The sequence below is a fragment of the Impatiens glandulifera genome, chromosome 6 (genome assembly GCF_907164915.1).
Source record: "Impatiens glandulifera chromosome 6, dImpGla2.1, whole genome shotgun sequence".
NCBI classification, from domain to species: Eukaryota; Viridiplantae; Streptophyta; class Magnoliopsida; order Ericales; family Balsaminaceae; genus Impatiens; species Impatiens glandulifera.
The window spans coordinates 38,269,841-38,341,929 of NC_061867.1; the positions used below are offsets into that span (position 1 = coordinate 38,269,841).

General features: G+C 34.8%; 1 protein-coding gene across 1 annotated transcript; it reads left to right on the top strand.

Annotated features, from left to right (window-relative positions):
* Nucleotides 1–23,360: 23,360 nt before the first annotated feature.
* On the top strand, nt 23,361–33,313 carry LOC124942902 (myosin-binding protein 7-like). The gene is made up of 4 exons (XM_047483472.1): nt 23,361–23,506; nt 23,591–25,154; nt 25,687–25,733; nt 32,706–33,313. Exons 2-4 carry the CDS (start codon nt 23,760–23,762, stop codon nt 32,803–32,805), a joined length of 1,542 nt encoding a protein of 513 aa, XP_047339428.1. The 5' UTR covers nt 23,361–23,506; nt 23,591–23,759; the 3' UTR covers nt 32,806–33,313.
* Nucleotides 33,314–72,089: the final 38,776 nt, after the last annotated feature.

Genomic DNA, 72,089 nt, shown 5'->3' on the forward strand with positions numbered 1-72,089 from the left:
CTCATTCTTTTGAATAGATTGCATCTCATCTTCCACAACACCTCTCCTTTTTCCATTTTTAGTACTTCGACTGACATCTGAAAAAATAGATGGAATATCATCTACGACTATAAGTGCATAGGCCGCCATGTCAACAAACCGACCTGGTTTTTGAATAACTCGTCTTGGCCTATTCACAACAATTGATTCACTTTGTTCTGAAGGTTCTTAGGTCAGACCCTCTTCCACATTTAACTCTTCGTCTGTCGTCGAAGAGTCACTTTTAGTTGGGCTTATCTTTATCTGCTCAAACTCCACCTGTTGCGGAGTACAATCAATCTTGTCTGGTGTTACCTTATTCAACATTGAATAATCATCAAAAGTAACATCTCTTCTGATAATGGTTTTCTTTGCATCAAACACCAGAGGCGATACTCTTTAACTCTCGTAGTAAATCTCATAAAAAGAGCCTTCTTTTCTCGTGGATCCAAATTTGATTCAACTCCATGATAATATACAGTAGAACCAAAAATATGCAAAGAATCATAATCAGTTGCAGGTTTTCCAGACCATACCTCTAATGGAGTCTTGCCACCAAGTGCAGATGATGGTAGGCGATTTACCAAATGTTGAGCGTATGACACAGCTTCTGCCCAAAATTTCCTGTCTAACCCAGTATTAGACAACATACATCGAACTTTCTCCACCAATGTCCTGTTCATACGTTCCGATGCTCTATTCTGCTGTGGTGTTTTTCTGACTGTGAAGTGTCGAACTATGCCACACTCTTGGCATAACTTCTGGAATGGATCATTCTTGTATTCTCCACCGTTATCAGTCCGGAGAATTTTGATTTTTCTTCCTGTCTCGTCTTCAACTTGAGTTTTCCATTTAAGAAAAATCTCAAACACTTCATCTTTGTTCTTCATAGTAAACACCCAAACTCTTCTAGAAAAATCATCAATAAAAGTAACAAAATAATGTCTACCTCCAAGAGAAGGAGTCTTGGCAGGTCCCCAGACATCTGAGTGCACATAATCCAAAATACCCTTGGTGTTATGGATAGCAGTGCCAAATTTTACTCGTCTTTGTTTTCCCAGAATACAATGTTCACAAAAATCTAACTTACAAACTTTTGTACCTTTCAACAATCCTTGCTTGACAAGAGTTTGCATAGATTTCTCACCAGCATGCCCCAATCGCATATGCCATAGCTTTGTTGCCTCTAACTCCTTACTGCTCCCGGAAGTTGATACACATGATGTCCCATTAACTGTATTATCTTGATAGTAATACAAATTATTACTCTTAATGATAGCTTTCAACATCACTAGCGCTCCAGATATTACTCTAAGAACTCCATTTTCCAATTTCACATGTAGGCCTTTCGACTCCAAGGCCCCCAAAGAAATGAGATTCTTTTTTATATTCGGTATGTACCGAACATCTCTAATAATTCTGGTGGATCCGTCATCATTCCTCAGCTTGATTGAACCTATCCCCTTTATTTTACATGTATTAGCATCTCCCATGTAAACAACTCCACCATCTAGCTCCTTAAAGTCAAAGAACCATTTTCGAACTGGTGTCATATGATAAGTGCATGCTGAGTCCAATATCCACGCATTAGGATGTGATGTTGTGTGTGACATTGATAAAGAGTATTCTGAATCTGCATCACCTTTGTTTTCTGTAACATTCGCATCTTCAGAATCTTTCTCTTTCTTCTTCAAATTTGGGCAGTTAATCTTCCAATGTCCTTTCTCACGACAGAAAACACATTCATCTTTGGCAACTCTACTTTCAGATCTTCTTCCTTTTCCCTTTGATTTGCTCTGTTGACGGCCCCTGACCATCAATGATTCATCTGCTGTACCTACTTTGTTTTCCTTTTATCCTTCTTTCTCAATTCATGGCTATATAAAGCAGAACTTACAGTATCAACAGAAACATTTCCCTTCCCATGAAGTAACGTTGTTTCTAAGTGTTCAAATTCATCAGGAATGGACGATAGCAACATCAAAGCCAAATCTTCATCCTCAAACCCAACGTCAAGGTTTAACAAATCCGCTACTAACTGATTAAACTTAGTTATATGCTCATTCATCGTAGTACCTGATTGGTATTCAAACCGGAACAGTCGCTTCTTCATAAGGAGCTTATTCTGACCACTCTTCTTCAGAAACTTGTCCTCCAATGCTTGCCACAGTTTCTGTGCAGAAGTTTCATTCTTCACAGCATACTTCTGCTCTCTGGACATGCACGACCGAATTGTTTCGCACGACAACCGATTCATGATACTCCACTCTTTTTCTTCTATACCATCTGGCTTTCCGACCTCAATAGCAACATCTAGACCCTACTGAAAAAGACAATCTAGAACCTCACCTTGCCACATGCCGAAATGCCCAGTTCCATCAAAGATCTCCACCGCAAACTTTAAATTCGACATCGGTGTCCTCGTCTAGGATGACGAAGGAGTTGACGCCCCTTTTGAAGACTCCACCATGCCAAGGATGAACATTCGGCTCTGATACCACTTGTTGGGAAAAACCCTGACAGAACCACAAAAGAAGAAAAAACAAACTGAAAGAACACTAACAGAATTTGATAACGGAGTTCGGCCAAAATGTTGCCTATGTCTCCGAGCACTAAGGCTATCAATTAATAAGGAAGAAGAGATACAAATTTGGGTGCCATAAACTAAAGAGGGAAGAGTTTTCTTTTATACACTAAGAAACTTCCCCAACTCCCATCATCTTCCGATGTGAGATTTATGCTAATTGTGAATATAGTTTCTTTTATATACTAAGAAACTTATTTCACTCCCATTATCTTCCGATGTGGGATTTTAATTGTGCCAAAAAAACACATATTTGATGCCGGTGATATAAGAATCGTCATTTATGTCATTTAATGTCAGATGATCTAGGAGTATACTTCTTGGGTGGAATTCAATGCTAATTATTGCTTTTGTGATTTCTTCATATCTTTTGGTATCTTGATCCATATATAGTGGATTTCCTAGAAGGCTAGCAAAATGACTAAGAGCATCAACGATGTACATATGAGGTGGAATATTTATAGAGTTGATCAAAATTTGGGCTATCTCATTTGGATGATTGTTAAATTACATACCTTCTATCCATTTTTTTATCTTCATATAGTACGGTTCAATGTATATATGTCCATCCTTCAAAATGAGATCCAAGTTGGATCCCTCCATAAACGTTAAGAAGTACAGTCCATGCGCATTAGAGCAAACCTTTTTTAGTCCATCTTTTTCTCATTGTTTAAATAGAGCATTCCTTATGTTTTGGTAGGATACACAGTCTTTACCAATGAGATTTCCCACAATCACGTATTCCCATGATCTTACACATTTATCCTCAACTTTTTCAGGAGGTTTAAACTCAAAGGGTGTCAGCCAATAATTTCATCATATTCCTTTTTTTTCAGTAGATTCTAGTCTTGCAAATAATAGAGGTTTAGTTGTACAGTTGAACTAACAACTATTTTACCCTTCTTTTCCTAGTATAACAACTTGGTAATCTGATTCATCAGGCAATGCAAATTTGCTCGCTCATTATACCCCACATCCCATAATTCTTCTTCTTTATGTTCTGTATTCGATCTTGTTTCTCAGCATCATTCATCACAACATTCGAACCCTTATTACCCATCAACAACTTCTTGTGGGTTATTAGATTTCATATCAGTTATAATTTCTAGAAAATATTTAGTAGATTTCTAACAAAAACCCAGTTTAAAATAGGTCACACCTTTCCATAACCTGCCGTTTTTAGATTTCTACAATATTATGCATATTTCGCACAGGTCGCACCAATCGCATCAATCGCAAGGAGCGCACAACACAGGTCGCACGGAACGCACAGGTCGCACAGAGCACACATATTGCATAGGTCGCACAAAGCACACAAATCGCACAGGTCGCATAGAGCACACAGATCGCATGTATCGCACATATCGCACAAATCACATGGGTCGCACTATGATTTTCCTTCCGATTGATGTTGAACTTCTAGAAACTCCGACCGATTGCATTTTTTTACTAGTGGAGGTTGGCTGGAATTTTTCGGTCGGGATCTCGGTCAGTCCTCCAAAAATGGGTCAGAAAATTTGCCAAAGGCTACCTTTCTCGGTCGACCGACCCTAAATCAAAACACACTCTACACACACGGTCAACCGACCCAAAAATCAAAACACACTCTACACACAGTAACAAAGAACAAACCGTAATCAAAATATTTTTGAGCTAAACTTCTATTTTTAATTTTACAACAATATATAGTCACAACATCAATCAATCATGATCATTGAAAAAAAATCATTAAAATCTTTTTAATTTTTTAATCAAATCAAAATATGCTTTTTAAGATTACAATTATATTATTCATAGAACATACCACATTAGACATCTCTTTATAGTTTTTCTTTCAAATTATCAAATAAAGAATACAAATTATTAAATTCAATCCTTTCATGCAAATTTGGAGGGTTTTGATCTACATTGAATTTATACAATTAGAAAAGATATAAAGCTTCTAAATATACTTTAATTTCAACAATATTAAAGCAATTCAATAATTAAGTAAACATACAATCCAAAAAATTCAAACGGATGAATTACAATATGAGGATCCTTAAAAGTATACTTTAGAGGCTAACTATAGAGTTTCAAAACAAAGTGACCTAAGGCACCAAAAAAGACAATCTGGGTTTTTTTTGCTTAGAAAATTCAAAAATAAAGGAGGAAGTATGAGAGGTCGTCTCCTTACTGTAGCTAGGGTATGGTATTTATAGAGTGCTGTAAAAAGATTAGGTTAAATCTCAAAGCCTTCCCATGGAATTTCGATTTTACTCCTTTTTGACCTAGACACGTCTGATCCTTGTTGACAAATTCTAAAGTGTTGATAAATTCAAATTCTACACTCATAAATTTCCACAACCCTTGACCACGTTGAATTTGGAGTTATAGAGGAGAAAAACCAATTTTATTAAATCAAAAATTTTCAAAACTACTTGTACCGAGTCTTCTGGAAATCTATTGAAAACAGCTCAAGAACGCTATCACTCATTTTCTCGGTTGGGCGCTTAGTTGGACTCTGGGTCTGGTAATTTTTTTTATTTAAATTTCCCCTTCTTCAAAAGCACCTACAAAACAAAAATAAATATATTAATAATAGATAAATTCATTCAATATATTATCATATCCTTTATTTTATATTTGGGTCCATTCTTAAACAATTTCTTTTTTTTCATAGTCCGACCAACACAGAAGTTTCTCCCATACTAATTATTTGTTTAATAGACTCAAATTATATTAATAATAGATCAAATTTTCTAAAACTTAATCTATTATTACTTTAAAATCCGAAATTAATTTTTTTTTAATAAAATTCACATGACAATAGTTTCAAAAATTAATTATTTGTTTCATAATTCGAGAAATGAGCCCGTTTAGTATAACAATATGCTCGTGATTTATTAAAATATATAAATGATAAACGATGTAGCTTTAATGTCTCAAAATAATTTTAAAAAAGTTAAAGAACAAAATAAATAATGAAGAGTGAATATTATATACGATTCACCTAAAAGAATTATTTATTTAAATCCTAAAAATATAAAATATATATATATATATATATATAAAATGATAAAATATTTACCATATTTATTTAAATATTTTGTGTATTTGAAAAGATCAAAATTAAAGCCAAAAGGGTGAAAGAAAAATAATTTTCAAACAAATCCTTAAGATAATAAAATAAATTCATAACCGGGTGTAACCGAAAATTAGGGGTGAGCAAACGGGTAAACCCAACCCATATTCAACCCAAATTAAATTTACCCAACTCATAATTCAACCTATATTATTTACTAATATGGGTTGGGTATGGGTTGGGTTGAGTATGGGTTGGGTAACTCAAATTATTTTATTTTTATTTTTTATTTAACATGTATTTGACTCATTTAACACATTTTTATTCGTTTAACACGTTTTTGACATTTTTAATACATTTTTCACACGTTTAACACGTTTTTTACACGTTTAACACATTTTGGCACGTTTAACACATTTTTGACACATTAAACACGTTTTTCATGTTTTTGACATGTATAACACGTTTTTAACACGTTTTTGACACGGTTGACACGTTTTTGACACGTTTTTTCATGTTTTCGACATGTTTAACACATTTTGACACATTTTGGCATGTTTAACACGGTTTGACACGTTTAACATATTTTTCACATTTTTGACACGTTTTTCACGTTTTTGGCACGTTTTGACACGTTTAACATGTTTTTCACGTTTTTGACACGTTTAACACATTTTCGACACGTTTAATACGTTTTTCACATTATTAACACGTTTCACACGTTTTTCACATTTTTGGCACGTTTTGACACGTTTTCCACGTTTTGAGACGTTTAACATGTTTTTGACACGTTTTTGACACGTTTAATACCTTTTGGACACGTTTAATACGTTTTTCACACATTCAACACGCTTAACACATTTGACACGCTGGACACTATTTTCATGTTTTGAAATGTTTAACACGTTTTTAACATATTTGACACATTTTTCACGATTATGACACATTTAACACATTTTGACACATTTTTCACATTTTTGGCACGTTTAACACGTTTTGACATGTTTAACATGTTTTTCACGTTTTTCACATTATTAACACGTTTAACACGTTTGTAATATGTTTAACACGTTTGTAACATGTTTAACATGTTTTCACACGTTTTCACGTATTTGGCACGTTTAACACATTTTGACACATATTCCACGTTTTTTGCACGTTCAATACGTTTTCCTCGTTTTTGGCATATTTTTTTGATACGTTTAACACATTTTTGACACGTTTAACATGTTTTTCACATTTTTGACACGTTTAATACGTTTTCACACGTTTAATGTCAAACTTGTGAAAAATATATTAAACGTGTCAAAAATGCCAAAAACGTGTTAAACGTGACAAAAACGTGTCAAAACTTATCAAAAACATGTTAACGTGCAAAAACAATATGTTAAACATGTCAAAAATATGTTAAATATGTTAAATGTGTTAAAATGTCAAAAACGTGTTAAATGTGCCAAAAACGTGAAAAACGTGTTAAACATGTTACAAACGTATTAAACATGTTACAAACATGTTAAACGTGTTAAGAATGTGAAAAACGTGAAAAACATGTCAAAAACGTATTAAACGTACCAAAATGTGAAAAACGTGTTAATGTGTGAAAAACATGTCAAATATGTCAAAAACGTGTTTAACATGCCAAAAACGTGAAAACATATTAAATGTGTGAAACACGTGTTAAACGTGTGAAAAACGTGTGAAAACGTGTTAAACATATCAAAAACGTGTTAAAATATTAAAAACGTGTTAAACGTGCCAAAAACGTGAAAACCGTGTTAAACTTATCAAAAACGTGTTAACATGTTAGTTATGTTAAAAACGTGTTAATTGTGCCAAAAACGTAAAAAAAACGTGTTTGATTTGTCAAAAATGCGTTAAACGTATTAAACATATCAAAAACGTGTTAAACGTGACAAAAATATGTTATTAGTATGAAAATGTGTTAAACATGTCAAAAACTTGTTAAACGTGCTAAAAACGTAAAAATATGTTAAACGTGTGAAAAACATGTTTTAAGTGTGAAAACATGATAAAATTATTAAAAACGTGTGAAAACGTGTTAAACATATCAAAAACGTGTTAAACGTGCCAAAACGTGAAAATCGTGTTAAACTTATCAATAATGTGTTAAATATGTTTAAAACGTGTTAAACGTGCCAAAAACGTGAAAATCGTGTTAAACTTATCAAAAACGTGTTAACGTGTTAAATATGTTAAAAACGTGTTAAACGTGCCCAATACGTAAAAAACGTGTTAAACTTGTCAAAAACGCATTAAACATATTAAACATGTTAAAAACATGTTCAACGTGACAAAAACGTGAAAACGTGTTATTAGTGTGAAAATGTGTTAAACATGTCAAAAACGTGTTTTTTTTTTTGGAAAACAGCTTCGTGCCATTTCATTAAAAAAACCCAAAAGAGAAAAAAATTACAAAAGTTTAAGATCAGATCTAGACAATTTCTAGATTTGACAATGAAACAATAATTGAATTACAGACAATAACAATAATCAATTAGAGCCTACAACGTTTTTACTTTTATTCTACTTGTGACCTTCTCAAACGAAATATCTCATATCTGGCAGAGCTTTCTATTCTCTTCATTCATTTCGATTCCTCTCCAGGATTGAATGAGTGCATTTCCATCTGAAGTTATATCTCTCCAAATATCTTCAGTGGTTCTACTTATTCCACTGTGAGTTCTTGAATTTCTTTCTTTCTAGATATTGTAGATTACTGCTCCAAAATAGCATTTCAACATACTTACATAAAAGGATCTTCCTTTTGCTTTATTCTTCATTCACTCTTGGATTTCTTCCCATATTCCTGGAAAGTTGATGATGTTCATGTTTGCAGCATACATATTTCAGATTTGTATTACAAAAGAGCATTCCCCAAATAAATGGTTTATGCTTTCCTCAACTCCCGAACATAGAACACAGTTGATATCAGGAATGTTTATGTATTTTCGAATTATGTCTTTTGTTGTCAACATTTTCCTGTATACCAGCCATAGAATAAATTGGTGACGAGGAATAATCTTTGGAGACCATACCACATTATGCCAATCTACCTCATGTCCTCTTGTTCTAACCATTTCCCATGCCTTTCCTGTAATAAACTTCTCATTGCTTTCTATTTTCCAGCATATTTCATCATTACTTTCATTGAGTTGTTTGTGCCTCATTAGGTTTAGGATTCTATCACCTTCTGGAATACGCCTCAAAAGTGAATCACATTTATCTTCATTGACGTCTCTAAATGAGTACTTCATGTATTCTCTTCTAACTCTATTTCTTTGCATTTCTTCTTTGAATATAATGGGAATATTATATAGCCAAGGATCATGCCAGAATAGTACCCCTCTTCCATTTCCAATTGTGGTTTTCACCATTTGAAATGCATCTTTTCTTGTTTTTAGGATTTTCTTCAATGACCATGCCATTTTTTCATTGATGATTCGTGTCCAGATACTCTGCTCTTCTTTCATAAATCTTGTATGCACCCATTTGACCCATAGGGAGTCCGCTTTTTGCTCCAACTCCCATAAGCTCTTGATGGTGAGGGCTTTGTTCCATTCAACACAACTTTTTATTCCTAGTCTACCTTCTTCTACGGGAGTGCAAACATCCTCCCATTTGACTTTTTTTCCTCCTTTGCCTTGTGTTCCCCAGATGTAGTCTCTCATGATTCTATCGAGTTCAACCATTATTTTCTTTGGGATGACTATCTGTTGTGCCCAGTAGCCAATAATTCCAAAGATGACTCTTTTAACGAGCTCGATTCTACCTGCATAAGACAGTTTTTTCGTAGCCCAACCTAAGACAAAATTTCTAACCTTTTCTACCAGTTGTCTGAAGTGATTGTATCGGAGTTGTTTTGATGACAGGGGTACTCCAAGGTATTTCACTGGTAGTTCACCTTCCTTGATTCCCATAATATTGAATATGTTTTCTTTCCTTTCTTCATTAACCCCTCCATAAAAAGCCTGACTTTTGTCCTCATTGATGTATAAACATGTAATACTCGAAAAGATTGTTAGAGCTTCTTTGATTATACTAACAGATTCAACATCCGCATAAGCCACAAAAAATAGATCATCTGCAAAACATATATGGGTTATTGCTTCTTCTTTGCAGTACGGGTGAAATTTGAAATGATGACTTCTCAAAAGCATTTTTAAAATGCAGTCAAAAATTTTCATTATTAAGACGAATGGGTAATGAGATATAGGGTCTCCTTGCCTTACTCTCCTTTCACCCTTGAAAAAGCCTCCATGAATACCATTCACGCTCACAACAAAGTGAGGAGTGGAAACATATTGCATAATCCAATCAATGAAAATAATTAGAAAACCTACAGCAATGAGGAATTCGTGGATTGATCCCCATCTGATCGAGTCAAAAGCTTTTTTAATGTCAATTTTGAAAGCCACACGTGGCGATATGTTTTTCTTGCCATATTCATTCAATAAGCTCTGCATGAGTAGGATGTTATGGGAAATAGAGCGTTTAAGAATAAATGTTGATTGCTCTAATCCTACAAGCTTATCAATAACTGTTTTCGAACGTTGCGAAATAATTTTTGAAATAATTTTGTAAATAACATTGCAGCACGAAATGGGACGAAAGTCCTGAATTTTTTTCTGGAATTGAATTCTTAGGAATCAAATTCAACACTGTGACGTTCCATTGCTTCAACATTTTCATGTTTTGGAAGAATTCTAAAACCCCTTCGCTTACATCTTTACCTACTATTTCCCAGTTTTCTTTGAAGAAGTTCGCGTTGAAACCATCTGGCCCTGGGCTTTTATCCCCTTTCATCGAAAATACAACTTTTTTAACTTCTTCCATACTAACTCTTGTAATCAATTGGTTACCACTTTCTTCACTGATTTTTCTTTGCACAATCTGTTGAAGCAATCTTAGGTTATCCTCTATTATTGTGCTCGTTTCTGTTCCAATCAGCTCTTTGTAGAAACTTATTGCTTCCTCATGAACTGCCTTTTGTCCCTGTAAAACATCTCCATTTGAGTTTGTGAGCCTTAGGACCTGATTTCTGAAATTCCTTGATGAACATTTTTTATAGAAGAAAGAAGTATTCTTGTCTCCTAATGAAAGCCAATTTTCTCTAGATTTTTGCTTAGCAAAATTTTCCTCTTTAGAACAGAGGTCTCTAAATCGCGTAAGAGCCTCTTTTTCCTCTTCACTGTTATAAGGTAGATTTGGGGCTCTTAGTGCCTTACTTTGTATTTCCTCCAGTTTTGTTCTGGCTTCCTCTACTCTTTTAGAAATCCCACTATATTTTTTTCGGTCTAACTTATTTAGCTTTCCTTTCAGTAATCTTAGTTTCTCACAAACTCTGAACATCTTTGTTCCATTAATTCTGATGTTCCAAGTTTCATTAAGAATTTCATTAAATTCTTCATCTTTCATCCAGAAGTTGAAGAACTTAAAGGGTCTTTTCTGTTTTTTCTCCTTCTCCCAAAAGAATTCAAAGGGCAGTGATCAGAGATACCTGGTTGCAAAACTTGGATTTGGCTTCTTGGGTAAAACTCCACCCATTTTTCATTCACTGGGCCTCTATCAATTCTGCTCTTTCTCATGTTGTCCGCCCCTCTTGTAGTTGACCATGAAAATAGATTACCTGAGGAAGACAGTTCAATGCAGCTTATGTCTCGAATGCATTCATTGAAATCCTGCATGTCTTGTGTTATGACTGTCTCAGGCTCTCTTTCATTTCTGAATCTTGTAACGTTAAAATCTCCCATAATAACCCACGGTTCGTCGTCCGTAATGTTTCTTCTCAAAACATTCCAAAGTGTCTTCCTCTCTGTCCTAGAGTTGCTTGCATAGACTACCGCAAAGAATATTTTTACCCTTGTCACCAGATTGATAACCTCTATTAAAATAACTTGCTTGCCTTCAAAAATTTTCTTGATTTCAACCCTTCTTTTATCCCATCCTACCCAAATTCTACTTTTAACCCCATCAGAGTTATGAATAAATTCTCATTCTTCTTTGAAACAACCTTGGGCAACATTCTCTATTTGACTTTGTCTGACTTTTGTTTCAATAATTTCAAATATTGTGATTTCATTCCTTTCTACTATTCGTCTAACATCTTTTCTTTCTATAGGGTCATTTAACCCTCTAATATTCCATGTCATTAAATTCATTAATGAAAAGAAGATGTTTCAGCTTTACTTCCCCTTCCTTTACTTTTTCTTCCTTTCTGTTTTTCCCATATTTTCCTTAATTTGCTTACCTTGCTGTTTTTGGATTTTTGTGTTTCTCTGGTCAACTTTCTTTTGAATTGGAGATTGTACAGTTTCAACCGATTCAGTTGTCTCTTCTTTATCTTTCTTATTTCCTTTACCCACTTCCCTTTTCTTGCTTTCTCCCACGCTTTCTCTTTCCACAACCTCTTCGGTATCGATTCTTGCTTCCAGTTCAAGTTTCTTTGTTACTTCTTCATTCTCAGCCTTTGATTATGAATCTCTTACCACTCTATCTTCCTTCCCCTGTTCTTCAAAACCTTGTTCTAAATTTCCTTCCTTATCTTGATCCTTCTGTTTACTCAATATTGATTCTTTAGTAATCTCTTTCTGCCTTTCATTCTTAACCTTTTCCTTTTACAACCTTTTTTGTTCTTCTTTCTATTTCTTTTCTATCTCTGTCTCTGTCTTTGTCTCTTTCTCGATCTGCTTTTTCCTTTCTTCTTCAATTATTTTCGGGCACTTGTGACAAACATGTTCGAATGTATTACAGTCAAAGCATCTATTCGGCCTCCACTCATACGAGATTCTCATAATTGTGGGTTCACCTTTTCTGTCTGTTATCGTCATCTGGTATGGAAGATTTGATCTCTGGTGTATCTCAATGCACATCCTAGCATAAGTCATATGCTCACATTTTTCTGTAGTTGGGTCCATGTAGAGAGGACTCCTCAATAGGCTCGCAAAGTGACTTAATGCTTCAGGGTTATACATGTGGGGAGGGATGTTGCGCAATTGGAACCAGATTTGCGCAGTTTCTTTGGGCTTGCTGAAGAGGTCCATACCTTCTGTCCATTTTTCGAGTTTCATGTAGTTTTTCCCAACAAATGTGTGCCCGTTGATCAGAATACTTTCGAGATCTAATCCTTCTTTGAATTTGAAAAAGTACAAGTAATGAATGTTTGATGTTACCTTTTCTAGACCATTTTCCCCCAATTGTTCCATTAGGGTTTTTTTGGTTACTTGAAATGGCACCTTGTTTCTTCCGATGAAGTTGTCCACTATGACATTCTTCCATGACTTTACGCAGTTTTCCTCAACTTCTTGGGGTAGTTTGAATTCAAACGGGGAACCGATAATTTCAACTTTTGGCTTAAATGTTCCAAGGAAAATTTTTCCCCTCTCTTGAACTGGATTGTCAGCTTTTGTTTCCCCTTTGTTCTTCTTCCCTACATTCTGTTTCTGTTATTCATTCTGCTCGTTACTCTGGTTTTGCCATGTTTTCTGATGAAGTACACTCTGGTTTTGGGGCATTTAGAGAGCTCTCTCAAAGTTTCAACAGACCAGCTCACAATAGTATCGTACTCCTCTTTTTTTAGGAGATTCCAGTATTGTAGGTAATGTAGGTTGAGTTGCTCTGTGTACTATTGGCTTTTCTCTTTGCTTAAAACGATATGGCCTTTCTTTCCTAATATCAATAGTTTTGTTATATGATTTCTAAGACCTTTCAGATTGGCCCTTTCATTAAAACCAACCCTCCATTTCCTCGGGTCTGTTTCTTTACCCAATGTTTTCGCTGCCATTCTTTGCGTTTTTCTTGTTTCACCCAGATTTTCTACATTAATTCTTTCTCTTTCCAATTCTTTCTGGATTACTTTCTCTATTTCTTCGTCTGAGTCAGGTATCTCAATAGTCTCAAGTTGAATTTGATTCCCATTGCAATCCGAGTTAATGACCTATGCATTTTTATTTCCTAGACTATTTTCCAGAACTACTCTATCTTTTCCTAGAGCATTTCCTAGACTATCACAATCTAGGCAATCAATATGTATTCCACTAACAGTTCTATTATCATTTGCATTCATCTCATGAGTGTTATTGGGATTGGTAGAAAACATATCTGCCGTGTTGACTGCAAAATCCTTATTATTGCTTTGCTCACGTTAGTCAGATTTCCACCATTTCCTCCTAGCTTTGGAGACCCATGATTTTCAAAGAGGATATTCGTGTGATTCTCTCCTGAGCCTATGTGGAGGTTAGTTGCATTCGAATTTTCTGTCTTAGGATCAGGGGAGCATGTGTTGGATTCACCCATTGCTCGATTAAGAGAGTTGGTCGGGCTTGTACCAACTATTGACAAAGTGGGAATTGCCCGTACTGCTGAAGCTACGATGTTTGCAAAAGTCATATTTAAAGTGGCCGACACGGACGGATTCGTGTTAGCGAATCTTTTAACAACTTTACAGTACACATAGGTTTGAAATTGATTTCCTTATGTACTCTAGTCTTGACCGAGAGATCGATGAGTAGATTTAGTAGATTTCTACGAAAAGACGACTCTTTCGACCGAGAGATGAAATCACGACGCACATGGAACACGGATCGCACAAATCGCACAGATGGCACAGTTCGCACGACAACGAACGGTGTGTGATTTCTTTGCGACTACGACCGAGGGTTTCTCCAACGACGATTACGACCGCGAATATGCTATCGGCATATCGCGACACACACAGCACGCTGATCGCACAATTCGCACTTTACCTAGGATATAAGCTTTAAAATTGATATATAATTTAATGAAACATTTATGTCAAAAACGTGTTAAACGTGTCAAAAACGTGAAAAGGTGTTAAACGTGTCAAAAACGTGAAAAGGTGTTAAATGTGTCAAAAACGTGAAAACGTGTCAAAAATGTGAAAACGTGTGAAAAACGTGTTAAACGTGTGAAAAACATGTTATAAGTGAAACGTGTTAAAAATATTAAAAAAGTGTTAGATGTGTGCAAAACGTGTTAAACGTATGAAAAACATGTTAAACATGTCAAAAATGTGTTCGACTTAAAGTTGGAAGATGATTAGTTTATATTGGATTAATAATAGAGAATTAAACTAAATTTATATAATTTGGGTAATTTGGGTAACCCTAACCCAACCCAAATTAAACTCAACCCATACTCAACCCAACCCATATTAACCAACCCCAATTAATATTTTGGGTTTGGGTTAGGGTTGGGTTTGGGTAAACCCATATTATGCTCACCCCTACCGAAAATACATGAATTTATTATAGTAGGAGCCGCGTCCATTGGATGGACGTTGAAGGCTCATCCAGCGCGCCCGGGTCGCAGTGGATCAAGAAATGGACTGTTATCTAGAACGCTAATGGAACGTTAGACGCCACTACGTCAAGATGGAACACCAAAACATGTCTAAAATGAGGTCGTTTTGGCCTCCGATCATCTTCCTTATCTCTATGCCGCGAAGATAAGGATGAAAATCCGTGTTGATTTTGGATTTTTGGAACTCTCTTGTTGGTCCAACAAATCAACTCATTCAAAGCTTGAAATGACCACCTTGAAATTGTGATCATTTCCCCTACAACCGTAGGCTTCGTCACTACCTACTCCGACGAGTTGACTGAAGAACAACCAAAATACCATAAATGTATTTTGGCTGATTCAAGCCACTAGACTTTTCCAACCGACCTAGGAGGAGTATAAATACCATCCTCAAGGCATTATAAAGAGAACCAACCAACACAGCCCCCTTAAATCAAAGAAATTCGAAATCCGTCATTAAAGCTTCAAAGCTATGAATTTTTCAAAATTTTTGCTTAAGTCCGTGAAGCTCGGAACTGTGCATCTAGAAAGCTTCCATAAGGATCAGAGAGTGTTCTCCACTTGGTAAGGTTCAATAATCCTCAAATTCATATTCAAAGTTTGAATTTTAAATTTTTATATTCCAAATTACAAAATCTTGTATGCTTGCTTTTTATGTGATTTTATGAATAAATATTGATCCTATAATTGTTTAGAAATTATCTGAATATGATAGAATCGATCTAACAAACAAAAACCCAAATTTGAATTTTCAAAATAAAAACGGGTTTACTGTTTTTGGGTTAATTTGATCGAATCACAGCCCAAAAACTTCCCAACATGATTGTAATGATGTTGGACAACTATTTGGATCATGTTTGATCCATCCCGATCATGTTCGGTCAAAATCAAAAATTTTATAAACAAAATGAAAATTTTGATTTCTTGATTTGGTCAAAACGAACCGCCGATGTTCTTGTTTTAGTACTAATATATTATATGTGTTGTAAGGAATCTATTGAATAACTCTTTTTCACTTCAAAACAACCTTAAAATTAAAAACCCCAATTTTTGATCAAAAACTGTTTTGAACAAATTGATCATCATATAGGTCGTACATACCTTGAGATGATGATCAACATGTTCCTGGGAGCTTTCTAAAGTTACCTAAACTCTTGGATCAATAAGTGAGAGCTAAAAACACTAATTTTATAAAATAAATTCTTGTGTTCTTGAGGACCGAGACCTGTGAGTCTAAGACCAAGGATTCTCGGTTTAGACCGAGACTAATGATTGAGAACATGACCTAAGACCGAGACCAATGACCGATATTTTTAGGTTAAGACCGAGACCTAGGACCGGTATTCCTAAGCTAGGACTGAGGATTCTCACCAGGTCCCACCTAGGACTGATGAAATTTAGACCTAGGATAGAGAGGTTTGGCCTAGAACCGAGAGCTTAAAGGTCCATGACTGAGAAACCTAACACAGGCTAGTCCATGACCGATATATTTTTACACCTAGACTGGTATGATTAACCAAGGACCGAGAGTCCTTAGCACCTCGATCGAGAGACTCCGCCCCTTAGACTAAGAGCTCTCGAGTCCACACCGAGGGTCCTTGAACCCCGACCGATAAAATTAGACCTCAACCTTAGGACTCTAGTTCTAAGGCTTGTTTGGTTCCACTTTTCAAAATCCAAAATTATTTTTGTAATTTTGGTACTCTGAATCATTTTCTAAACATCTCGAAAATTTAGAAAATGTATTTTAAATATTTTTGAGATATTTCCAAAAAAAATATTTCAATAAGGGATTGTTTGGTGTTTATTTCTAAACCCTAATGACTTTAAAAATGACTAATATTCTTTAGGTATTTCCATCCTAGTTATCATCCGCAACAAGTACCATCATTTAAATATTGAGGTTTTAATACTTTGAATAACGTTAAACCTAGAAGAATGACTAGGTCCGGAAGAATAATTGGTTAAAACTCAACGTTATACAACCAATTTTCAAAAGCCAACTTTATAAGTAGAGGCTGTTTTTGGACGAGTACAGAGGATGAAGCGCGATAGCCTTTCTCGAGTATCACAAACTTCGAACCAAAACGAAACTCTAGTGTAAAATATGTTGGTACACATACACCTTTTTTTATTGATTTTTCTAAAATTAATTGGCGACTTTATCTTTAAATAAATAATATTTTAAACCGAATTTCAAATCAAATCGTCATTTAGTTATAACAAATCCTCAAATTATTAAAATTTAAATAAAATTAATTATTTTTACATTATTAAATTTAAAGGCTATCAGGTACTATCAAAATATTTCTTAAAAAAATATTTTATTTTTAAAGATGCCTGGCACGTAACTATTGAATCTCGAGCAACCCTGGGTCACCCCATATTGCCACGTGTCCACCAAACATGTGCTAAGTTACATAAGGGTATTTCTTGAGGGTTACAAATGTCGTCGCTGATATATGTCGTTAATAACCCTTATTCCACTAGTGCACACCTCGGTTGAGGGATCTCGATCCAAAACCAAGGGTTTTTGCCCAAGACCGATGGAAATCGCACCTAGGACTAAGAACATCGGTTCTAGGCCTGTTTGGTTCAACATTTAAAATTTCAAAATTATTTTTGTAATTTTGTAACTCCAAACCATTTTCTAAATATCTAAAGAAATATAAAATATTTTCAAAATATTTTTACAATGAAATACATTTATAAGGGCCTATTTGAGAATTTATTATTAAATCATAATTATTCTTCATGTATTTTTTTTAAAAATCAATATTTTATAAAATAGAGGTCGTTTTTAACAGGTACAGAGGATATAATGAAAAAACTCTTTTCCGAGTATCACCAAACTACGAACTAAAAAGAGACTCTAGTCAAAATTATGTTTATAAACGTATAATTTTATTGAATTTAAACTTAAAATTCAATTGGCTACTCATTATCAAATAAATATTTTTTTTAATTAATTATTTTTAATTAATTAAAATACAGATTTCTTTAATCAAATTTAAATTGGATTATAAAAATCTAAGAGATTATTTGAAATTTGATCAAAAATTAATTAAAGTCAGGACATATTTCTATAAAAAATTTAAATTAATGTTTTATTAAAAAGAGATTTCTGACACACAAATCGAGAATGAAATTTCTCGAACCTCGAATTTTTTTCTAGGAATGGATTTTCTGGAGATACACCTACACAACAAGATGAAACTATATAAACGATTAAAAAACATTCTCTATATATAAATGAGGTCAACAAATACTAAAAATATTTGAGTCTCTATTAACCCTTTCAATAAGGACCGAGTTTTAACTAGTCACTACTAATCCCTCAACATAGACTAGTTTTAAATCATTTAGTCACTATTAATCCCTGAATATAGTCTAGTTTTAAATCGGTCAATATAACACTCGAAAAGTTTCTTCCTCCGAAAAGTTATATTGAATAGGCCTCAATTTGTATATTGAAAATCTTTTGTTTAAAGGATTTATACATAAATGTGTTTTGATGTTTAAAAATTAATTATAACAATAATTATTTTTTGAATGAATTTTAGATTTAATCAAACCAAATTTGGTTAATGAAAATATTTAAATTTATTAAAAATAATTAACTTTAGAAAATTTGATTACAGAGTCGCTAATTGATTTTAGCATCAACGTAATTGTTTAAATAATTGAGTTCGATGTTTGGTGACACTCGGTAAAAGAATTTCGCAATATATCCTTCGTGCTCGTTAAAAAACGGTCTCTATTTCATAAATTTTTTACTATTTTTTTGAAAATATAATTTTATTATATTTATTTAAACTAATTATTTTTAAAATTATAGACACATATATGTTTTTCTTGCATTTAAAATTGTAAAATAAAATTTAAATACTAGTACATGCGATTGATGTCAAGAATTATACAAGAAAGTAGCTAAAAAATATGAATGAAATAACAAATTGGGGCTCCTTATTGGGGACCAATTGCAATTGGGACATTTTCTTTTAAACCTGATCACAATTTAGGGCTCTTTATTGGAGGCCAATTGTAATTTGGGACCTCTTTTTTCGAACCTCACAATTTAGGACTCTTTATTAGGGCCAATTGCGATTTGGGACCTCATCTTTTGAACCTCATAATTTGGGCTATGTATTGTCAAGTTTATACAAAATGAGGTTTTCCGTAACGGATATGGACGTCTATCAAAAAAATATATATTATGTGGCATTTATAGTAAAAAAACAATATTGACACATAACTCTGAATGCCCTAATCCTGACTCAACTTCATTTCATCGCGAGGTGAAAAGGAGGGGAGTCAGGCTAAGACAAGGATAGTGGAGTCAAAATAGGGAGAAAGGGATGTAGTCGTGGATGAAGTTTAATTTGGTTTGGAATGGATGTAGTGTAGTGTTCTCTTTTTCATTTTTTTAATGAACTAATATTTATTAAAAAATTAGGTAAAATTTAAAAGTACGTGTCACTATTAATTTTTTTAATTATAAAAGTTATGTAATACTTTTTTTTGAACGGGCGTTCATGTCTGTTAGGGCAAATCCCCATTTTGTACATACTTGATAACAGATCCCTAATTGTAATTGGCCACAATAAGAAACCCAAATTGCGAGGTTAAAAAGAAAATGTCCCAAATTGTAATTGTCACAATAAGGAGCCTCAAATTGTGAAGTTCAAAAGAAGTAATCCCAAATTGCAATTGGCCCCAATAATTAGCCCTAATTTATTATTTCGGCCTGAAAAATATTCGTTTAAGATGATAGAATTTAAACATAAATTCAAATAGGCATTTGTTAAAACAATAATTTTAAACAAGATATGTCCCACAATACTCCAAAAGTCTACTTATAATTAATTTTGACCATTTTTAGAAATTCTTATGTTTTTTTACGTTTTAAATTATTTCATTTTCTTAACATTAAATCCAAAGCTAAGGATGAAATTATAAATAATGCATGAAAGAAAAGAATTGAAATACAAAAATTAAAACAACCTAGAAGCCTAAAAAAATAAATTCACAAATAATATATTCCTAAAGGATCGAGACTAAACATATTATTTATTAAGGTTAAGTTAGCTTAAGTCTATTGAGTTTTAGGTTGTGAGTTATTTAATTTTGTGGAGATTTATATTTTTGAAGTTTATAAAAATTTATATTTTTAAGTTCAAGAAGAACTAATGAAAAATCTATGTTTAAATTTGATTTTAATCTTTTGTTTTGATGTTAGTTTAATTTTAGTCGTGTTTGATTTTATATTTATGACCTAGGATAAAATAAATCACAAACAAAATCTTGCAAAAGAAAGCAAAAAGAAAATAAAAAAACGGAATTAAAAGACAAAGGCGGATGAGCTGAAGGAAGCGTCGGCTGGAAAGCATCGGAAGCTTGGTCCAACAACAGGAGGAGGCGAGCTAGGTCCTCCTCCTTGGTCGTTATCATTGAAAAAGGTAGCCATGGTCATGGGTGTGGCTAGATTTTACAGTTGGATGCGCGTAGCTGCTGGAGCGAAAGAAGCGCCGCTACATGCGCCAGGAGCTGAAGAACATCCGCCGCTACTAAAGAACATCATGCTGCTTCATTTATCCGGTTTGGGGTGTTTGAAGCCCTAAATCTATCAATTTGGTATCCCTAAATGGTTCATTTTTCAAATATTTTTGCACTAAAATTTTGTTAACACATAAAATGAACAAACTATACAAAGAATACGATAGATCATTCGGATCAAAATCAAGAAAATTGGAAATTAATACGGAAAGTTTTATTTGTTTTTAGCAATTTTAATTTATCTTCTAATTTCTAATCTAATTCAGTTAGATGTGTTTTTATCAAATATTTTTTGCACTCATTTATATATAACATATAATAAAACTATAATATGCAAAGAAAACACATTATTGACCGAATTATTATCAAGATCTAATTGAAACGAGCCATAAACTTTCAGTTTATTTAGTTTTTTAGCCAAATTTTAAAATTTAACAATTTTCGGTCAAATGACCTTTGTTTTTATTAAAATTGAAATACACTCAAGCTAAATTGATTTATTTACCAAATAAGGGAGATAAGTGCAAAAGTATTTTGATTTTAATTAATTTTACATAAATGACTGTTATGGGATTTTTGAATTTCAAAATTCCTTAGACTCCTTTTTGATGTAATGAAGGTGGATACCTTCTCCTCTTGACAAGTCCATGTCAATTTTTGGCCAATAGAATTAAAACATCCCATGTTTTTAATGTCAAAGCTTAATGTACTTAGTTTACACCTCATGAACATAGCATTTGAATTTTAATATTCAAGTCTTTACTTGTCTTCTTCATGACTAACGGCTAGAAGGTTCTAAGAGGTTTCACATGATTCTTCTTGGTTGGATCTTGGGCTGGTTGTTGGGTCAAGTCACCTGTTTGGCCCCTTCAGTTGGGCACATTCCTTGACTTGATCTTGACATTGACATGGACTTGAACTTTCATGATTTTGAAATTAGGCATTCTCCTTGATGGATCTTGGTCTTCTTTTGAGTTCTTGAATATTCTTTGTGAATCTTGGCCGGTTGGCTAGTTCTTGGAGAATCTTCATGGATCTTAGCTTGTTTTTGATAAATCTTGACTAATGAAAGCATAATCTTCACATTTTTAGTTATTTCCTTTATTCACCTACAAAATAAAATAAAATAAAATAATAAAGATAACTAACTTAACTTTCAAGTAATCTAACTAATTTTCTAAGAGAAAGACTAACTAACTTTTCAAAATAAGAGAACTAACTAACTTTCTAATTTAGAAATTATACAAATAATTTAATAAAAAAGAAAGACTAAATCTTATACACTTTAACATGTTAATTTTATTTTCCTAATTAACTTATATCTAATTAAACAAAACCAAATTAAAAACTTAAATAAAAGTAACAAATTCGTTAATATATATATATATATATATATATATATATATATATATATATATATATATATAAAGTGAAATAAGTTAAGTCTAATAAAAGTCTTATTTCTTCAACTTAGGTTAATTATCTCCTTAACTTATTCGAAATTTGAAATCAATTATATTATTAAAAATTTAATTATTTCAAAAATAGTATTCCATAAACCATAAAAAATAGGGGTAAAAAAACGAATGTCTACACAATTAAACATTGAACATGGCTCTGATGGCTCTGTTAAGCGTTGTTAAACGCTGATTATTGAACATGGCTCTGTTAGGTGTTGTTAAACGCTGATTATGACCTTAAGAATTGCAATTATTTATTATTTGGTATAATGGATTAATAATTCTTTTTATTTATAATATATTATTTTGAATTAATTTATGTATAATAATATGTAATAAGTTAAGGCTAAATATGCAATTTCCTAAACAAAAATTTGAGAAATAAGGCTAAACATGACAGTTAACTTTCACATGCATATTAAAAATATAAAATCTAACCAAATTAGTAACAAAAACATGTTAGAACAAACTATCAAAATAAATTAGTATCAAAACACTAGAATAAATCAACTAAATTACAGAAGATATAAAACGGTACCTTTCAGGTCAACGAACGATTTGTTCAATGCTTAATCTTCTTCGACGTTATCTTTATTGTAATCCTGAAAACTTAAAAAAAATCCGTTATGTATAACTAAAATTAAAATACTTATCATTTCAACGAAAAAAATATGTGTTTTGAGTTCACGCAATAAATTGAAGTTAGACATACTTTTTTTTTCTTTCCTTTACAAGTGACAGAGCACGTTGGAATCAGTTACCTTAGTTCGGTTCTAACTCGTTGCCATGTCATATCTAAAATAAAAAAACATTTAATCATAATCAAAGTTAATATTTTAGTTTAGTTATCAGTTTTTTATTATTATATATTTGAAGTAAATAATATATTAGGTACAAACATAAAGAAATATATTTATGTATTTTTTAAAATTTTAAAATATATATAATTTAAAATAAATTATATATAAATTTTAAAATTTTAAATATTTTTATTAATTTATAATTAGGCATTATTTAATATTAATTTTTATTAAACTATAAATTAATAAATAATTTTAAATATTATACTAAAATTTATGAATATAATAAACATGTAAACAATTTATACACTATTATTTTTAAATTACATATGAAAACTTAAATAGATTTACTTATGAATTTTAAAAAGTGCACGTGATAATTGAATTAATCTTCAATAACACCAAACTTCTGATTTATAATTTGATAATTGACAAGTTTATTATATATATTACCCGGTAAGTCTTCTCCCCCAGCTAAAAACATTTGCTGATTTGCTTCAACCAAAGATAGACAACAAAAATTTGCTGGGAAGATCTACAGCTTGTCATTCTAGTCGCTTTCGCTTCTTTGCTCTTTGATCTTCGCTTTCTTTTCAATCGTTATTTCCTACTGGAAAAGAGGTTGTTGGGTTCTGTTTTGCTTCAACTATTTTTGTTTCATCTCCTGTCAGAAACTCTATTCAAGGTAACCCATGTAACTATTATAAATATATGTTTTTTATTATTCTTTTTGAGTGTATCTGATTGTTTGCTCGTTTTGGTCTTTCAGAGGATTGATTACCTTGTGTTTTGTTTGAGTATTTAACAAGATCGATGGTTTGATGGGTACTGACTGAATTCTTGGGAATCTTCATTTTTAGAGAGTATTAGGGAGCTTGATTGTGTTGAGTTGCTTTTACTTTATATTTACTTTTGTGGGTTTGGATGCACGTACGATTATGGAGCTAGAGGGAGCAATACCTTCTACATGTTTAGTCAAATGTTGTGATTGTGTCTGTGACTGTTCATTGATGAATAGGTCTTATTCTAGGCCATGGATTCGTACAGTGAAGAGAAAGCTTAGTGAATTTGAGGAAGAGAACAGGTTTTCCATTCCAGATTTCCCTTTTTCACAAATTGCTCGAGTGGAAGTCGAGAATGAGTGTGAAGCCTTGCGTGATATTATTAGAGCACAACAAGAAACAATACAAGAACTTTCTATTGAATTGGAGGAGGAGAGAAATGCTTCATCATCTGCTGTGAATGAAACAATGTCAATGATTTTGAGGTTGCAGAAAGAGAAGTCTGAGATTCAGATGGAGGCTCGACAATTCAAGCGGTTTGCAGAGGAAAAGATGCAACATGGCCAGGATGAGCTATCGGCAATGGATGAACTGTTGTACAAGAGGGAGCAAAGTATACAATCTCTCTACTGTGAGATACAGGCATATAAACACAGATTGATGAGTTATGGGCTTGCAGAGTCTGAGCCGGATGGTGAGAGAGGGGTCATAATCCGCAATGACAGCTTTATTGAATTTGGTTCACAATGTGATCTTCCCATTCATGATTATCCACCTCTAAAGTGCAGTCTGAATGAGAACTTTGTTGGCTTAGCCGCAGACAATGATATGGATGATGTTGAGAAATATGCATTTGGTGAGTCTCAAAGTTCTTATGATCATTTGAAGGATATAGAGTCGAGGATCAATCAGTTAGAAAATAATCCTCAAAACAATAATTCAGGTGGAGACTTTTCAATTAACAACAATGTCTCTGATAAGGTTATTCTTCCCCAATCTCCTAGACTACCTGGACACTTGAGGAGAATTTCTACAGAGAAATCAATTTCAATTGATGAAACAGTTAAAGAAATAGGTTCGGACTATGCCTCAGAACCTCCAATGCATAGTGATATGCAAAAGATGGAAAATGGAAAGGAAGAAGAGCATATTTTTGCAAAGGTGGAATATACAACAGAATATGTAGATGATATAAATGATAGGGTATACACAAAGTATCTTGTTAATCAAGGGAGTACCAATGATGGTTCTCTTAAACTTAAGCCCCCTTTAGGAGATTACCATGCTGATCTGATTACACCAAAGGACCCTTCGAATCAAACAGAAGCTGGGGATCCTGAGATGAAGAAGCTTTGCTTGAGACTTCAAGCACTTGAGGCTGATAGGGAATCAATGAGACAGGCAATAGTTTCTATGCGAACTGACAAAGCACAGTTAGTTCTGTTGAAGGAGATTGCTCAACATTTGTGTAAAGATATGTCCACAGTGAAAAGAGTTCCTGTAAAAAAGGCATTCCTTTTCAGCACCTTTTCCATTGTGTCTGTCCTCAAGGTAATTAACAATTTTTTTTTTGCATTTTACCAAGTTAGTATAACCACACAGGAGTGACCCCTGCCTTAAGTATAAAGAACTTCAACATTGATTCAGATAATGTATTTTAGGCTGTGATTGTCAGAACATTGTGGTGAAAATGAGGGATTTTCTTACAAGGACTGTAATAAAAACAATTGAAGATGAAATTATAACCAATCTGATTGTCCAGTTTCGGCTGTCTATAAAAGTGATATTACTTTACATGTATTATTGTGATGTGTCTAGGTTAAAGTGTTCTTAATAATGATTCATTCCTGTTAAAAGCAGTGTAGATTATCTTGACTATATTCGTTAAAAACGAGACATAAAAGAAAATCCAATCTCTTGATGAACGCAAGTAAATCTGCTATTATTTTGTTCGTGATGTTAATCCTATTTTTCTTGTCTAATGCCACATTTTACAAAGCATTTCTATGTTATTGGTTTTGTACATATTACTATTCTCAATAGATCTAACTTGTATATATATATATGCCTATTATTTTTTCAGTGGCTTGCATCTTTCATTTTTTGGAGGAGGAAAGCTCAGCGCAGCAAGTGAGTTGTTAATTGTTATTTGAAGCTTGTATTTATTTTCTTTTGTTATTATTCTTTTTCTAATTGTAGAAAGTCTAAGTGAAACCTCTGTGGTTATTAACCAACTAGTTATTTCCAAATAACCTTGTTTGGTGTAAGAAGTTGGTTATTTTGGATAAAATTAGCATAATGTCCTCCTTATTACCTAATATTTGAAGCTTGCATTTATTTTCTTTTGTTATTATTCTTTTTCTAATTGTAGAAAGTCTAAGTGAAACCTCTGTGGTTATTAACCAACTAGTTATTTCCAAATAACCTTGTTTGGTGTAAGAAGTTAGTTATTTTGGATAAAATTAGCATAATGTTCTCATTGCCTAATATTTTTTCCCCATAAAATATAAGGATAATTTGATAGTTTAGATGACGATATGTTGATGTGATGATACATTTGATGTTAGATTGGATAGTGGGTTATTTAGAAATAATGTTAAATAACCCACACTAATCAATGCCCTAAAATGGTTAAATATAGGAAAATAACTAAAATATTGCCGCTGAACTTTATTTAAAGTTCAAATGATCCTTTGAACACTATAAAAGGGTATAGATTCTTATAGAATAACACAGCAAATATTCCCATTATCACACAACCTTCTACGTCCAATTGTTAATTTTTTTTAGAAACATAATTATTCGTCTAAAACAATCTGTTTGCGTCTTAATTAATTTGTCGCAGAACAACAAAAGAATATACAAACATGGAACACATCTCCCTAACAATCAATCCTCCCTCCTTGAATAAGAAACCCAACTGCCCCACAAACCTAATCGGTCTGTTAGAAAACCAACATCTATATAAACCTAATTCAAACGAATCAAGCAAAACCAAAATCCACTATATTTATAATTTGGTACAAGGATAGTTGAAATGAAAGCTTGAAATTAAAGACACTGTCACCTTTAGGATGAGATCTCAATGCTCTTATTTGCTTGTTCCCTTATTTGTTCTTTTTATAAACATTATTATCTACATCTTCTCTTCTTTTTTGCATCTCTTATATCTATTCCCTTAAATATTGAAACAATTCCTTGCTCTTTCATCACTCTCTTTTCATTTTTCTCCGTTCTTCCTTTCTAACAATCTTCAATCCTTAATACGACCAGACTGTTCATCCCCTTACATCGCTCCGTCCATACCTCTCATCTTGATACTTGTAGCATCAGAACAAAACAACATCACACCAAACTACACAGAACACTCACAATGGCGTAATGATCCTGATGCAGCGTGCGTGGCTAGGATGAATCTTTATCAAGATTCGTTGATTCTTACGAATACCGAAAGTCGATAGATATTGAGGAAACCTCGTTTTCTGATTAATAATCTTCTTCCCCTTTACAATGGAATACCTTCAGGGTATTTATAGGACTTACACGTATTAAATTAGGAATTACGTCTAATTACAATTTAATTACACTAATTTAGGATATTCCTTCCATAACAAGAATATCCCTACCTAATTTAGAATATCCCTTGTAATCTCTTCCTTAATTAGAATATATATTATAATCCTTTCCTTGATTAGAATATATCTTCCAATCCCTTCCTTAATTAGATTATCTTCCAATCTCTTTGACTCGCACCGCATCATTCCCCCCAGGGTGGAAAAGATTCGTCCTCGAATCTGGAACCGCATCATCCTCATCAGAAGAAGACTCACCCACAAAAGGAACAAGATGCTTCACATTGAACACATCAGAGGTACGCACATGGCTGGGAAGGCGTAAACGATACGTATTGGGGTTGATCTTCTCCACAATCTCAACAGGACCAATCTTCTTAGCAGCAAGCTTGCTATATTCATGAGCTGGAAAACGATCCTTAGTCAGAATAGCCCACACAAAGTCACCAACTTCAAAATCAACAGCACGCCTTCTCGAATCAGCCTTCTCCTTGTACTTGGCAGTAGCAGCAACCAAGCGGTCATGAGTGGTCTGATGAACCTGAGCCAACTGACCAACAAAATCCGCAGCAGTGGAATGAGGACGCACCTTGCTGGGCAGCGCTAACAAAACAAGAGGAGCACGCGGAGACAGCCCGTAAATCACATGGAAAGGACTGAAACCAGTGGAGTGATTAACATCATGATTGTGAGCAAACTCGGCCTGAGGCAGCTTCAGATCCCAAGCCTTAGGATGATCCCCAATTAAACTGCGCAGAAGGTTCCCCAAAGACCTATTAACAACTTCAGTTTGGCCATCAGTTTGCGGGTGATAGGCACTGCTAAAATTCAGCTGAGTATTAACCAAACGCCAAAGACTCCTCCAAAAGTGACTCACAAAGCGAGTGTCCCGATCAGAAACTATGGAGGCAGGAAGTCCATGAAGGCGATACACATCCCTGAAATAAAACTGTGCAACAGCCACAGCATCAGAGGTTTTCTTGCAGGGAATGAAATGAACCATCTTCGAGAATCGGTCAACCACCACAAAAATCGAATCAGAACCACGCTGGGTACGTGGCAGCCCAAGGACAAAATCCAGTTTGCTAAACACAGAAGCACCACCCAACTGATCCAACAAGTCATCCAACCGGGGAATAGGAAACCGATAACGCACTGTAATCTTGTTGATAGCACGACTATCAATGCACATACGCCAAGACCCATCCTTTTTTGGGGTAAGAAGGGCCGGGACAGCACAGGGACTAAGGCTCTCTCGAATGTGTCCCTTAGCCAGCAAGTCCTCCACCTGTCTACGTAACTCGTCATGTTCTTTGGGACTCATGCGGTAATGAAGACGGTTGGGTAGGGCAGCACCTGGAACCAAGTCAATGTGATGCTGGATATCACGCAAAGGAGGCAAGGCACAAGGCAGATTCTCAAGAAAAACATCTGCAAACTCCTGTAACAGCGGCTGCACTGGAATAGGCACCTCAGAACTAGCACCACAGGTAATCAGCGAACAAAATAGAGCAAACACCATGCCTGATTCGACCATGGCGGTTTGAAAAGGACCCCGAGACAACAAGGTGGCAGGGGGGGACACATGATGAGTGGGGGCAGCACCCTTCTTGGGCTGATTTGGCATCAACACAATCTTGGTACCATGAAATAAGAACGTGTAGGTATTAGCACGCCCATCATGTATAACAGAATGATCAAACTGCCAAGGGCGACCAAGTAAAAGGTGACAAGCATCCATAGGAACCACATCACAATATACAGCATCACGATAATGGGAACCAATGGAAAAATTAACAAGTACGCGCTTCGAAACTGTAACATCCGTACCTTGACTCAGCCAGGACAAGCGATAAGGCTTGGGATGAGGTTCAGTGGACAGACCCAGCTTCGAAACTGCAACCTCAGAAATCACATTCTCACAACTCCCAGCATCAATGATGAAGGTGCAAACTTTGCCACCGATGGTACAAGTGGAATGAAACAGATTATTGCGTAACCACTCGTTGTCAGGAGCACGAGGGGTTAAACATGATCGACGAATCACCAAAAGGGGGCCAACATCACCAGAAACATACTCCTCCGCTGCCTCATCATCATAAACATCATACACTGGGGCTGAATCTGAAGGAAGAGCAGAGTCAGGATCATCCACCTCAGTAAAAAGACCACGATTGGTGGACTTTGGGTTGCGACACTCTGCTTGGCGATGGCCAACTTCACCACAATTGAAACAACGCAAGCCACCGGGACGTCCCTGCGGGGGGGCTGTAGTGCCGCGAGGGGGGGCTGGGGTGGGATGGGCCGACTGGGAAGAAGAACCAATGCCACTAGTGGGGACAACCTGTTTTCCAAAGCTACCCGAACCGCGCCTGGCTAGCTGTTTCTCAGCCTGTGAAGCACGCTGATGTGCCTCAGAAACAGTCAAGGGATCAAACATATTCAAAATATCCTGCAACTGGAGGCGAAGGCCACCAATATAGCGAGAAACCAACTGGAGAGGGGACTCAGACAGGTCAACACGAGCCACAAAGGTGTAAAACTCAGTGGAATAGTCATCCACGGAACGAGAACCCTGACGAAGATTCTGGAACCGCTGGTACAGGTTACGTTCGTAATTATATGGTAGAAACGCAGCCCTAATATGCTTCCTGAATTTGTCCCAATTCGTGAGCTTTGCCTTACCATGACGAACACGTGTCTGTTTCAACTGCTGCCACCATGCTTGTGCACGACCATGTAAGCGGATCGTAACAAGGGGTACACGACGATCTGCAGGAACTTCCTTGAAATCCAGAATCTCTTCAACCTGAGAAAGCCAATCAATAAACTCTTCCGGTGATAGACTACCATCGAACTTAGGGATGTCCACCCTGAAAGCCTGCTCCCAGCGATGATTGGGGCGTTCAGGGGATCGATTCCGAAGACCACCGAGAGGGTTTTCATCTGTCATCGTAACATCATCTTCAGGGTGGTGCATGTGCATAGATGCATCCATCCGTTGCGTCAACCATTCAACCTGCCGCCTCAAATCGTCGTTATCACGGCGAAACTCAGCGTTTTCACGTCGCAACTCAGCAAGGTCACCATCATCAGCACCAGGGGTAGGGTTGCGCGGCTGTCTTCGGGGCGGCATACCTCAGGGTCGACTGGAAACTGATACCAACTGATGCAGCGTGCGTGGCTAGGATGAATCTTTATCAAGATTCGTTGATTCTTACGAATACCGAAAGTCGATAGATATTGAGGAAACCTCGTTTTCTGATTAATAATCTTCTTCCCCTTTACAATGGAATACCTTCAGGGTATTTATAGGACTTACACGTATTAAATTAGGAATTACGTCTAATTACAATTTAATTACACTAATTTAGGATATTCCTTCCATAACAAGAATATCCCTACCTAATTTAGAATATCCCTTGTAATCTCTTCCTTAATTAGAATATATATTATAATCCTTTCCTTGATTAGAATATATCTTCCAATCCCTTCCTTAATTAGATTATCTTCCAATCTCTTTGACTCGCACCGCATCAGATCCTTTGATAAGCTAAGAATTAGAATCAACATTTAACCTAGCTTGAATTAAAGATTGTACCTTAAAGAAGAATGCTAGAATGTGAGTTGAGATAGAAGAATCAACAGTTGTATCAATTGAAAAGTAGAGAATGTTAGAACACCGATAGTTGTATCCTCAATGCATACTAGTTCATTCATGAATAAACATTTAAACCAAAACCACCATGGAAGAGCGTAGAAGCAATATTAATAGCCTACCATCATGCAAATCATTTAAATATATAATACTCAAACTTGCTTACCTCAATTCTTTACTTACCAGTTACCCCTTGATAAGTACCCATCCTTAAATACCACCTCTAATTTATTTCCTTTATTTATTTAACCTTAGTCTCGTCAAACAAATCCAATATCATGTATATATATTGAGCTATTAATCATTCTTGTTGGCCTCATCTTGTTATCAAACATTCTTCTATTCTTTCAATCTTTATGTTGCACCATCACATAATTATCAAACATTCTTCTATTCCTTTCAATTCATGTGCACCACCACATAATAATCGGGATTGCAAACTATTTGTTCTTTTTCTTTAGCTCTTTACACACTCCCACCCATAGTTCCCAGAACTCTTTGATAGAGTTTGGAATAACCAATTCAATCCCCAGTGAATACGATACTAAACCCCATATATTAATGATAAGCGGGCAAGGTAACATTAAATGAGCTGCTGATTCTTCATCCTTATAGCATAGTCGACACCTACTTGTTATGATCATTCCCTTTTACATTTATCATCCGTCAAGATTCCTCCCTGAGTTGCACCCCACCAAACGGATGCAATCTTGGTTGGATCCCCTGAATCCATACTTGATCCCATGGAAACTCAATCTTTTTCCTCATTCAAGGTCGAATAACAATGCTCAACACTAAACTCCTCTTTATCCTGCCACCCAAGGGTTATTGTATAAGTTTTAATTGAATACTAGCCATCTCAACTTAAATTGCATATGTGTCAGCTTAAGATGCTTAGAATAGCCATGTGAATCTAACCGGATTTGGTAGAGAAATCCAATAAATTTATTAACCATGGTATAAATACATCTCGATTTTCAAATGTGATGCCTTCTAGATCCACTCCTATTTGATTACAATTAATATTTTTGAGAATTTAGCCATCAGAATTATTATTTGTGTGTATTTTGGGCTAAGTTGGCATACATATAATGAAAACTACAAATGGAGACTGTTGTTGAACAATGGGGTCATTCACATAATCTTATAGAGGCTTAGGTTATTATGTACCTTTTCAAGAGTAGGGACTTGAGGATATGTAGCCAAAGTTCAGGAGCTCCTTTGTCCTTTTTTCCTTAAAGATAATTTTAAATTTCTTTGCCTAGATAGGGTTGTGTCAAAAGTCCATTTCTAGTTCTGAATAATGGTGCTGTGACTTGTGACTATTGGATGTCGGTTATTCATAATCAGCCTTTAGATGGTGTGAGTGACCGATCTGATGTCAGTTATTTGTTATTAATTCCAAATAATCCAACATCTCATCAAAAATCTACACATCAAATCACATTATTCAAATCAACCAAAATACTTTATATTTTTCTATTTTATATTTATACCTCTAAATTCTTTTCACGCAAATAACCTAATTTTCAATAACCTACGTGAAACAAGGTTATTTGAAAATAAACACTTGATTATTCAAAGAACCCTAGATCAATCAAGGCCGAATTGCAATCACTTGATTTTTCAAATAAACACTTGATTTTTCAGTGATTTTTGTGAAAATTGTAATCAAATACTATCAAATTACTGGCTTGTGAAGTAGTCAGTAGACCCACTAATCTGTAATATACTTGAATTTATAATAATAATAATAAAAATAATTGGGTAATTATATGAAACCATAGTAATGTGTGGAGTTATTTTTCTTATAATAATCTAAAATTTATTTCAAACTTTAAAATTTTCATCTAATTCATTGTCTTGTTCCAGGTACACATTTGGGTTGACTAACAATGTTGGCCTATTGATGCTTTTGGACAAGGCACCCAATTTGAGACAATGGAAATATCACTCAATCACAAGAGAGTGATTTGTGAAGCTCTGCTAATTGCAGGACAATTAAGTTTGGTGATCTTTCTCCTTGTAGATTGTGGGTTCGTGCAGGATTTATTGGAGGTTTGGGGTAATTACTGTACAGTCTTGTTTCACCTCATTTTCTGCTGTTTGAGTACATCTCTAGAGAATATATGTAGTGTGTTCAAGAAATGGTATAAAGTCTATAGACATTGTTTTTATTAATAGAATTGTGTTTGTGACAATTCTATTAATACAATTTTTAACATTAAGAATACGGGATTTATCAGTTCATACATTAGCATGTTGCTTTCTAGGTTGTTGAAGGTGTCTTTCTCAAGATTCTTCAATCTGTATATCTTTTGTATCATTGTATAGTATTATTGTTGAAGATTGCAAAATGTGAAGAGCGTCATGATATCTAACAACTGAATTTGCATTTGTAATGGATCCGGGCTTGATTGTAAGTAGTCTGTTTGTTTTTCTATTAATTGTAAATCTCAGTTTGGTTGTTTTGTAGCTTATTTTCCTCTATTTGGAATTTGAACAGTTAAGATTGAAGTTTGAGACACTAATTTCCCCCCTCCCTTTATTTTGTAGTGGTAGGAGTATTGCTATGTTGAAGGGTTGTAATGACTTTTGTGAGGAATGAAATGTGAAGGAAATGAGAAAAGAGATGAGAAATAAGAAAATCATAAAGGAGACATGATAAAATGATATTTGATCATTCATTTCATATCTTGAATAAATTAAAATAGCACATTTTATACTCTTAGGATTTATTTGCTAAAAGCTTCTATTCTTTACTAGGGTTTATATTTAAATGGATCCTTACATAATAACTATCAACCTTGCACAAAATAAGCTTAAATATAACCACACTCCCCTTCAAAATAGTTCTTTCCCTGAATAGTATCAACAGGAACCTCGCTCTTAGGGAACACCTAGTGACACATCTTCCCTTCGCGTGCTTAGTGAACACCTGGTGACACATCTTTCGAAGGGACTTTTACTGAACCTTGCGTGCTTAGGGAACACCTGGTGACACATCTTCACAGATAATAAATGAGTGTCTTGACTACTTTTAATTTATGGCCAATGAAAGAGGGAAAGCTTTGGTTGAAGGTCTCATCCTCCCAAGTTGCATCTTCAATGGCCGAGTGCGCCATCTCACTAGGTACTCACATTTAATCTCTGATCCTTTTTCTCTTTCAACTAAGATCTGGTCCTAAATCTCGTGACACATGATGGATAGCAATTAATTTCGACTTGTTTCTTTAGTTGAGATATATGAAATACAATATGAATCTTTACTATTTCAAATAGTCGTAGCTTATGAGCAACTTTGTCAAATTTTTTTAGGACCTGAAAGGACCCAAAGTATCGAGGACAAAACTTATTGTTTTCGTGATGGATCACAATTTGTTGACAAAATGGTGGGAGCTTGACATAAACGTAATCCAGAACATAAGGATGCATATTTACACCCTTTATCCACTAACTGCTTCATTCTCGTCTGAACACGTATTAAATACAATTTGAGGAGTTATATTGTATCCTTTTTACCATTAAGGATAAATACAACTTGAGGAGTTATATTGTCTCCTTTTTTACCGTTAAGGATCGATCCCCTGCTAGATATGAGACATGTATTAGAGTCGTAGATGACCTCAAAAGTGACATTCCAGTATATGTGTGGTGGTTTGTGTTGTACCACAATTATGCTATGAAGTCATTGAATGTTGAATGGTCATACATCTGAGGTATGTTTCTAAATATAAGCTAACCTATTTTCTTTGTCAATCACAATGTGGGTGATATGTTTTAGACTTACACAAGTTTACATTTTGTAAACAACTAAGTCCAGAACTTGTTCATTAAGTCCAAGACTTAACTGAGCCACCAAAGCTGCATTATAAGGATCTATAAGGATATAATAAAGTTGCTCATTTTAGATAGACCATCAACCACTATCAAGATGACATTCTTTCCTTTCGACACAGACAAAACTTAATGAAGTCGAGAGAAAAGCTCTATAGATTTTCGGAGAGAATTTTCTAGCGATGGAATCTTGAATTTCTTCCCCAAATACGTGCACATTCTCATATTTAATCAAAAATCGCGTCGGAATCAAGATCGTCGGCACGTTTGTCACAATCGGCACGATCGGCACAGTTGCTTGGTCGCGCGATTCAGTTTATTTGGTAGTCGGTTACGGGAAACGTGGTTGGAGTAAAGACCGTCGGCACGTTCGGCACGTTCGACACGATTGGCACGACATGTACGTCTGGCACGATCGGCACGAGAGGTACGTCTGGCACGTTCTCCACATCGGGAAAATATCGTCTAGGGTTTGAATAAGTTCGTTTCAAGATTGTTGTTTTGACTTTAATCCCTTATTTTTCAGTCTTATTGGAATATGGGTAAAAGGAAAAACAACAAAACAAAAGAAGTGGAAGATTTTGTTCTTAAAGGAGTCAAAGCTAAAAAAGTGCATGACTTTTTTCTGAAAAGAGTCAAAAAAACTGTAGAGAAGGAAATGAACAAAATAGCCGAAGAAGTTATTAACGAAAAAATGCAGGAAATCAGCAAAGACACAATTGCTGCCCAAAAGCCTTTGGAAAATAATGCAGGGATCAAAGATAAGAAAGAAGGAGGTTGGATGATAGAGTATAATCAAAGGGTAAATTTATTTGGACTAAAAAACCAAATCACCAAACTCTTGATGCATACTAAGAAATGAGAGATTGTACTCAACAAGGAGAAAATACAAAACACAACCGTCCAGCTAAACATTCACTATCTTCAAGACTGAAATTTACTCAAGAATGATGAATATGAGTGATAGTAAAATGGTCTGTTGCAACAAGGAAGGAGTTAATGAATGCTTCTAAATCAAAGACCTATATTATCAGAAGTAATTCTACATGGAAAATCAATGAAGTCTGAAAAAATAATATTGAGAAAAAGGCTGAAGATCATGTATACAAAGGAAAAATCTACTTGGGCAATGTACAGACAAAAGTGGAGGTACTGAATTCTCCTTTTGAATTTAAATTGCCTGTTATAGTAGAAGAAAATTGTGTTAGGGAATGAGAAAATGTAGTGGTGAAAAACTACATAAGAAAGAATAGAGTTTCATTCATAGTCAATAAAGAGGCACTTATGAAGCAATGGGAGGAAAAATGATTGGAGAAAATTTCAGTGTACATGATCTCTAATTTTTGAAATTTAAGAAGTGATCAAATCTGGATGAAATTCTGAAAAATGGGCATACATATATTGGATCCAACTGTATGAAGTTGGAAAGATGGTTCGAAGATTTGAACCTATTAAGCAAGCCTAAAGAAACAACTCAGATATGGTTCAAACTTTGAAATATCATTGCACACATGTATAATGTAGAAGCTCTTAGTCATTTTGTAAGTTTATTGGTACACCATTATACATGAGCCCAATTACTGAAGGAGGAGAGCACCTATCATTTGCTAGAATTAGCATTGATGTGCATTCTAGATGCACACTACCGAATAGTATGACAGTAGTAGACAAAAAAGGAAAACCTACTGTCATGGAAATCACTTATGAGTGGAAGTCATACAGATAAACTTTCATCTAGAATGGAGGAGAGCACCTATCATTTGCTAGAATTAGCATTGATGTGCATTCTAGATGCACACTACCGAATAGTATGACAGTAGTAGACAAAAAAGGAAAACCTACTGTCATGGAAATCACTTATGAGTGGAAGTCATACAGATGCACTTTCCGCAATACCTTCCAACATGCAAGCCCAAATTGTGATTTGGCTAAGGAAAAAGATCAAAAAATTCATAATGGCCAGAAAGTAAGATACATGAAAATGAAACAGATATGCCTATTATCAAAGAGAAAAATGTGGTTAAAGATCAGGAAACAGAAGATAAAGAAAATTATGTACAAGACAGAAGTAGGACGATGAAGAAGGTGAAACCTCAACCTAATCATATTGAAGAGATAGTTGATGATTCTCAATACAATCAAGTTGAAGTGGTTTCTGATGAAAACAGGGATGAAGATACTCAGGCTAATTAAGAGGAAGAAGATAATTATAAGGTTGATATAGAGGAATCTAAAGTTGGTGAGGATTCTAAAACTGAAACCGAAGAAAAAAAGATAATGATCTTGAAATTCAAGTTGAGAACAATAAGATGAAGAGTTCAGAATTTTTGAAAAATAATTCTTTTTATCAAATTAGAACGGGTTCATATAAAGGAAAAAATCAAAATGAGAATAGACAGTACTCATCATCATCTTCAGTTCACCCCTCTTTCATTACAAGAGGAGGGGAAGGGGAAGAGGAAGGACAAAAGAAAGAGAAAGACAACCTGTTGAAACATCAGGTTGGTATGAAAATAAAAATCCTGATTGGGATAATTAGGATTTGATACAATTTGTAATCTTTGTTTGTAATCTCTGTTTTTCGTATGTTTGATGGTTACTAATCAGTTTCTTTAAGGTCGTTTGATTGTCATATTTTATTTATTTTTATTTTTTTTGGGAAAACAACATAGTGTCATTTCATTAAAAAAACCCCAAAGAGGGAAAAAAATACAAAAGTTTAAGATCAGATCTAGACAATTTCTAGATTTGACAATGAAATAATAATTGAATTACAGACAATAACAACAATCAATTAGCGCCTACAACGTTTTTACTTTTATTCTACTTGTGACTTTCTCAAACAAAATATCTCATATCTGGCAGAGCTTTCTATTCTCTTCATTACTTTCGATTCCTCTCTAGGATTGAATGAGTGCATTTCCATATGAAGTTATATCTCTCCAAATATCTTCAGCGGTTCTACTTCTTCCACTGTGAGTTCTTAAATTTTCTTTCTTTCTAGATATTGTAGATTACTGCTCCAAAGTAGCATTTCAACATACTTACATAGAATGATCTTCCTTTTGCTTTATTCTTCATCCACTCTTGGATTTCTTCCCATATTCCTGAAAAGTTGATGATGTTCATGTTTGCAGCATACATCCTCTAGATTTGTATTACAAAAGAGAATTTCCCAAATAAATGGTTTATGCTTTCCTCAACTCCCGAACATAGGACACAATTGATATCATGAATGTTTATGTATTTTCGAATTCTGTCTTTTGTTGTCAACATTTTCCTGTATACCAGTCAGAGAATAAATTAGTGACGAGGAATCATCTTTGGAGACCATACCACATTATGCCAATCTACCTCATGTCCTCTTGTTCTAACCATTTCTCATGTCTTTCCTGTAATAAACTTTTCATTGTTTTATGTTTTCCAGCATATTTCATCATTACTTTCATTGAGTTGCTTCTGCCTCATTAAGTTTAGGATTCTATCACCTTCTGAAATACGCCTCAAAAGTAAATCACATTTACCTTCATAGACATCTCTAAATGAGTATTTGATGTATTCTCTTCTAACTCTGTTTCCTTGCATTTTTTCTTTGAATATAATGGAAATATTATCCAACCAAGGATCATGCCAGAATAGTACCCCTCTTCCATTTCCAATTATAGTTTTCACCATTTGAAAGGCATATTTTCTTGTTTTTAGGATTTTCTTCAATGACAATGTCATTCTTTTATTGATGCTTCGTGTCCAGATACTCTACTCTTCTTTCATAAATCTTGTATGCACTCATTTGACCCATATGGAGTCCGTTTTTTGCTCCAACTCCCATAAGATGGTGATGGCTTTGTTCCATTTAACACAACTTTTTATTCCTAGTCCACATTTTTCTATGGGAGTGCAAACATCCTCCCATTTGACTTTTTTCCTCATATACCTTGTGTTTCCCAGATGTAATCTCTCATGATTCTATTGAGTTTAGCCATTACTTTCTTTGGGATGACTATATGTTGTGCCCAGTAGCCAATAATTCCAAAGATGACTCTTTTAACGAGCTCGATTCTACCTGCATAAGACAGTTTTTTCGTAGCCCAACCCAAGACAGATTTTCTAACATTTTCTACTAGTTGTCTGAAGTGATTATATTAGATATGTTTTGATGACAGGGGTACTCCAAGGTATTTCACTGGTAGTTCACCTTCCTTGATTCCCATAATATTGAATATGTTTTCTTTCCTTTCTTCATTAACCCCTCCATAGAAAGCCTGACTTTTGTCCTCATTGATGTATAAACCTGTAATACTCGAAAAGATTGTTAGAGCTTCTTTGATTATACTAACAGATTCAACATCCGCATAAGCCACAAAAAATAGATCATCTGCAAAACATATATGGGTTATTGCTTCTTCTTTGCAGTACGAGTGAAATTTGAAATGATGACTTCTCAGAATCATTTTTAAAATGCAGTAAAAAATTTCCATTATTAAGACGAATAAGTAAGGAGATATAGGGTCTACTTGCCTTACTCCCCTTTCACCCTTGAAAAAGCCTCCATGAATACCATTCACGCTCACAACAAAGTGAGGAATGGAAACACATTTCATAATCAAATCAATGAAAATAATTGGAAAACCTGTAGCAAAGAGGAATTCGTGGATTGATCCCCATCTGATCGAGTCAAAAGCTTTTTTAATGTCAATTTTGAAAGCCACACGTGGCGATATATTTTTCTTGCCATATTCATTCAATAAGCTCTGAATGAGTAGGATGTTATGGAAAATAGAGTGTTTAGAAATAAATGTTGATTGTCTTAATCCTACAAGCTTATCAATAACTGTTTTCAAACGTTGCAAAATAATTTTTGAAATAATTTTGTAAATAACATTGTAGCATTAAATATGACGAAAGTTCTGAATTTTTTCCGGAATTGAGTTCTTGGGAATCAAATTCAACACTGTGACGTTCCATTGCTTCAATATTTTCCTGTTTTGGAAAAATTCCAAAACCCCTTCGCTTACATCTTTACCCCACTATTTCCCAGTTTTCTTTGAAGAAGTTCGCGTTGAAACCATCTGGCCATGGGCTTTTATCCCCCTTCATCGAAAACACAACTTTTCTGACTTCTTCCATACTAACTCTTGTAATCAATTGGTTACCACTTTCTTCACTGATTTTCCTTTGCACAATCTATTGAAACAATCTTCGGTTGTCCTCTATTATTGTGTTCCTTTCTGTTCCAATCACCTCTTTGTAGAAACTTATTGTTTCCTCATGAACTGACTTTTGTCCCTATAAAACATCTTCATTTGAGTTTGTGAGCCTTAAGACCTGATTTTTGAAATTCCTTGATGAACATTTTTTATAGAAGAAAGAAGTATTTTTGTCTCCTAATGAAAGCCAATTTTCTTTAGATTTTTGCCTAGCAAAACTTTCCTCTTTAGAACAGAGGTCTCTAAATCGCGTAAGAGCCTCTTTTTCCTCTTCCTTGTTATAAGGTAGATTTGGGGCTCTTAGTGCCTTGCTTTGTATTTTCTCTAGTTTCGATCTGGCTTCCTCTACTATTTTAGAAATTCCACTAGATTTTTTTCCAGTCTAGCTTATTCAGCTTCCCTTTCAGTAATCTTAGTTTCTCATAAACTCTGAACATCTTTGTTCCATTAATTTTGATGTTCCAAGTTTCATTAAGGATTTCATTAAATTCTTCATCTTTCATCAAGAAGTTGAAGAACTTAAAGGGTATTTTCTGTTTTTTCTCCTTCTTCAAATAAAATTTCAAAGGTTAGTGATCAGAGATACCTGGTTGCAAAACCTGGATTTGGCTTCTTAGGTAAAACTCCACCCATTTTTCATTCACTAGGCCTCTATCAATTCCGCTCTTTCTCATGTTGTCCTCCCCTCTTGTAGTTGACTATGAAAATAGATTACATAAGGAAGACGATTCAATGCAACTTATGTCTCGAATGCATTCATTGAAATCCTGCATGTCTTGTGTTATGTTTGTCTCAAGCTCTCTGTTAGACTTTAAATTATGACCGAGCCTTTCGAGTTCTTTAGTTCAAGAAACAAGTTCTTGATGATCGGGCCGATTGTGGAATTCAATACTCAAGCGCAGCGGACATAGAATGAGAGGAGAATTCGAGGTTAGGGAGAGAAGAGCCGAAGGGGAGGAGAGAAATACCACTAGATTACACCTAGCGGTCCAAGAAGGGGGAGGAGGGCCGAGAGATAACTTAGAGTACCAAGTTCCAAAATATTCAATTCATAGCCCAAAAAGTGGGGTGGACATCAGCATTTAAAGAGGCTGAAGTACCCAAGAGTCGGTTACAAATTTGTTATAACAACTTACAAAATAACAGAATTCGGTTTTAAAGAAATATAAGAGAAGATAAAAGATGAATTATTAAACGGAACATAAAGCTGGCCCAATTGTTCCATAGGACCGAGGAGGGTGCGCTTTCTTATTCGAGGATCGTAACATCATCTCCCCCATCAGAAGTTCGTCGACCCCGACGAAGAGAGTGTTGTCTTGTTTGCCTCCTTGCTGCTAGCATCTCTGGGCATTGAATACTTATAATTTCTGCATCTTCCCAAGTTTGGTCTTCTGTTTGGGCCCCATCCCAATTGATTAACATGTGTTTTTTCATTTTTCCTTGCACCATTATGTCTTGTTCACCCACAATTTTTCCGGTCCTGTTTGGTTGTGTGCTAAGTTGGGGAATATTTTCAACAACAGCAGGGGTACCTTTGAATGATTTTAATTGCGATACATGGAAGACATTGTGTATTCTGTTGTCGGCCCCGAGTTCTAGCTTGTAAGCAACTTCCTCAATCCTTTCCAACACTTCAAATGGCCCAAAATACTTTGGTGAGAGCTTGTGGAATAACTTCTGGACCGAACGTTGTCTATATGGCTGTAACTTCACCAATGCCCAGCTACCCACTTGCAACGTGACATCTTTTCTCTTCTTGACCTACTGCTGCTTCATACGATTCTGGGCTCTTTTCAAATAGAATTTTATGAGTTGGAGTGAGGCTTCCCTGGCCGTTAGCGATACATCCACCTCTTCCACTCTCGAGTCACCTGCTACATACGGTGTGTGGACTGGGGGGATATCCATATATGGCTTCGAAAGGAGTTGTTTGTATTGTTGTATGAAAATTAGTGTTATACCACCATTTAGCCAAAGGCAACCAGCGTACCCAATCTTTCGGTGTTTGGCCAGCCATGCAGCGTAGATAAGTGACCAAGCATTTGTTGACTATTTCGGTCTGGCCATCCGTCTAAGGGTGATAGACTGAAGATAAAACTTGTTTTACTCCTTGTATACTTAAAAATTCCTGCCAAAAGGTGCTTAAGAACACTTTGCCCCGATCATTGATGATGGTTGTTGGCATTCCGTAGAGCTTGGAAACGTTGTCCACAAATAACTCAACTACTGTCCGGGCAGAAAAGGGGTGTTGCAGACTCATAAAGTGGGCCATCTTCGATAGTCTGTCAACTACCACAAATATAACACTTTCACCTTTTGACTTGGGCAAGCTTTCAATGAAATCCATGGAGACCGATTCCCAGAATCGATTGGGAATTGCTAAGGGCTGAAGCAGACCCCTATATGCTGAGTTATCAGATTTATTTTTTGACAAACTTCATAGGTCCAGACAAATTCCCTAATGTCTTTAAGCATTCCTAGCCAATAGTAAACAAGTTGCATTTTCTTCTGGGTGACCAGAGTCCCCGAATGCCCCCCCTTTTGCTCATGACCACCAGCCGGTCCCTTTTCCTCAATAACCCGTGGTCGTATGAGCATTCTGGGTGAGAATCAACATTAGCAAGAATTTCACAAATGACTTTGGTTAAGTTGGGATCTTCTTCATAGCTTTCCTGAATTTGTTTTTGGACAGCAGTGTGATAGACCGAAATTCCTGCACATTGGACACCTGCTACCCGCCTAGACAAAGCATCTGCCACCAAGTTTTCTTTTCCCCTTTTATATTGAACAACAAAGTCATATCCCACCAATTTATAGAGCCATTTCTCTTGAGTCGGGGTTTGAACTCTTTGTTCCAGCAAATATTTAAGAGCTTCATGATCGGTCTTTACAATAAATTGCTTGTACCTAAGGTAAGATCGTCACTTCTCCACCGCAAAGGTTAAGGCCATGAGCTCTTTTTCATATGTGGATGATGGTAACTTTTCTGGTTCAATCGCTTTGCTTATGAATGAAATTGGTCGACCTTCTTGCATTAGAACTGCCCCTATATCAATTCCGCTTGCATCGGTCTCTACTACAAAGGGAATATCGAAATTTGGAAGCGCCAGGACCGGAGGGGAAAGCATACGCTGCTTCAACAATAGAAATGCATCTTCAGCTTCTTTATTCCATTAAAACAGACCCTTTTTCAACAGGTTCGTGAGTGGTCGTGCTATGGAGCCGTAGTCTTTTATAAATCTTCTATAGTATCCGGTCAGACCAAGGAACCCTTTCAATTGCTTAGGAGATTCTGGAACTGGCCATGTGCTCATTGCTTCTAACTTTGCTGGATCTGTGGCTACACCATTCTCGTCAAGGATATGGCCAAGATAGGAAATTTGCTTGCACCCAAAATTACATTTCCCCCTGTTAAGGAATAACTCGTTATGTTGCAATATTGAAAGTACCTTATGTAGGTGCTGGATATGTTCCTTCCAGCTCGGGCTGTATACTAGGATATCATCAAAAAATACTAGCACAAACTTCCTTAAAAATGGTTTCAAGGTCGCGTTCATTAAGCTTTGGAAGGAGGACGGTGCATTGGTTAGGCCGAAGGGCATCACCAAAAACTCATACAGGCCTTCGTGAGTACGGAATGCTGTTTTGTGGTAGTCACATGGGTGCATCCTTATCTGGTGGAATCCTGAGCGCAAATCGAGCTTGGAAAAGAACATGGACCCATGCAATTCTTCCATTAACTCTTCAATGACCGGGATAGGAAACTTATCCTTAATGGTTGCTGAGTTGAGCCTCCTATAATCAATACACATTCTCCATGATAAGTCTTTCTTTCGGACCAACACCACAGGGGCGGCAAAAGAGTTGTGGCTTCTTCTTATGACTCCCCTGTCCAGCATATCGTTGACCAAATGTTCAATTTCTATCTTCTACAGGGCGGGATATCGGTAGGGACGCATGCATACAGCTTCTGTGCTTTCCTTTAATGGGATGCGGTGATCTTGTTCCCTGGTGGGTGGTAAGTCCTCAGGTTGCTGGAATATTAGACTGAAATCATCTAGCATTTTCTGAAGGTCTTCAGGAATATCATCTGGTGGCCTTGTAGAGAGAGAGAGAAAAATTGTGCTTCGTTTTCACTTCTTATTTGGATCATGGCAGCAACATTGCCTTTCTTTAATAACTTCTCTAGGTGATCACCCTTCATTAAATTGATTTGTGTATGGGTATGCCTTGCAAGACCGTGGTTATCCCTTCCCTTTTAAAAGAGAGTGTTAATTTTTCAAAATCCCATTTTGAAGGGCCTAGAGTAATCAACCATTCGATTCCCAACACAATATCATACCCTGTCATTGTCAATACCTTCATATTTGCTTGATAAAACTTGCCTTCCATAGACCATTTCAGATCTTGGCAGAAACTAGAGCATAGAATGTTAGAGCCGTCTGCCACTCGGACCGAGAGCACTTGGGTGGGAAGTATGTCATGGCTAATGTTCTTCATTATCCTGTTATTAATGAAATTATGAGTGCTGCCTGTATCAATTAAGATCACGACCGGTAGGTTCCCAACTTTACCAAGAATCTGGAGCGTTTGAAAGATTTTAGAACCCGTCAATGCATGTAAGGATATGGCTAATTCTTCCACTGCGTCAGGCTGCAAAAGAGAATCATCAACGTCTACCTCCGGAGCAGGTTCTTGGAGACTTGGGGCGACTTCTTGATCATTGGCCGAGACCATGAATAACTTTGATTTACACCTGTGATTTGGTTGCCATTTTTCATCGCAAGTGTAGCATAGGCCCTTCCTTCTCTTTTCATCCATTGAGGTTGGGTCTAATTGCTTAACATGGCCCTGATTTGCACTCGAAGAGGACCCATATGATGAGCTCGGCTTGATGTATGGGATTCTGTTCGTGCTTTGCCAACTTGGTTTGACGATGCTCGGATTGGGTAGTAGTGGTGGCTCGGCGCTGTACAAATTCCCATTGCTCATTAAGGACCGATACGTTGCTTCTTGGACTTTAGCCATGGCCATGGCTTCATTTAGAGAATCCGGGAATCGCAACCAGATACAGTTTGCAATTTCCTCCCTTAGACCGGATAAATAGCAATCTATGACATATTCCCTTGGCATGTTGTAGAGTTTTTGAAAGATCGACATATATTGCAGATTATAATCTTGAACCGGCCCAACCTGTTTCAGATTCATCAACTGTCTCATTGGAGTGTCGTGTGTAGAGGGTCCGAATTGCGTCATAAGATCTCTCTTGAACACGTCCCAAGATAGGGCCTCCATATGGTCTCGATTCTGTAGATAAGATCCATACCACATTCTTGCTTAGCCAGAAAAGTGAATGGGTGCAATTTCTAGTTTCGTGGCATCCCTAGTTTTATCCACCCTGAAAAATTGCTCGGCAGATATTAGCCAGCCCTCGACATCCGACCCATCAAACCGAGGAAAATCGACCTTGGTTAGCCGAGTAGGAGGAGCATAGTGTTGGTCGCGGTTCTGGCCAGGGTGCTGGGGCCTAAATGGGGAATGACCGTGGCAAGAATTATCTTCATAGGGTCTGTGGCAGGGTTCTTGCACATTTCCAGATGCCCCGCTCTCAAAGGATGCCATTCTTTCTTCAGCCGCATTAAATCTTCAGTCTATGGCAGCTTGCATCGCAGCTGTTTGTTGGGACAGGTTTTCAATGAGGGCCTTGAGCGCATCCATTTCTGATTGCTGGCGAGTTTCTACCATGTTGAGAATCGGTCAACTCTGATACCAAGATGTTAGACTTTAAATTATGACCGAGCCTTTCGAGTTCTTTAGTTCAAGAAACAAGTTCTTGATGATCGGGCCGATGGTGGAATTCAACACTCAAGTGCAGCGGACATAGAATGAGAGGAGTATTCGAGGTTAGGGAGAGAAGAGCCGAAGGGGAGGAGAGAAATACCACTAGATTATACCTAACGGTCCAAGAAGGGGGAGGAGGGCCGAGAGATAACTTAGAGCACCAAGTTCCAAAATATTCAATTCATAGCCCAAAAAGTGGGGGGGCATCAGCATTTAAAGAGGCTGAAGTACCCAAGAGTCGGTTACAAATTTATTATAACAACTTACAAAATAACATAATTCGGTTTTAAAGAAATATAAGAGAAGATAAAAGATGAATTATTAAACGGAACATAAAGCTGGCCCAATTGTTCAATAGGGCCGAGGAGGGTGCGCTTTCTTATTCGAGGATCGTAACACTCTCTTTCATTTCTGAATCTTGTAACGTTAAAATATCCCATAATAACCGACGGTTCATCGTCCTTAATGCTTCTTCTCAAATCATTCCAAAGTATCTTCCTCTCTGTCCCAGAGTTGCTTGCAAAGACTACCGTAAAGAATATTTTTACCCTTGTCACCAGATTGATAACCTCTGTTAAAATAACTTTCTTGCTTTCAAAATTTTCTTGATTTCAACCCTTCTTTTATCCCATTCTACACAGATTCTAGTTTTAACCCCATCAGAATTATGAATAAATTCTCATTCTTCTTTGAAGCAACCCTGGGCAATATTCTCTATTTGACTTTGTCTAACTTTTGTTTCAATAATTCTAAATACTGTGATTTCATTCCTTTTTGCTATTCTTCTAACTTTTCTTCTTTTTATAGGGTCATTTAATCCTCTAATATTCCATGTCATTAAGTTCATTAATGAAAAGAAGATGTTCCAACTTTACTTCCCCTTCCTTTAACATTTCTTCATTTCCGTTTTTCCCATATAGCAGGGCTATAAGGAATTGTATTTTTCTTAATTTGCTCACCTTGCTATTTTGAGATTTTTGTGTTTCTCTAGTCAACTTTCTTTTGAATTGGAGATTGTACAGTTTCAACTAATTCAGCTGCCTCTTCTTTATCTTTCCCATTTCCTTCACCCACTTCCCATTTCTTGCTTTCTCCCACACTTTCCCTTTCCACAACCTCTTTGGTATTGATTCTTGCTCTCAGTTTAAGTTTCTTTGTTACCTCTTCATTTTTAGATTTTGATTCTGAATCTCTTACCACTCTATCTTCTTTCCCCTGTACTTCAAAACCCTGTTCTGAATTTCTTTCCTTATCTTGATCCTTCTGCTTACTCAATACTGATTCTTTATTAACCCCTTTCTGCCTTTCATTCTCAACCTTTTCCTTTCCCAACCTTTTCCTTTCCCAACCTTTCTTGTCTTTTTTTCTGTTTCTTTTCTGTCTTTGTCTCTTTCTCTTTCTCGATCTTCTTCTTCCTTTCTTCTTCAATCATTTTTGGGCACTTGTAACAGACATGTTCGAATGTATTATAGTCAAAGAATCTACTCGGCCTCCACTCATATAAGATTCTCATAATTATGGGTTCACCTTTTCTGTCCGTTACCGTCATCTGGTGTGGAAGATTTGATCTCGGGTGTATCTCAATGCACATCCTAGCATAAGTCATATGCTCACCTTTTTTAGTAGTTGGGTCCATGTAGAGTGGACTCCCCAATAGGCTCGCAAAGTGACTTAATGCTTCAGGGTTATACATGTGAGGAGGGATGTTGTGCAATTGGAACCAGATTTGCGCAGTTTCTTTGGGCTTGCTAAAGAGGTTCATACCTTCTGTCCATTTTTCGAGTTTCATGTAGTTTTTCCCAACAAATATGTGCCCGTTGATCAAAATACTTTCGAGATTTGGTCGTTCTTTAAATTTGAGTAAGTACAAGTCATGAATGTTTGATGTTACCTTTTCTAGACCATTTTCCCTTCATTGTTCCATTAGGGTTTTTTGGTTACTAGAAATGACACCTTGTTTCTTCCGATGAAGTTGCCCACTATGACATTCTTCCACGACTTTACGCAGTTTTCCTCAACTTCTTAGGGTAGTTTGAATTCAAACGGGGAACCGATAATTTCAACTTTTGGCTTAAATGTTCAAGGAAAATCTTCCCCTTTCTTGAACTTGATTGTCAGCTTTTGTTTCCCCTTTGTTCTTCTGCCCTGCATTCTGTTTATGTTGTTCATTTTGCTCGTTACTCTAGTTTTGCCCTGTTTTCTGATCCTTACCTTGAGTTTTTGCTTTGTTCTTCAGCTTTCTTCCAGACCTGGTCTACATTCCAATTAGAATTGTTCTTGATGAAGTAAACTCTAGTTTTGGGGCATTTAGAGAGCTCTCTCAAAGTTTCAACAAACCATCTCACAATAGTATCGTACTCCTCTTTTTTTAGGAGATTTTAGTCTTGTAGGTAATGTAGGTTGAGCTGCTCTTTGTACTGTTGCCTTTTTTTTGCTTAAAACGATTTGACATTTCTTTCTCAGTATCAATAATTTCGTTATCTGATTTCTAAGCCCTTTCAGATTGGCCCTTTCATTAAAACCGACCCTCTATTTCCTCGGGTCTGTTTCTTTACTCAATGCTTTCGCTGCCATTCTTTGCATTTTCCTGTTTCACCCAGATTTTCTGCATTAATTCTTTCTTTCCAATTCTTTCTAGATTACTTTCTCTACTTCTTCGTCTGAGTCAGGTATCTCAATAGTCTCAAGTTGAATTTGATTCCCATTGGACTCCGAGTTAATAACCTGTGCATTTTTATTTCCTAGACTATTTTCTAGAACTACTCTATCTTTTCCTAGAGCATGTCCTAGACTATCACAATCTAGGCTATCAATATTTATTCCACTAACAGTTCTATTATCATTTGCATTTATCTCATGAGTGTTATTGGGATTGGTAGAAAACATACATAACGTGTTGACTGCAAAATCCTTATTATTGCTCTTGCTCATGCCAATCAGATTTCCACCATTTCCTCCTGGCTTTGGAGACCCATGATTTTCAAAGAGGATATTCGTGTGATTCTCTCCTGAACCTATGTGGAGGTTAGTTGCATTCGAATTTTATGTCTTAGGATTAAGGGAGCATGTGTTGGATTCACCCATTGCCCGATTAAGAGAGTTGGCCGGGCTTCTACAAATGGTGATAGGAATGAGTATATAGAATCGATAATTCCACTAATTTTTGTGGAAACAATCGATCCATGGAACTAACGTGATATCCTTCTACATGTACATTGTCTTTGATTGGAAATTCAAAATACTTACCAAAATACGTTTGTTTTGAAAAGAAGGAATGTGTTTGAAATGTTCACTTAGACTATAAATGCATACACATAATACATATATAGTAGTCATATAAGGGTTGTAGTGACGATGTTTTGGTTGTCTAGGCACGACAAATTACCGGCTTGATGATAGTATCTATGTTTTTTTATTCTAAGGGGAATCATAAGAGAGTATCATTCACCAATAGTAGAGAGAGTAAAACCACCTCCATAAACTAGGGAATATCAACTCAATTGGGAAGTTTCCCCCACCTCCATTATGTCTACGTCCTATCGGATGGCTCATCGCTAAAGGGTGTGGTTGATATAGTGTATTTTTGTTTTTCCTCTCGCAACAACACTCGTTTTGTATCAAGTTGTCATTCCTCATTGATAATTTTTGCACATATGTGTAGAAGTACCAATCTCGGTCGTGTACTTATTTGCAAGTAAGATGGGGTGGTGTAGTCTTTACATGTAAATGCATTTTATAGGGTAATACTTATGTGTCTCATAGGTGTTGTACCTTTCAAAACATGCCTATTAAGTTGAAAACGTGATGCAAACGTTTCAAAAGACAAGTTTATGTCTTCGAGTTAAACATTTAATCCTCAACAAAGTAAACCCCGAAAAAACCCTCTTTTCGGTTTAAAAAAAAGCTCGAGGTTCGAGAATTTCAACCTTGGTTTGCGTGTTATGAATCTTTTTCTTTTTAAAATAAAACATTATTTTAAAAGATTTTTAAATAATTCCTGACAGCTTTTGAAATTAATTAAACTGTTCAATTTTAAATCCAGAGATTTGTGTAAATCAAATTACAATTTGATTTTTTTAGAAATTCGTTGTTAAATTAATTAAAAATAATTAATTTAAAAGATTATTTATTTGAAACAGAGTCGTCAATTGATTTTCGAAAATCAATAAAAATGGCATACGTATACAAATGTATTGGCTAGAGGTTTTTTTAGTTTGTAGTTTGGAAATACTCGGGAAAGAGATTTCGCGCTCATCCCCCGTACCCGTTAAAAACAGTATCTACTTATAAATTTGGATTTTGAAAATCGGTTGTATAACGTTTTATATTTACCTATTATTTTTTCAGTCCTACGCATGCATAAGGTTTATGTGTTATTTAAAAAATATTAAAAACAATTATTTAAATGTTGGTACATGCTGTTGATAATAACAAAGGGAGGAAAGTAGTTGAAGAACATCAGTCATTTAAAGGCATAAAGGTTTAAACATAAATCTCAAACAAACCTTTATTAAAATATTTTTGTGGAAACATCTCAAACATATTTTGAAATTATTTTCTATTTTTTTGTGATTTGTAGAAAACAGGTTGTGGTTCCAAAATTACAAAAATAATTTTGAATTTTGAAAATTAGAACCAAACATTCCTTAGGATCGGTGTTCTAGGCATTGGGTTCGTTTTCATCGGTTGGGGTCTAGGATCCTTTGTTGGACTCATCGGTCTAGGCTAAGAAGCCTCGACCGAGGTGCTAAGGTCTCTCGGTCCTTTGATATAATTATCGGTCGGGGTGTAAAAACCACTAGTCTTGGGTTAGCCCTGAGCTAACTTTATTGGTCCTAGATTTGAGAATTCTCGGTATAGGTCAAGATTCCTTAGTCCTAGGTTTGACCTCCCGATTCTGGTGGAGGTCATCGGTCCTAAGTTCGAAAATTCTCGTTCTTATGTCTAACCTCTCGATCGAATGTAAATATCATCAATCAAACCTCTTGGTTCTGGTTAACAAGCCTCGGTCATACCTCTTGGTTCTAGTTAACAAGCCTCGGTCGGACCTACATGTCCTCAAGAACATCAAAATTGCAAGTTTTGTAATTTTAATGTAGGCTTGGATTCTTCGATCAATGGACTGGGTAGCTTTACAATGCTCCCAAGAACATTTAGAATATCACCTCAAGGTATCAATCGATCCGGGTGATGATTAATTTGTTCAAAACAGTTTGTAGCAAAAATCATGTTTTTGATTTTAAAGTTGTTTTGAAGTGTAAGGAGCTAGCCAATAGTTTCCTTATATTCCATGTACTTGATTGGTACCAAAACAAGAACACTGGTTGTTCGTTTGGACCAAATCAATAACTCAAATTTTTTTATTTTTGATCAAACATGATCGGGATGGATCAAACATGATCCAAATAGTTGCCCAAAATAATTAGAAACATGTTGGAATGATTTATGGGCAGATGTTCTTGAGTATTAACACAAGAACATCAAACCCAATTTTTGAATTTTTTAAATTCAAACTTAGGTTTTTTTGTTTAAGGTTGATTGATTGATTCTAACCTAAATAGAAAGTTTCGAAAGGATTTTAGGATCAATTTTGAATCCTAAAATCCAACAACTAGACAATATACAAACTTATGAAACTGAAATATATAAATTTCAATTTAAAACTGGAAGTATGAATTAAAGGACGATTTGAAGCATACCAAGGATTGGAGAATACTCCTTAGACCTTATGAAGTTTTGGGGATGCATAGATCCAAACTTTAGAGCCTTATGCAAAGATTTCAAAAAATCCGAAAGCTTGAAGCTTCAATGGCGGATTTCGAATTTCTTTTGATTTGAAGTTGGAGAGTGGATCTCTTAGGTTTAGATTTGTTTAGGGAGGCTATTTATAGCCTCTCGAAATCCTTTGGATTACTTAAGTGGATCGAATCATCCAAAAGTCATTAATGGGGTTTTGACCGTTCTTCATCCCACTTTTCGGAATAGGCAGTGATTGTTCATATGGTGATAGAAGAAATGATCACCGTGGTAAGGTGATCATATTTCCTTTCGAATCAGCCAAAAAGGTTGACTAACGATAGAGTTTCATCTTTGAAAAATCAAAGATAGATATGTTCTTATCCTTCCAACAATCACGATGGAGAAGACAATTGGGCTCAAAATGGCGTCGTTCATGCGCATTGGCATCACAACGCGTTTCGTCAGCGATCCGTCAAGCGTCATTGGCGATTGGGCGCTGCGTTAGTGCTCAAACTAACGGGCATTAACCAATCTGGTGAGGCGCGTGCACGCGCTCTTTCGGTAAAAACCGGCTATATGGGCATGTCTAAAACGTTTAATAACAATTCAACGCTCATCCATCAGCTATGTTATTAGTTGTAGCTTCCTCTCCGAGTTTCGGTGACACCCAATTACTAATTTTATTTTTATTTTTGTTTTAAAATCTTAAGAGTTTGTTTGGAATTGATTTTTTTCACACTTTTGGCTTTAATTTTGATATTTTTAACCACATAAAGTATTAAGAAAATATGTCAAATATTTTACCAATTTATTTTATTTTTATTTGTTTTATATATTTTAGGGTTAAATATATAATTTTTCGGAAGATATGGGAACTACATTTCATCCTAAATTATTTATTTTTTATCCCTTGATTTTTTCTAAATTATTTTAAGATAAAATGAGTATAACATTTATCCCAAATAATTTTATTTTTTATTTTGTCTATTTTTCTTAATTAATTATATTTTAATTATCAAAATAATTAGTCTAATTAATTGTTTTAATTAAGTTTTGGCCTTGAGTTAATTATTTTGATTTTATTTATTCGAAAATAAATCAAAATAATTATTTGTATTTTTATAAATTGGGTGGGTAGATTTTTAGTACTTACAACTACGTTGGTACCATGAACCAACTATTTCGTACCATAAATTAACTTTTTACTTATTAAAAAATAATGAAATAGACAAATTCAATTAATCTGTGGATGTACTTTCATAGAATGTGCCTTAAAACTTGTTTTTGTAATTTATTTTTCATAATTTATTTTTCATTTTTAACTAATATATATTTTAAATAATACATTAAATTTGAAAACTTAAAGGTTATATTTTTAATTATCAATTTATTAATAAAATAATATCTCGTTAAACTATTAAAAAATTTTGCTCACAACATTATTAATTTATAGAGATTTTAATATATATATATATAATAAACAAATAATTGTTATGTAAAAGACCATATATTATAATCCCTATCTCCTTTCTTGAAAGAAATTATAATTATGAAATATATATTTATGAAAAACATCTTATTATTACAAAAATAAAATTATTGTAATCTCCAGCATATTTAAAGGTTTCTTTTATATATCTAATGAATCCATGTTATTTAACTTTTCTCAAAATTAAAATAATATATATATTTAACATGATATTTATTTATGTTTTAAAACAATTATTTATCCTTATAAATATATAAATAAATTGAAAAACAATATGTAATATATATTTTATCATTAAAATAAAATGAATTAATTTAAAGCTATACTAAATATTTTAAAAATAGTTAAAAAATATTTATTATTTAATTTATTATATTATTGTATAACAAAAAATTACTTTATATTATTTAAAAATATAATTTTTAATTCAATATTGAATAAAAGATTAATTAAAAAATGATAAACAAAACTTTACAAATATTTATATTAAAGAATATATATAAAATATATTTTATAATTATCTTATAGTATAGACTATAATATTGTATAGCAATCCAAGAATTGAGTCAAAAGTTTGGGAAAATTTTGATAAAGGAGATTAATTTGAATAAAATATTTTTGTTGATATTGAAATCCTCTATTAAACCAACAATAGATGTCACAAATATTATAAATTTATAAAAGATTTAATGAGTTAGCATCTTGTTTGTAAATGTTTGCTGAGGATTTATTTGTTGTAAAATGTGCATTTATTTATTTATTTATTTATTTATATATATATATATATATATATATATATATATATATATATATATAAATAAGAAACAAATGACTGGTATGGAGACACATATTATAAATATAGAGAAATGATTGAGATGAAATTTGAGAAAAAAATGATGTAACGCAATTTGATTAATTAAAAAATTAATAAATTTTTTCTTTCTTCTCTCTCCTTATCTTTTATCATTTTTCGTGATGTCATTTAATCCCCATTCATTCTTTTATTTTCTTTACCAAATTCCCTCCTCTATTACTCTTTTTATATATTCTTAGTTCAATGTTTTATACCTCCCTATTTTCTTTCATGAAGGAAAATATAATTATAAAAATATGTTCTTTTTAAAAAATAAATATATATTTATGAAAAACATTCTATTTGTTTTGACTCAAATACAAAATCAAAATTATTGGAATCTTGGCATATTGTAAGGTTTATTTTCTTTTTCTAATGAAACCACTTCATTTAACTTTTCTCAAAAAAAAATTTTATATAAATATATTATTTATTCTTATAAATATATAAATAAATTCATAAAAAAATATGTATTATGTATTTAATCATTAAAATAATATGAATTAATTTAATACTATATTAAATATATTTTAAATAGTTCATAAATATTTATTATCTAATTACTAAAACAATTGCTTTTATATTGTTTTAAATATAAATTTGAAAATCATTATTGAATAAAAGATTAATTAATAAATGATAAACAAAACAATAAAAATATTTATACTTTTATATATATATATATATATATATATATATATATATATATATATATATATATATATATATATATATATAATATTTTATACATATCTAATAGTATAGAAAATATATATCTTATAATTTAAGACCCCACCAAAATAGTTGATAAGTGTCGTCTTAAGAAACTAAAAAGTCACAAGTTCGATTCTATCTAAAAGCGCTTTGAATTTAAACTGGGAATCATGGTTATGAGATATTATGATAGTTCTCCTTTAATTCAAAAAAAATGTATTATGTCAAAAGTTTAGAAAACAAATTATAAAAAAGATTAATTTGAATAAAATATTTTTGTTGATATTCAACCCTCTATTTATTGAAAAGATGACACAAATTTTATAAATCTATAGTTAAAAGATTGAATGAGTTGGCATTTTTTTTTATTTTTTGTGACTGTTTGATGAGGAATTTATATATATATATATATATATATATATATATATATATATATATATATATATATTTCAATATTTTATACATCCTTATTTCATTTTTTGAAGAAAAATATGATTCTAGAAATATATTAGTTTTAAAAAATAAATATATATTTATGGAAACATCATATTATAGATTTTATAATTCCTTATGCATAGAATAGTTTTTGCTTCATGCTTCCATCTTCATATACCCTTGTAATCAACTGCACAAATAGAGAGGCACCCTCTTCAGGTAGGTTCGTTCGTGGTTTTCCTAAGAGAGGAAATTTTATCGAAGTAGTAGCTGAGTTCTTTCACATCTGAAGTGGCCATGCGAAAGTTTGCACGAAAAATGGAGTCACATAAATTTGAGTACTTAGTTTTCCGCAAAACAGTATTCACAGAGGAGGAGAAGAATCGTTGCGACAACAATATTGGTTGATTTCATCATCATGTCTTATTAATTATTTCTTCTTAGTTTCATAGTGAAGATACGATGATGAAATCAGCTAATATTGTTGTCGCAACGATTCTCCTCCTCCTCAGTAAGTACTCTTCTACGGATTTGATTTATGATACTTGTCTAAATACTCGAATTTATGTGACTTCACTTTCCGTGCAAATTACCCATGGCCACTTCAGATGTGAAAGGACTCGGCTACTACATGTTCGAGACGTCGCTCAATCTAGCCTTCACAAACTTTGATAAAATTTTCTTTCGTTTGAAAACCACCTGACAACCCTACCTCCAAGGAATTGATAATATTCATTTGGTTGTGGTAAAGTTGAATTCCAATGCTTTCACAAAGTCCGTGTTCCAGTCATCATTACACATTGGAATTGTGAACGCTCTTTCGCAAATGAACCGACAAAACCACAATCCAGTAACTAAAATTAATAATAGGTTCTTTCAACTTGCCACAACAACCATGAACATTGTTAGAATATAAGATAAAATATATGTAAGATATTATCACAATATTATATAAATTGTGATAATATCATTAGTATATTATATTATATTTGTTTCCTTATAAGCTCAATTTAATGTCTATATAATAGATATAACCTATGTAATTCAATATACCATTCTAATATAATCTCATTCTCTTTACTCTATAATGGTATCAAAGCCTTGTCATCGTTCTTGAGTCAATCAAATTTAGTCTTCCGCTGCCTCCATCAATGTTTACCATAGCCATTGATGGAGGGCTCTAATCATTATTATTATTATTATTATTATATTTTTTAATAATATTTTTTCTTTCAAATAATTCTGTTGATGTTCTTACTTTCTTCGGCAATCATATTTTCTGAGTTTTGTATTCAGTTGTTGGTTTATCCCAGTAGTCAATGCCATATTTTTATTTATCTTAATCCAATTATATGTGCTTCTTTACTGGTTATTTAGTCAACACATTGTCATTTTTTGTTAGGATGGGTTTTTCAGGTATTGTTTCACCCCAACATTCTATTCCCATGGGATTCTACATACCTTCTTCGCTAGTTTTCTTTAATGCAACACACTGTCATCCCGTCGTTGGATGGATTTCGAGACTCACGAGTAACTTTGAAGTTCATTCGGTTGTTGTTTTACCCCAACATTCTATTCCCTTGGGATTCTATCTCTTCGTTGGATTATTTGTCAACACACTGCCATCCTTTAAAGGGATGGAGCTCACGAGTTTTTAAAGCTTGAAGAATACAACATCAACATTTCATCATCTCGTCTTCAACCTCAAGTTGATCAAGCGTTTTCCATCTTGAGTTTGAGGAGGGATGTTAGAATATAAGATAAAATATATGTAAGATATTATCACAATATTATATAAATTTTATCTTATATTCTAATATCCCTCCTCAAACTCAAGATGGATAACGCTTGAACATACTAATGATATTATCATAATTTATATAATATTGTGATAATATCTTACATATATTTTATCTTATATTCTAACAAACATTGTACAAACACTAGAATAAGATGTTAATTAAGATGTTTATTTAAGTATTTTTTTTTGGGAAAACGACTTAGCGTCATTTCATTAAAAATTCCCAAAAACGGGAAAAAAAAAACCACGAACTTAAGAGATCATTCTAGACAGGCTTAGAATGATTTTGAAGTCGTAACATTCTGAATAAAAGCTAAAAACGTAAATGAATTATCTGTTTACAATACTTTCAATTCTAGTGAGTTTAAAAAATGGTAATTCCAGTTCCTACAGATATTCCAGTTCTGCTCCGTGCTTGGAATTCCTCTCCACGTTTCCGCGAGGGCGCTGCAATCCGATACAATATCTTTCCATAACTCGTCAATGCTCCTGCGAGTTCTGTCATATACCCTTGCATTCTGTTCTTGCCAAATGTTATACACCACTGCTCCAAAGCCGCACTTGAACACGCTTGTTGCAAATCTATTTCCCTTGGCTTTGAGTAGTGCCGCTTCTTTGATTTCATTCCATTCGCTCGGGAAACTGATCAGCTCCAGGCTTTTATAGAATCTGTCCCAAAGCTCCGAAGCAATACAACAGCTCCTGAATAGGTGATCTATGGTTTCTTCATTTCCTATGCATAGAAGACGGCTCGCGTCCGGGATGCTCATATACTTACTGATACGATCACGTGTGCTGAGTCTTTCCCAGAAGGCGAGCCATAGGATGAACTGGTGTCGAGGGATAATCTTCGTTGACCATGCAAGAGGAGCCCATTCTACTTTCTGCGCTTTTTCCCGGATTACCTCCCATATTTTCTTCAATACCATATTCCCATTGTCCTCAGCTTTCCATTCATGAATATCCGGTATGTCGTGTAGTTGTATGTTACTTATATGATCAAGTATCCTCTTTCCTTCTGGAATTCTTCTCAAGAGCAAGTTCCAATTCCCGTATTTGATGTCTCTGATTTTCGCTTTTGCGCAGTCCCTTCTGATACGAGTATTTTGAAACTGCTCCTTGTCGATGATAGGCTGGTTTTCAAACCAAGGGTCGTGCCAGAATAGAGTGCCTTTCCCGTCCTCTAGTCGGATGTCATAAAGATCTGCAATATCGCTTCTTAGTTTAAGAATCATTTTTAGAGACCAGCTCATACCTTCGTGAATTTTGCAGGTCCAGATGCTGGTTTCGTGTTTCATAAATCTCGTATACACCCATTTGATTCATAGTGACTCCTGATTGCGCTCCAAAGCCCACAGATGCTTGAAGGTTAGAGCCTTGTTCCACTCGATACAGTTCTTCAAGTCGATGCCTCCCTCGTCCTTCGGTTTGTAGAGAGCGGTCCATTTGACTTTCTTTCCTCCTCTTCCACTATTACCCCAGATAAAGTTTCTCATAAGTGTGTCGAGTTCCTTCATTACCTTCTTCGGAATGACCATTTGCTGCGCCCAATAGCCAACTATGCCCATAACCACGGTTTTGATAAGTTCGATCCTCCCTGCATAAGAAAGTTTTTTCGCTGCCCAGCCAGATATCGTGTTTTTTACCTTTTCAATCAGCGGCTTGCAGTGTGAGATCTTGATCTGCTTCGCAGTTAACGGAATTCCTAAGTACCTTATGGGAAATCTGCCTTCCTTGATGCCCATGATGTTGAAGATGTCCTGCTTTGTTTCGTCCTTCACGCCTCCATAAAATGCCACACTTTTGCTTTCATTAATAGTTAAACCTGTTACCTTAGAAAAGAACGTTAGTGCATCCCTAATAGTTTTAATGGAATCAACGTCCGCGTGCGCTAGAATGAACAAATCGTCAGCAAAGCATAAATGTGTTACCTCCTCTACCTCACAGAATGGGTGAAAGATGTATGGACGATTCTTTCTGAACATCGCGAAGATGCTCTCAAAGATCGCCATGATAGCTACGAAAAGGTAAGAAGATAGGAGGTCCCCTTGCCTTACCCCATTTTCACCCTTGAAATAGCCTCTGTGGACTCCATTGACGCTAACAACAAAGCAGGATGATGAAACGCATTGCATAATCCAATCGATAAAAATCATAGGAAAAGCAGAAACAACTAGAAAGTCTCGAATGTCTTCCCATCTAACAGAGTCAAAAGCTTTCTTGATATCTATTTTGAAAGCCACTCTCGGGGATATTTTCTTTTTCCCTTAGCCTTTTAATAGGCTCTGCATGAGAAGAATATTATGAGAGATTGTCCTACCGGGGATGAATGCAGATTGATTAAGATTTATTATTTTTCCTATAACATTTTTAAAATGTTTAGAAATGATTCTTGAAATTATTTTATAAATCACATTGCAGCAGGAAATTGGTCTGAAATCTTGTACTTTCTTAGGTACCGCAGTTTTGGGGATCAAGGTTAGGACCGCTGTATTCCATTGCTTTAACATCTTCCTGTTTTTGAAAAACTCCAGAACCCCATCATCTTTACCCACAACCGACCAATTATTTTTGAAGAACTGTGCATTAAACCCATCAGGACCCGGACTTTTATTCCCATCAATACTAAACATAGCTTCTTTAACCTCAACCTTCGTGATCACCCTTATCAACTCGCGACTATCTTCTGCAGAGATTTTCCTATCAATAATTTGATACAAGGTATTCAGGTGACTTTGATGCTGCTTTCTTGTACCCATAAGCTGCTTATAGAAATCAATAGCCAGATCTTGGACACCCTTTTGACCCTGAACATATTCACCATCATCATTCTTCAGCCTGTACACATTGTTTCTCATGTTTCTAGCCTTGCATTTTCTGTAGAAGAAAGCTGTGTTTTTGTCACCCAACGAAAGCCAGCTCTGTCTTGATTTCTGTCTAATAAAATTCTCTTCAAGCAGACTTAGCTTCCTGAAGTTTTCAAGCGCATATCTTTCTGTTTCATTGAGTTGTTCATCACTATCATCCCTTAATAACTTTTTCTGAACCTCTTCCAGTTCTTCTCTAACAGTCAGAACTCTATTGGAGATATTGCTGAACTTCTTTTTGTCAAAGCTTTGGAGATGATTCTTCAGGAGCTTAAGCTTCTCAGAAACCCCGTACATGTTGGAACCTCTGACATCTGTTGACCATACGCTTTCGAGGATACCCTTGAATTTATCGTTATCCATTCAGAAATTGAAAAATTTAAAGGGCCTTTTGAACCTTTCTTCCTTTTCCAGAACAATTTAATCGGGCAGTGATCAGATATACCCGGATTCAAAACATGAAGTTGACTTCTCGGAAATTGGTTAATCCAGTTCTCATTTACCAGACATCTGTCAATTCTACTTTTTCTAATTTGTTCATTCCCTCTCGTAAAAGACCAAGTGAAGAAGTTCCCAGAATTGGTAGGCTCGATACAACCCATATCTCTAATGTAGTCATTAAATTCAATCATATCCCGAGTAATTTCAGATTCTGGGCTACGATCAGATTCGTTTCTAGTTACGTTGTAATCACCGAGGACAACCCAAGATTTATCAATACCGATCCAGTTTCTAAGACAATTCCAGAGGAGTCTTCTGTCCGTGCTTGAGTTGTTACCATAGACAATAGCAAGATTTAACACGATTCTTGTGACTCTGTCTTTGACCTCCACCAGGATTGCTTGATCATTCGAAAAAAGACTCATCACCTCAACAACTTTGTTATCCCAAATAACCCAGATTCTGCCTGTTTTATCATTTGAGTTGTGAATGATTTCCCAGCTACTATCAATACACAGTTTGCTAACCTTCTCAACGTTCCGACTTTTGACTTTTGTCTCAAGAATACCCATAATAGTGATCTTCTGATTCTCAATGATCCTCCTGATTTCTTTATATTTTAGAGGGTCATTGAGTCCCCTTATGTTCCATGTCACTATATTCATGAATGAATATAAGTGTTGGGTTCCTGACTTTCCAGACTGTCCCGGACCTCTTCATCAGAGAAATCATAAGCATCACTTGCCTCACTATCCTCAATGGCTACAGTTTGATTACATGGAATACTATTGCATTGAGTGAGAGTTGCCTCATGTAGATCTCATCTTCTCCCGTGATAGATTTAGTAGCTTCTGGATCCAGGATCTTTCTGCTTTGTCTTCGATTTTCATCTTGTTCTACTTTAGTAGGTCTTTTCTGACTTTGAACCTCTTCACTACTAGATTCATGTTTGTTATCGGTTTTATTCGCCCTACTTTAGAATTAAGGCTCACTGCCTTATTCAAGACCAAATTGTCTTCTTCTGCACTTGATCTTTTGATTTCACAAAACCCAAGATTTCCCAGTCCATTCTCAAGAGCTTCTTTATTACTTATTCCAAGATTCTCCTATTCATCATTTCGAAAGGTGGCTCTGAGCCCAAGGGTCAGGTCATTTCGAATTTTGATGACATTGTTTTTTAGGTTCCTGCTTGCATTCCTAGAACTGTGAAGAGTAGACTCACGACCTATTGGAGTGTCTTCATATCCAATTTTGCTTGTTTCATATGGGCCAAGTATTCCCTGTCCCATAGATCTTTGAATTTCAGAAACTTTGGAACTAGGACATGTAGTTACATCAAGACCAGTTCTTTGATCAGTATTGTGATCGGTGGAGTTAGGACCAACAATAGTATCATCCACAATAATAGGACTTGTGCCAGTATTAGGACCAATATAGCCAGGATCAACAATGGTTGCACATTTTTCATCAGGACCTGTAGTAGCAAGTCCGGTAGCTTGAGTAGTTTCATGATCAACAAGTCCAAGACCAGGCTTAATATGGTCAATATGGCTAGGAACAGTAGCTTTATGAGAAGCTCTAGGACCGATGTGTCTATGTCCAGCTTTATCAGGACCGATACCCTAACCAGGACTAACATTTTGAACAGGACCTATTCTTGAGAAAACAGAATCCCTAGGACCGGTGCCCTGAATATGACCAATATGATCAACGTTAGTAGGACCAGCTTGTACCCTTACCCACTTCATTCTTTTTCCTATCTTCTTCCTTACCCTTATCTGTTCTTGCTTTTGGTTGCCCATCTTATCATCCTTAGTGCGTTCATTGCTGTTAAGTTCAGACCTGTTCACATTTCTCTCATCCTGAGCCTGGTTAGAGTCATTGATATCGCTTACTTGAGTGTTGTTATTGGCCTTCGATTTTAGATTATTATTGACTGGACATTTATTCGTAGCGTGTGTGAAAGTGTTACACCATATACATTGATTTGGTTTCCATTTGTATTGTACTCCAATGTCAAATAAATTTCTCAGTCTATCTTTAAGTTCAAGCTTGATTGGAAGAGAGCTACTTGGATGGATTTCGACACTAACTCTAGCCACAGATGCACGCTCGTAACCTTCCATTGCTGGGTCAAACATAAGTGGTTTGCCTATAATGCTTGAAATATAGGCCATGCCAATCGGGTTGCACATGTGTGGTGGAACATTCTTGAGATTCACCCAGATTTGTTCAAGTTCAGGCGGTCTATGATTAGTATTAAGTTCCTCGCTCCACTTGTACAACTTGAATCTTTTTCCCCTGATAAAAGTATATTTGCTCTCTATGATCGACTTTATTTCGCTTCCATTCCTGAAGGATAGAAAGTAGAATCCGTGATCATTGATTGTGATCCTCTCTAAACCAGAGGATTCCCACTGACCCATCAACGTTCTTTTAACCTCAGCAAATGGTGCTTTCATGTTGCCCATAAAATGACCAACTATGACAAACTCCCATGCCTTGACACATTTTTCTTCAATTTCGGGTGGGAGCTCAAATCGGTGCGGATGATCAAGTGTAATTATCTTTGGGAATAAGGTGTCTATCTGGAATTTTCCCTTTTCTGGATCGCTCATGACATTTCCATTCCACACCTTTCCTTCTTGCCAAGTTTTATTTGGGTTGCTCATGATAGTGTACACCTTTGTTTTATTACATTTCGAAATTTCCTTTATGGCGTCAACCGTCCACTTGATCACTTGATCATATTGGTCTTTGTTGAAGAGATTCCAATTCTTTAGATAGTGACTATTGAACTGAGCATTCAACTGTTCATTTCTTTCTTGGGGCATCGTAATCTCTTGTTTATTAATTTGGAAAAATAGCTTTTTCATCTGGTTTCTCCGTCCTGCCAAATTTGCTATTTCGTTTTTCCTCATTGACCACGTTGGACCAGCAGTAAGATCCTTGTTATCAGCCTGAGTATTTTCTTTGCCAGGAATTGCAGCAGTAGGAGGAGCTGAGGAGGTGACTGCTTCAGGGATGCTATCTTTCCTGACTTGTTTGTTCTTTTCGGCCCATCTAACCCTTATATTTCCCACAAAACCGTTACCTTCAATTGTTCCGATCTTCTTTAGAATATCCCCTTTAGTGCTCTTCTCTTGTGTATCAGTTTTCCTCTTTTGAATGCTATCAATTGGCATTTCAGGTTCCAGATTAACTAGTGGAGAAAACGCACCCAGGTTCAATATCTCAAGGTTAGCCTCGGGTGTCACAGTTTCCTTGGGATTTACTTCAGCATTCTTCTTAGAACTTGAGTTATTTGCCTTCATGTTTTTTCTTTCTTTGATTTTCGATTCATTCTTACCCTTCTTAGCTGTTTTAGAATTATTCGATCCAGTTTCTTGATCGATCTTTTCAATTTCAGCACTTGTTTTGGAAGAATTATGCCTCTTTGCTTTTGGTTTGATCTTTGTTGCCGATACCTTCTTCATGGACTTATGATATTCGAGGTCGCATATTATTGTTTCATCATAGTTAGTGCTATCGTCTGATTCCAAATCAACATCTATGCTTTGGTTCTTTTGATTCGACCGGTGGCTCATAGCTTTGTTAGTAGATTTATTATCTTGGCGATTAGGACCGGTAGAAGGTGGATATGTGATGTCAGGACCGACATTTAAAGAGATAGGACCGGCATTAGAAGAGTTAGGACTGACATTAGAAGATCTAGGACTAGCATTAGAAGAGCTAGGACTAGCATTTGAAGAGCTATGACCGACGTTTGAAGAGCTAGGACCGGCATTTGAAGAGCTAGGACCAGCATTTGAAGAGATATGACCAATGTCATGAGTAGTTTTAGTGTATCCAGGACCGGCGTGTTCAGGATCAATGACTTGAATATTCATGTTATCCACCCTTGTTAGACCCAACTTTTTTGCAACCAAATTATCTTTTTTAGACCCAGCCAAGCGAAAACCGTTGGTTAACCCCATATTAGACCCGGCCAAGCGAAAATCGTTGGCTAACCCCTCATCAGACCCGGCCAAGCGAAAACCGTTGGCTAATTCTTCTAGTTTCGTACATTCTTCACCTCTTATACCCTGACTTAAATTCTGACCCAACTTATTTGTAGCTTCCATGAGATCCTTACCTACACCCAAATTGTCATTCATGATGTCATCAATCAACGAATCAATATAATTTCCAGTCAAGCTTTCACCATTGGCTATACCAATCAAGTTCAGTTCATCATCCTTTATATCTGTATTATTAGGCTTTTTTAATTTAGCTGAATTTATTTCCATGAATAGCTCTAACTCAGATCCAATTTTTTCAGTGTTTCCAGATTCTGTTAGACTATGTCCTTTAACAGTTTCAGCTAGATGTGCAGGCTGTTTAGAAGATCCTGCAATTTTAGCCTCAGTTTCAGAATTCTGGGCGCATTTAGTGTCTTTTGTCCAACCTTTTTCAAGCCTAGTACATAGTCTGAATATCTGACTTTCCATTTGATCCTTAGCAGGACAGGTAGACTTAGCATTCTGATCATTAATGGAACCCGAGACTTTTAGATTTGCAAGATTTCTCATTGTAGAACAAAACTCTGAAATTATATCCTTCTTTGGACCTAATGGACTCTGAGCAGCTGATATCTCCAACCCTGTAGAGGCAATTTCAAAATGATCTATTTTGCCCAGTTTAGCATCCTCTTTAGTAGGATCGGTAAAATTTATTTTCTGATCTTTCTCTGCACCTGAATTACCCAAACTGTCATGTTTTCCTGCTTCTGAAACTGACCCCGACCTTGTAATATTCTTTGAACCTATTAATTCTCGATCAATAGTCTTATTCAGCTCTGTCATACTTACCTCAATAGGAACACCAGTACCAACTTCAGTAGGATCATTCAAAATAGACATAAATCTCAGCATAATGTTTTCACCCGATTCAGAAATAGACCCCAATTTTGAGCTTTCAATAGGACCCAATAAACCTGTACAATTTATGTCATTTTCCTGCATTACTTTAGAGCCTTTTTGACAGATTATCTCCAACATTGGGACTGAATTTTCAGCACAAGCGACCCGATTGTCATCAATTTTAACAAGACAAGATTTCAAATCCAATTTCCCAACAGAATGACCGGTCAGGTCTAGGGTACCAACCAGCGACTCTAACGGTCCATTCTGTGCAGCAAGTCCAGTAACAACAGAATTTTCTGGAATTAAAGTCCTATCATTTCTATATGCAGTACTGTCTTTTCCTATCAATTCAATCCTATCATTTCTATTATGAACATGCATATTGTTACAGTATGAATCCCCAATAGAACTATTCTCATGTAATTCATCAGCATGTGGAAAAGAACTCATACCCGATGATTATTTGGCATAGAATCAATAGGCGCATCTTCTCTGTTGTTTAGGACTTCATCCATGATTTCTGGCTTCTGCTTCCTGGGATTGTTAAGAGACCTGCGAGTTCGTCTATCAGACCTAGCCTTGCTGCTTGTCGACGGCCCCTTCATTACCTTCTTAGGATCATCAGGGCGGACTTGAAGGACGCCCCTTGCCCGAGTAACTACACTGGACGGGCGCGTACCAGTCATTGGAAAGATCAAGCGCAAAATGCCTAATCTTCAAAGGAGCCACAGAGGTTGGAATTCTACAGCAAAGGGTGGGCGCAAACAACACGATTGGAAACCAATCGCACCGGAACAGGAGCTTGAAAATAATTGCTCAAACAAGAAAGGGTTTAAGCAATTTTGGAACGGTCTGTAGCTATGAAAGCTTCCTCCAGACCGAACACTTGATTCAAACGGCGATAAAGAAGTTCAATGGAGACCTACCCGCGCCTTGCGGTATGGTTTGATGTCCCGACCGAGGTCCGAACTAACCTGTAAACGAAAAGTGAGAAGAGGAGGGCGACCGACGCCGATTTGACGTCAAGTCTCTACAGAAGGGGGTTTGACGAAATGTTCTGGTAAACGGTAAGAGAAGATGACCGCGACCGTTCCTTGCACAACAGAACACGTTCTAGAGGGCGCACGACAACCGATCGAAGGTGCTGGAGGATGGCGGCTGACTTCCGATGTAGAAGCGCGGTCACGGCAAGAATCCGTGTCGTTTGTGTTGTTCGTGCCGATCGTGCCGAATGTGCCGATCGTGCCGATTTATTTAAGTATTTTTAGTTGGAATGGAAGTGAATTTGAATAATGGATATTTAATAGCCTTGTTTGATCTCAATCATTTGGCTAGATTAATCAAGAACAGTGTATAGATTGTCCAAGTTACCAATCCCGATTTTAACACCAATTAATTACCATCTTATTGGATAATCCTAATTTGTTAATTTTCAAATTAAAATCAAGAATAACTAATATATACTGTGCGTGATTAAAAAATTGCCAAGTTTGAAATTATAATTCCTTTTTAGAAATTTTGGTGGGAGAGAAACAAATGTTTACGTGATAAAAAAAATTAACGTTAAAATACGAGACTTTATAGATGACTTAATAACTAACCATCATGTAGAATTTGGGAGAAATTAAGATATTCAATGGGAAGTCGTCATATGCCTATTTAGAGTTTTTCAATTTTATTAACCTCACGACTATAGTGTCACCACCTAATTTTTATAAATTAGGTCAGTGTATGCACACCACATTTAGAGATTCATTCGAGTTCGGCGCTTGTTTACATATGAAAAAGGGTTCTCGAACTATGTCCCACTACACTCCTTAGATGTTTATTAATTTAATTTTGGCCTTTTTAAAATATAATTTACGCTTACTTTTTATTTTTCCATTTTTTACTTACCCTAAGTCTAAGAGTAATTTTTATCCACATTTGAGTGAATTATTTTGTGTTTGTACAACAATATAACAGCGTTAATAAATGTACAACAAATAAAAAAATGAAATGGCACCTAAAGTTTACAAAATAAATTCACAGATAAGCGACCCTAAAGGTTAATAAGACTAAGCATATTATAATTTGTCTACTAATTTTAGAGTTTTAGATGAAGTTTATAAAAAATTTAGAGCTTAGACAAACTAATGGATAAATTTTATTTTTTATTTTTTGAAGTTTTATATTTTTTGTTTTTTTTCATGTTTTATAGATGAAATCGAACACATAACCTTTTAGTCTCTTAAGCGGATTTTTACCACTAGGCTACTTTGATGGGTTATTAGGAAAATGATAAATATAATATAGTGTTCTATTAGTATATTTTAAGTTATTATAAATACATATTTGTCGATGGTGCATACGATCTTTTGTAATGTATATTAAACCTAAACTCATATATCGATAGTATATATAATCGTTTCCAATGTATGTTAAACTTAAACCCATATGTCGATGGTGCATACGATCATTTTCGACGTATGTCAAACCAAAACTCATTTGACAATGGTCCATACGATTGTTTCTGACGTATGCCAAACCAAAACTTATATGTTGATGATGCATACAATTATTTTTATGACGTAGGTCAAAATTCAAACATATTTGTTGATAGTACATATGATCATCTTCATGGCGTATGTCAAAATTCAAACCTATTTGTAGGTGGTTCATACGATTTTTGTCATGACTTATGTCCAAATTCAAACATATATGTTGATTGTACATACGATTATTATCATGAAATATGTCAAAGTTCAAAAATATATATTGATAATGCATATAATCATTGTCATGACGTATTTATTGATAGTGCATACAATTATTATCATGACGTATGTCAAAATTCAAAAATATATGTTGATAGTGTACACGATCATTGTTATGATGTATGTAAAAATTCTACCATATTTATTGATAGTACATACAATCATTGTCCTGACGTATGTCAAAATTCAAACATGTCTGTATATAGTGCATACAATCACTGTCATGACGTATGTGAAAATTCAAACATAGTTGTTGATAGTGCATTTGATCATTGTCATAATGTATGTCAAAATTCAAACATATATGTTGATAATGCATACGATCATTTGCATGATGTATGTCAAAATTAAAACATATATGTTGATAGTGTATACGATAATTATGTAAGGTATATCAAAATTCAAACATATATGTTCATAATACATACGATCATTGTTATGACGTATGTCAAAATTCAAACATATATATTGATAGTTCATACGATCATTGTTATGACGTTTTTCAAAATTCAAACATATTTTTTAATAGTCCATATAATCATTTACGATGTATGTCAAAATTCAAACCTATATGTTGATAGTGGATAAGATCATTGTCATTACGTATGTCAAAATTCAAATCTATTTGTTGATAGTACGTACGATCATTGTCATGGCGTATGTATAATTTAAACTTATCTATTGATAGTCCATAGGATTATTGTCATGACATATGTCAAAATTTAAACATATATGTTAATAGTACAACGATCATTATTATGAAGTATGTCAAAATTCAAACATATTTGTTTATAGTACATAGGATCATTGTCATGACGTATGTCGAACTTCAAACCTATAGGTTGATAGTGCATACGATTTATGATGTATATCAAATTAAATATATCTTTTGATAGTTCCTATGATCATTTATACATGATCATCCAAAAACGTTATTTATTAACAATGTACGTGAATATTTTGTTAAGAATTACGTCAAATCAAAACTTATATTTCGATAGTACCGCGATCATTTATATATGACCGACTTAAAATTGTATTTATTAACAACGTACGTGAATAGTTTATTAAAATTCACATCAAATCAAAAACTATCTTTCGATATTACCACAATTATTTATAAATGACTGTCTTAAAACATTATTTATTAATAACGTACATGAATACTTTTTAAGATTGACGTCAAATCAAAACCTATTTGAGTTTTTTATTCACATTTTTTTAATAGTGCATATAATCATTCATGATGTGTCTCAAATCAAAACTATATTTTGATAATACCACGATCATTTTTGCATGGTCATCTTAAACGTTATTTATTAATAACTTACCTGAATAATTTGTTAAGATTTACGTCAAATCAAAACCCATCTTTCAATACTATCACGGTCATTTATACATGATCATCCTAAAAATATTATTTGTTAATAACTTATGTAAATACTTTGTCAAGATTCACGTCAAATTAAAACTATCTTTCGATAGTATCGGGATCATTTATACATGATCATCTTAAAACATTATTTATTAATTACTTGCGTGAATACTTTGTTAAGATTTACGTTAAATCAAAACCTATCTTTCAATAGCACCTCGATCATTTATACATGATCATCCTAAAAATGTTATTTGTTAATAACATACGTGAGTACTTTGTGAAGATTCATGTCAAATTAAAACCTATATTTTCACAATACCTCGATCATTTATACATGATAATCCTAAAAATGTTATTTGTTAACAACATACATGAATACTTTGTCAAGATTCACGTCAAATTAAAACCCTTCTTTTTATAGTACACAATCATTTATATAAGATCGCCCTAAATGTTACTTATTAGTAACTCACGTGAATAATTCTTTAACATTCATGTCAAATCAAAGATATTTTTTGATAGTATATAAATGAGTAAAGAGAAAATAAAAAATAAATTAATTATTAGAGTTACAAATTTTATATAAATAAAAGATGAGTTAGAAAATAAAAAGGGAAATTAATTATGAAAGATATATTATAAATATGAGAGAGAAATGTATATTTTAAAAAAAAATATAATTTTATTATGAGTTTAATAAATCATATTAAACGTTATTATATATATTATTAGGTATATTATAAATATTTATATATATAAATAAATAAATATTAAATATAAGTTTATATAAAATTAATGAAGAAAATAATATATATATATATAAGAGATAAAATAATAATTAAGAAAAAGAAATTAGTAAAATAAAATAAAATAAAAATTAATTAGGAAAGATAAATCACGATATTATTACGAAACGACACGATATTATCTCACACGGGTCGTGGATTAGACACGACACAAATACGAGACGACACAATCATGACACAATTATAAGTTTATACGATCGTAACACGGGCAAGAATCGACACGGACACAACACGAGTATAGACATGAGACGAGAAGTAAAATGAAAAAAAGTTAAACCACATACCATATAAATGATTATATTGATAGCCTCTATGCTTCTATCAGTAGATAAAAGTAACAGATGTAGAGAAAGCCTTTTCAGGATACCCAACTCTAGTAAACTTCAAGAAGTCCTATGTTGATGCTTAAAGCCACAACTTTACATAAATAAACCAAGGAAATATAGTGGATACCCACACTCTCTAACATTCTTGATAAAAAAAAAATTATTTTGCCCAACTAATACTATAACATTAGTAACGCCCATTGTAACAAGATGGTGAGTGAGCCAAAATACAGATATCGGAGCCCTTGTTAATCTGCTTGACACACTCTTTACTAATCCGGTGATGCCCATGGATAAAAAGACACGAGCAATTTCGAATCCAATCCTTTGGAAGAGTGTAACCCCACTTTGAAAACAACTCAATCTACTTAGAAAGTCAGTAACAACCCGATCATATATAATGACCGTTAAACAAGAAATGATTGTTGGAATACACAAAAGAATTATCAACATAATTGATAAAGAGATTATGTGACGGATCATCTTAATTAGTCGAGGGGAGATATAGATATAAGTCAATAGTGATAGAACAAAGAAGAGGATGGTAAGGAGAATAAGTGAAGATATTTGAATTAAGCCAACACGATATTAGTACGAAATGACACGACACAATATTATCTCACACGGGTCGTGGGTTGGACACGACACAAACACGAGACGACACAATCATGACACAATTATAAGTTTATACGATCGTAACACGATCATGAGTCCAAATGGACACAACACGAGTATTGACACGAAACGAGAAGTAAGATGAAAAAAAGTTAAAGCCACAAACCATATAAATGATTATATTGATAGCCCTTATGACGGTTATCGATATATAAAAGTAACAGACGTGGATGGAGCCTTTTTAGGATACCCAACGCTGGCAAATTCAAGAAGTCCTACGTTGATGCTTAAAGCCACAACTTGACTTAAATAAACCAAAAAAATAGAATGGATACCCACACTCTCTAACATTCTTGATAAAAAATAAATTTCCCAACTAATCATATAACATTAGTAATGCCCATTGTGACAAGCTGGTGAATGAGCCAAAATACAGATATCGGAGCCCTTGTTGACCTACTTGACACACTCTTTACTAATTCGGTGTCTCCATGGATAAAAAGACACAAGCAATTTCGACTCCAATCCTCTAGAGGAGTGTAATCCCACTTTGCAAACAGCTCGGTCTACTTAGATAATGACCGTTAAGCAAGAAATGATTGTTGGAATGCATAAAAGAATTATCAACATAATTGATATAAAGATTATGTGATGGTTCATCAGAATTAGTAAAGGGAAGATATAGATATAAGTCAATAGCGATGGAACAAAGAAGAGGATGGTAGGGGTGAAGAAGTGAAGATATTTGAATTAAACCAACACAGTATTAGTACAAAACGACACAATACAATATTATCTCACACGGGTCGTGGGTTGGACACGACACAAACAAGAGACAACACAATCATGACACAATTATTAGTTTATACAATCGTAACACGGTCACGAGACGACACAGACACTAAACGTGTATAGACACAAGACAAGAAGTAAGATGTAAAAGTTAAAGCCACAGACCGTATAAATGATTATATTGATAGCCTTTATGGCTGCTATCAATAGATAAATGTAACAGATGTGGAGGAAGCTTTTCAGGATACCCAACGTTGGCAAACTTCAAGAAGTCCCATGTTGATGCTTAAAGTCATGACTTGGCTTAAATAAACTAATGAAATAGAATGGATACCCACACTCTCCAACATTCTTGATAAAAAAAATTAATTTGCCCAACTAATCTTATAACATTAGTAACGTCCATTGTGACAAGTTGGTGAGTGAGCCAAAATACAAATATCGGAGCTCTTGTT

Bases quoted from the DNA above. Each gene is read 5' to 3' on its own strand.
- LOC124942902 (XM_047483472.1), top strand. From the start codon at position 23,760: ATGGAGCTAGAGGGAGCAATACCTTCTACATGTTTAGTCAAATGTTGT. The intron at 25,155-25,686 runs GTAATTAACAAT...TTATTTTTTCAG, and splicing joins CCATTGTGTCTGTCCTCAAG to TGGCTTGCATCTTTCATTTT. The intron at 25,734-32,705 runs GTGAGTTGTTAA...GTCTTGTTCCAG, and splicing joins AGGAAAGCTCAGCGCAGCAA to GTACACATTTGGGTTGACTA.